This window comes from Pseudorca crassidens, chromosome 16 (assembly GCF_039906515.1).
Source record: "Pseudorca crassidens isolate mPseCra1 chromosome 16, mPseCra1.hap1, whole genome shotgun sequence".
NCBI lineage: Eukaryota > Metazoa > Chordata > Mammalia > Artiodactyla > Delphinidae > Pseudorca > Pseudorca crassidens.
The window spans coordinates 83,350,893-83,422,981 of record NC_090311.1 but is presented as its reverse complement, the minus strand read 5'-3'; the positions used below and the strand labels follow the sequence as shown (position 1 = coordinate 83,422,981).

Sequence of the window (72,089 nt, the reverse complement as noted above, 5' to 3'; positions counted from 1 at the left end):
GGCTCAGATATCTCTCCCTGGCTGTAGGCCCAGCCAACAGATTACCTCCATAGGCCCCTGAAGTTCTTTTCCCTTCTGTGAAGCATTGATTTTTTTTATCTTGCAACTTTGCTGAATTGATTTATTAGCTCTGACAGTTGTGTGTGTCTGTGTGTGTGTAATCTTTAGGGTTTTCTACATATAAGGTCATGTCATCTGTGAACAGAGATAATTTTACTTTTTCCTTTCCAATTTAGATGTCTTTAATTCCTTTTTCTTGACTATTTGCTCTTGCTAGAACTTGTGTTACTATGCTAAATATCGCTGTAAAAGCAGGCATCCTTATTCCTGATCTTAGGGGAGAAGCTTTCAGTCTTTTATCATTGAATGTGAAGTTAGGTATGAATATTTCATATATGGCCTTTATTATTTAAGGAAGTTTCCTCCTATTCCTAATTTGTTGCTTTTTTTTTAAATCATGAAATGATGTTGAAGTTTGTCAAATGCTTTTTCTGCATCAATTGAAATGACTGTGTGTCTTTCCCCCTTTGTGTGTCAATGGGGGTTGAAATGATTGTGACACACAATCATCTGAAATGATTGTGTGTCAATGTGGTGTATTATATTGATTGATTTTTGTATTTTGAACTCTCCTTTGCTTTCCAGGAATGAATCCTACTTGGTCATGGTGTGTAATACTTTTAATATGCTGCTGAATTCAGTTTGCTAATATTTGTATCAATATGTGTAAGATATTGGTTTGTAGTTTCCTTTTTTTTGTAGTGCCTTTGTCAGGCTTTGGTATAAGAGTAGTGCTGCCCTCATAGAATGAGTTAGGAAGTGTTCCTTCCTCTTCAATTCATTGGCAGAGTTTCGGGAGGAAGAACATTAGCTTTTCTTTAGGTGTTTGGTATAATTCTCCAGTGAAGTCATCTGGTCTTCACAGGCTTTGCTTTGTTGAGAGGTTTTTGATTGCTGATTCAATCTCTTTACTTGTCTATTCAGGTTTTCTATTTCTTCGTGAGTCATTTTGGAAGATTGTGTGTTTCTTATATATTCCATTTAAGTGATCCAATTTGTTGGCATATGATTATTTATAGTATTCCCTTGTAATGCTTTTTATTTCTGTAATATCAAAATTAGTAATATCCTATCTTTTATTTCTGATTCAGTAATTTGAATCTTCTCTCTTCTTTTCTTGGTCAATCTAGCTAAAGTTTTTCAGTTTTGTTGATCTTTTCAAAGATGTAACTTTTGGTTTTATTGATTTCCTTTATTATTTTTCTATTCTCTATTTCACTTATCTCCATTCAAATTTTTATCATTTCATTCCTTTTGCTAGCTCTGGGTTTAGTTTGCTCTTCTTTTTCAAGTTCCTTAAAGTGTATAGTTAGGTTATTGATTCGAAATCTTTTTTATGAATGCATTTATAGCTGTAAACTTATCTCTTAGTACTATTTTTGCTGCATCCCATAAGTGTTGGTACGTTGTGTTTTTATTCCTCATTTACCTCAAAGTATTTTATAATCTTCCTTATGATCTCGTGTTTTACCTATTAATTTTTAAGAGTGTGTTGTTTTCACATATTTTTATTTTCACATATTTTCAAATTTTCCAGTTTTACTTCTATTATTCATTTGTAGCTGGTCAAAAAGATAATTTTTATTTCATTCTTTTAAAATTTATTAAGACTCATTTTGTGTCCTAACATATAGTCTATTCTAGAGGATGTTTCATGTACACTTGAGAAGAATGTATATGTTGCTGCTGTTGGATGGAGTATTCTGTAGATATCTTTTAGGTCTAATTGGTTTATTGTGCCATTTAAATCCCTCTATCTCCTCACTGATCTTCTGTCTGGTTGTTCTATCCATTATTGAAATATCCAGCTATTATTACAGAACTGTCTTGCCTTATACGCTTATAAATGTTATATCTTCTTTCTGTTTCAAACCTTTTACCAATATACAGTGTCCTTCTTGTCTCCTGTAACCTTTTTTGATTTAAAGTCTACTTTAACAATAATATAGACACTGTAACTCTCGTTTTGTTACTATTTGCATGGAATATATTTTTACATCCTTTTACTTTCAACCTCTTTGTGCCTTTTTATTTGAAGTGAGTCTCTTGTAGAAAGCGTATAGATAGTTTCTTTTTTTTAACCCAATCTGCCAATCTTTGCCTTATAATAGGAGAATTTAATCAATTTACATTTAATGTTATCACTGATATAGAAGAATTTACTTCTGCCATTTATGTATTTGTGTTCTGTATGTCACATATTTTTTGTTGTTCAATCCCTCCATTACTTCTTTTTCATATTACTTCCTTTTTTCATATTCATCTTTATTTATTTATTTTTTTGTAGAGCATCATGTTGATTCCCATCTTTTTTCTTATCTGTTCATTTTTAGTTATTTTCTTGGAGGTTACCTTGGGGATTACAGTTAACATCTTAAATTTATAACAACCTATTTTGAATAAGATAAACTTAGTTTCTATAGAATACAAACACTCTGCTCTTACACACTCTATCCCTCCCCCTTTACATTGTTATTGTCACAGATTATATCTTTCTACATTGTACTTCTATAGACATAGATTTATAATAATTGTTTATTGTGTTTGCCTATTAAATCACATAGGAAAAAGAAAGAAGTTACAAATCATACCAAAAATACAATAAACTGGCTTTTATATTTGTTGGTCTTTTATATTAACCTATGTAGTTACCTTTACCAGTGCTCTTTATTTTTTCTTATGGCTTTGAGTTATTCTCTAGTGTCTTCTAATTTCAACCTGAAGAATTTTCTTTTGAATTTCTTGTAAAGCAAGTCTACTGGTGATAGCTCTCTCAGCTTTTGTTTATCTAGAAATGTCTTAATTTCTCCCTCATTCTTGAAAAACAGTTTTGCTGGATATGGACTTTGGGGTTGATAATTTTTCTTTCAGGACTTTAAATATGTTATCCTGCTGTCTTCTGGCATTTATAGTTTCTGAGAAGAAATCAGCTGCTTATTTTATTGACGATTCCTTGGCCAAAATGAGTCATTTCTTGCTTGCTGCTTTCAAGATTCTCTTTTTGTCTTTGGGTTTTAACAGTTTGGTTCTATTGTGTCTCTGTGTGAGTCTTTTTAGAATTTATCCTTATTGGAATTCACTGAGATTCGTGGATGTGTATGCTCAAATCTTTCCTCAGATTTGGGAAGTTTGGGGCCATTTCTTTCTGAAATTATTTTTCTGCTCTTTTCTTTTTTCTCCTGTGGGAGTCCTATAATGTGAACATTGATACATTTGATGGTGCTCCATAGGTCCCTCAGGCTCTGTTCATTTTCCCCATTCTTTTTTCTTCCTGCTCCAAAGACCGGATAATATCAATGGTCTTATCTTTAAATTCACTGATCCTTTCTCCCACCTGCTCAAATCTGCTATTGAACTCCTCTAGTAAAATTTTCATTTTAGTTACTATACTTTATAACTCACAGTGTGTTTGGTTTCTTTTTATAATTTCTATCTTTTTATTGATATTCTCATGTTGATCATACATTGTTTCCCTGATTTCCTTTAGTTTGTTGTCCGTAGTTTCATTTAACTCATCGAGTGTATTTAAGACAGCTGATTTAACATCTCAAGTAATAATTTCAATGTCTATGCTTCCTCAGGGATGGTTTCTGTCAAATTCTTTTTTTCCCATGAATGGGCTATATTTTCCTATTTCTTTGTAAGTTTTATAATTTTTTTATTGAGAAGCTGGACATTTTGGATATTATGGTAACTCTGAAAATCTAATTCTCCCATTCCTCAGGGATTGGTGAATCTTACTTGTTGAGAGCTGGAGCCATCCTTTGTGACTTTTCCAAAATATTTTTGTAAGGTGTGTATTCCTTATTGTGTGTGGTTGCTGAAGTTTCTATTCCATTTTCTCTGTGGTCAGCCAATGTCCTGACAAAGACTTATTTAAATGTCTGACTCCTAAAAGGGGAGTCTTTTTAAGTTCCCTGGAAGCCACTTCAGCCCATGGGGATTGAAACAGTGACTGCCACCCCCTCAGTGATCAAAGGCAGCAATCATCAATCAGAACACACAGTCCTGACATTTGGAAGACAAGGTCCTATTGTCCAGCCTGGCTCCAGCAAGCCACACCAGGAATGCAGGCAGCCACCACCATGGATGCCTGCCACAGGGCTTGGGACTGGTGGCTGGTAATCTCTAACATGCAACAGGTTAAAATTCACTGAAATTTACTGGTCTCTTCATCACTGTCTCCCCTGGATTCTGCAAGTGTTTAACTAGACTATAGGGTCCCAAAGTAGTTACTTCAGACAGTTCCTGCCAGTTTGATCATTGTTTAGGTGGAAGGTTGGATTCCTGGAACTTCCTACTCTAATTTCTTCTATAATGTCACTCCTTTGATGATCTCTTTCTGCTATTATCTGCTTGTTAACTCTTTTCCTTGCCAGACCTTGTTTAAATTCCACTTAATCCAAGTGGATTTTATTATCAACCAGCTTATAGTCACCTTCCCCATATCACTTTTGGCTTTCTATACCATAACACTTTATCGCAGTTTTTGCCTTAAAATTATTTCTGTATACATCTTTCTCCACCACCAGGTTACTACTAAGTATCTTTATTTTATCTTTTCTGCTTGCAATCCATGCTCCATTATGGATGAGTATTTTGATCTACAGCTCAATGAGTCTTGGCTTGGAAGCCCACAACAGTGCTTGGGCACTGTCACCATTTCCATCTGTACAATGGTGTGTGCATTTAAATATTTTATTGCATTTGTCCCTTATTATTTTATAAAAGTGAAAGGAAAATGCAAGCGTCAATAATAGTGATAAAGGTATAGATCTTATAAACTTAATTTGATTAAAACAATGATGCAAATCATTAGGTATGCTGACAGTGGAAACTTTAGTCTCACTTGGCTGTTCTTTAGAATTAAGCCCATTGAGAATGTGTTCAATTGTGAAAGAAAAAGTACAAAATTAAGGAATGTGTACAAAACACTGAAAATGTCATCAGATATCAAATGAAAAGCCCTGGTGTGAGGAGCAATTTCACAATGTTTTAGCTCTTTGGGAAATAGGATCCTCTTATAACATGTAAACACATTTAAAAATTTCCTTTCACTTTAGCATAGTTTTCAGGGATCATTAATATTAATGTAGAGGACTTGGACCTTAGCGACCACATTTGTTCTTCAGGTTTCTCAAACCATTAAGGGAAGATCTTATTGTCTGATTTTCTTCCTGTTTATTCACTGATCCAACAATGATTGAGTATTTGTGCCAGATATAGGCTAGGTCCCAGAGAAACTATCGTGAATAAAATTCTATACTAGGCTTACATTCTAATGAGTGAGAGGGATGTTAAGCAAATAATCACTAGAATAAATATAAAACTACCACTGGAAAGAAGGGTTGGCACTTGTAGGATGGCTGGAGCCCAGGGGTCTGAGCTGTGGGTGAGGCTTCCTAGGGAAGGGATGTGGGAACTGAGTCTGAAGGGTGAGCAGTAGGAGTTTCCTGGGTAGTCGTGGTGGGGGGGATTGTGAGGCTCTGGGTGGAGGGAAAGCATGTGCAAATGCCCCATGGTGAAGGGGACATGTAGGGCTCTAACAGGGAGACAAGATGAATGGATGCACGTCACAGGGAGGCTGTAGTCATTACTGGAGCATATTACTTGAAAATATATTGTTATATATATATTCCTGTTACCTAATTCTATTAGATTTTAGACCTATGCAGCTCATTACCATACCTTATAACATATGAAAGTGAGGGATGTGAGTAATGTTCCAGCCTCTAATCTTTCTCACACAGGCTGCTGGCGACATTCACAGTTGGAGGTGGCTGGGCTACGTCTCTGGCTGCCTGTCTAGCCCTGACTTTCCCCTGAGCTGCCGACTGTCACACCCAACCACCTCCTCAACTGCTCCACATCTAAGCAGCATCTCAGACTAACAGTCCAAACCTGAACTCCTGGGCTCTCAGCAAATCTGCTCCTCCTCTGGTCTTCTTCCCAGCAAATGGCAATCCAGCCCTACCAGTAGCTCAGGCTGAAGTCCAGACATCCTTTAACCCTCTCTTTCTGTCATACCCCACGTCCAAACCATCACCAAGTGTTGACAGCTCAACCTTCAACATACATCTAAGCCTTGACAACTTCCTTCCACAGCCATCACTCCCACCCTGATCCCAGCAACTACCATCTGTCCTGGGTTATGGCAAGTGCCTTCTCACTGGTTTCTCTGCTTTTAACCCAGCCCTAGACAGTTTCCTTCTCTTGCCAAATACCCTGACAGAATGATATTTTAAAAACAGAGATTAGGGCTTCCCTGGTGGTGCAGTGGTTAAGGATACACCTGCCAATGCAGGGGACACGGGTTCGAACCCTGATCCAGGAAGATCCCACATGCCGTGGAGCAGCTAAGCCCGTGTGCCACAACTATTGAGCCCACGAGCCACAACTACTGAAGCCCCCGTGCCTAGAGCCCGTGCTCTACAACAAGAGAAGCCACTGTGATGAGAAGCCCATGCACCACAACGAAGAGCAGCCCCCGCTCGCTGCAACTAGAGAAAGCTCACACAGCAACAAAGACCCAACGCAGCCAGAAAAAAAAAAAAGTTGTCAATGGAATTTATATAACTTTAAAATCTTAACATAATTTCAAACTTACAGAAAAGTCACAAAAGCAGAACAAAAAATTCCTATACACCTTTACCCAAATTGGCTACTTATTAACATTTTACCCCCTTTGCTTCCTTACCAATGTAATTTTATAAGCATGATAATGCAGAATAAAATGATTTCATAGCAACTATAATTAATCAATATTTTTTAAGATGGTTCAAACTCAAGTTAAAGGGAACACCACTTTGCTGCCAGGATCACCAAGTACCAAGGGGTCCAGATTTCTACCCTTCTACTCTTGACACCATGTCTTATCACCCTCCCGTCATCCATCCCTTCAAGCCACACAGATTTCCTTACTGCCCCTCCGACATGACTGGGCTCGTTTCTGCTCCAGTGCTTTTTCACATGCCTGGATGTCCCTCCCCCAGATATCTGCATGGTTCACTTCCTCTCGATCCCTCTCTTCCCCCAGGTGTCTCTTCAGATATCACTGTAATAGAGGCTCCTCTCCTGGTCTTTCTATATAACATGGGAACACATGGCAGTCCCACCAACATACTCCTTTTACCCTTGCCCTGTGTCATTCTCCATAGGACTCACCATTTGAAATGCTATGTATTTATTTAATCATCAGCCCCCTTCTCTATAAGGAAATGCCATGAAGGTGGAACTTGTCTATTTTGTTCAATGGTGTAATCTCCAGTGTCTCCAAAAGTGCCTGACACATAGGACAAGCTCAATAAATAAATGAGTGACACCATCACCCTCTGTTCACTTCTCTCAAGATGTTTCTGCTGGTATTTCTCATCTCGAGGAGACAGCAGCAAGTGGTCTTGAAGCTGGATCTTAGTTCCCTGCCCAGGAATTGGACCTGGGTAGCCTGGATGAAAACCAGGCATCCTAGCCACCAGTCCACCAGGGGCTAGAGGCTAGAAGCAAAGCTCCCCTGGCTCTTGCCCTGTTTGAAAAATGAATTTCTCAAAGAGGCAAAAACTGTAAAAACAGGTACAAAGTTTATTATTAGAGACACAGCACAATATGTGGGAGAGCACACAGAGAAACAGTTTATTTAAGACAGAAGCAAGGCAGAAATACACACCTGGAGAGAAAGGGTGTGGGTGTCCTCCATAATGAGGAGAATTGCAGTAAAGAGACGGTTAAGTCATTTATATAGTGCAGTTCTTCTGCGTCTTTGTTCTCCTTTGGCCAATTATCTCACTTCTTTTCCCACATCTGACCTGCCCTAGGCTCTTTCCCAATATGCGTACGCATCTTTTTGCCAAGATGGGTTTCAGAGCAGAGGCTAATGGGAGGTTTGACAACACCTACTATGGGGTGGCGACCTTTGCTTTTTGACCCGCAAGGAGCCTTCCTGTGCATGTTTAGCAGGGGAGATCTCCTTGACTCAGGAGTGATCATCTTTTCTCTTTGCTCGGGCAGAGCTCAGCTCCTGCCATTAACTTGGTCCTGGGAGCGTCCAGGGAAAACAGAGCTTCAGTGTTGCTCCAGTTGGCAAGCACCAGCTGCCCAGCCCAGGAGCCCTTCTACCTCCTACCTCACTCCTGCTGTCCTTACAGCTGGTGGCCTGCAGAGGACTTGCAGCCTCTTATTCACGGGAAACTTGGTTTCTTTTCCTCTCTTGCTCTGAACTGCAGTCTGTATTCCTTGAAATGCATAATATTTCCTATCATTTATCCTCTTGTTTTATATTTTTCCAATTATTCTCTTTTGCTGCTCTTACGTATGTTAAGAGTTGCCATTCTTTTTTATCCTCAGGAAATGTCTGTTTTCCTGACAATGACACCAGGAAGATAATTGCAATAGGAAACAACCCATGCTTCTCCAAAATTTTCTAGTTCTTGAGAACAAGAAATGGAATGTTTCTTTTTTTCCAAAATATACATGTAGATGTGGGACAGGGACCACACTTGCTGCCGGTGAGAGATTGTCATTGCCTGTTTTCTTGGAAGAAACTCCCTTTCAACACCTTTAACACGACACTACCCATCTTGTGTTCCATATCATCTTTATGGGACATAAAATCCTCAGATCATACCCATTAGGATGGCTACTATATTAAAAAAAAAAAACAGAAGATAAAAAATGTTGGTGAAGATGTGGAGATATTGGAACCCTTATGTGCTGTTGGTGGGAATGTAAAACGCTGTAGCCACTATGGAAAACAGGGTCTTGGACAGATATCTGTACATCCATGTCCATTGCAGCATTAGTCACAATAGCCAAAAAGTGGAGACAACAGGTGTCCATCAATAGATGAATGGATAAAGCAATGTGATATACACATGCAACGGAATACTATTCAGCCTTAAAAAGGAAGGAAATTCTGACACAGGTTTACAACATCATGAACCTTGAGGACATCATGCTAAGTGAAATAAGTCAGTCACGAAAGGACAAACACCGTGTGATTCTATATATGGGAGATATGTAGAGGAGTCCAATTCATGGAGATAGAAAGCAGAATGGTGGTTGTCAGATGCTGGCTGAAGGGATAAATGGGGTGTTGATGTTTCATGGGTATAAAATTTCAGTTTTACAAGGTAAAAAGAGTTCCAGAGATTGGTTTCACAACAATGTGTATGTACTTAACACTACTGAACCGTACACTGAAAAAAGGCTAAGATGGTAAATTTTATATTATGTGTATTTTACTACAATTAAAAAAAATCCTCAGAGACAATTCACTGTGGAAATATACTGGAAGGTGTAACTTGGAAAGGGAGATTTATAAAATCTTACTGAATAGCTTTTAAAAATGTATAGACCAACTTTATAGTTAATATTTTAGCTCTGCAAATGATCAACTTTGTTAATGATTAAATGCATGTAAAATAAAGCATCTTAAAAATCTGCTAACACATATTGTATTATCAGAAGTGAACCAAAACAATAAAACTCAGTGTTGGCAATTTTGGGGGGAAATAGCTATCCTAACATACATTACCATTATACTATTCTTTACCACAATTCTATTATACATTGGTACTTTTTTTTTTTTCTGGAGAAGAATCTGGCAACAAGTAATATGATCTTTAAAAAATGTTTATTTCCTCTGGCTTGGTTATTCCACTTCGGGGAATTTTTTCATTCAATAAATAGCCACTAACCATTTCCCTTTCCTGTGTCAGGCACTGTTCTGGGTTCTGTGAACACAGTGGTGAAGTCAGTATAACCCCTGCCCTCAGAGCTTATAATCCTACAGGGAGAAAGAGATACATTCATGGGTGTCGTAGACACATGTGGTTTGGTGCCCAGAATCCATGCTCCCTCTTTCTGACAACAAGAGTCTAAATCTTCTTTATAAACATCTCCTCCTCATTTCTACCACGTGAATAGATTGACCACTCACCCAGTCGCCCCTAATTTAATTCTACCACTGTATTTCACCTCCCTGGCCACAGTAATTCGTTCAGAGATGGTACAGAACTCATTGGGGCCAATGAGGTGAACACAGATGCTTGCTGGGGCTTGTGGGAAAGATACACTTTCTTTCCCTGTATTTCGTGAAGGTGTGAGGCTTGGAAGCTGCTGCCGCCATCGCAGTTCCCTGGAGTGAAGTCCACTCCTGGAGAAAGCAGAGCTAAGAGATCAGAACACAGCCAGCTGGTGCCTTCTGAGGCTCCGGATGGGGGAGCCTGTAGTCAGCTCTGCCCTTGGACTTTCAGCTGTGTGAGTCAGTAAGTTGTCTTCTGGGTACAAGCCAGCCTGAGTTGCACGCCATCACCTACACAGAAGGAAAACCAACCCATGCATGTGCTATACTGATAGGATGTCACTGTAGATTGACGGGGTAGATGTGAGCTAAGGGACTGGATGGAAGGGAGTCTCCCGGCATACACCGAAGGACAGAGCTAAGAAGAAATGTAGAGCGATGTATCCCAAGGTGTTTACAGCAACCTTGTTTCTAAGGGGAAAATGGCAATGACCCAAATGCTCAGTGACACATCACTGCATCTAGATATAATGCAGCACACACACACGTGACGAAAAGTCATTGAGATTGACAAATACACGCACTATTTTGATACACGGCAACACGCTATCTGGTTTTGTTAAGCTCTTGGAACCCGGTGGGATATAGACCTGAAACAGTCTAACGTTTTCCCTATCACTGTCCTCCGTCAAGTCCCCCTCCTTTACCTTGGCAGCATTTTCAGCCAGTCCCACAGCGGTTTCCAGTCGCTTTCAGTTATTCAGACGCCAGGCCTGGGTGTGACTTCGGGCTGAGCTCATCCCCTTCCCCCACAGAGCCCACGGTCTCACTTAAGAGGAGGGCGTGTGAGCTGCTCTGTCACTGTCTCCTCTGCAGCATTTTAGAAGGAAGCTGTAGGTGGGGGTCTGCTTCTGGACTTATTAGTCGCTCAACTCCCACTGATTTTCGAGGTCTAATTTCTGTGGTGTTGGGGACTGCAAGAGGCGGAGGGGCAGGGACCCTATGGTCCTGACCTGAGAGTGCCCTGCTTGGGCCATAACCTTGGCTTTGGTCTCTTTGTCTCCTCCAGCCTCGGGGCTCTCTGCATTCGGGGCTGCAGGGACTCCCCCTCTGACGCTGTGAGCTGGGAGAGGATGCTGAGAATCTTCCTCTTGAGAATCACAGCACTTTCTTTTCTCTGCCTTCAGCTGTTCCTATAGGCTGCTTGCCTCCAGAAACTTCCAGGGGAGAAGAAAATGCCTTTGTCAAACTCACAAGTGCTGCACAACTCCCAGGGCTGCAGATCAAGCTCTCCCCATAATTCTCTTATTTCTCTCCATGCCGGTGGCTGCATTATTATGGGCCTGCTGGCTTACAGCTCACCAGGGATGCAGCCAGTGGAGAGATGCCTCTCCTTCAGACAAGTCATCTCAGATGCTACAATGGATTTTCTTTGGTCCCCCTCCCAAAACGGGGCTGGGGAGCCTCTTTAATGTGAATCTTGGACTCTTCCCTAAGCCAAAGACTTCCAACTTCAATCCTTCCCCTTGACAACCGTGGCCCCATATGGGCTTGTGGTGAGGCAGGTGGATGGTAGTTGGGATGCTGGCACGGGGCAGTAGGGCTAACTCGTCCATCACTTAATAAAGGGGTGCTGGCTTCCATTTTGGGCAGCTTTCTTTAGAATATGGAATACTTCGCGCCTGTGGTTTTCAGCTATGGGCCTTAGTGCCAATTCCAGGACAGTGGTCTTACTGAACATCCTAGTTCATGTATTCTTCAGGTCTCATATATTTTTGCTGACTTTCTGTCTACTTGTATCATTGCTGAGACGAGAATGAAAGACTCTCCAGCTATTATTGTGGATTTTTCCTTTCAGTTCTATCAGGTTTGCTTCATGTGTTTGAAGCTTTATTTTTAGGTGCTTATAGATTTAGAATTGTTGTGTCTTCCTGATGAATTCACGCCTCCATCGATATAAAATGTCCCTCTTTATTCTCGGTAGTGTTTCTTGTTCTGAGAGCTACTTTTCTGATATTAACAAACTATTCTGGCTTTTGGGGGGATAGTGTTTTAATGATTTATCTTTTTCATTCTTTGACTTCTAACCAACTTGTGCCTTTATATTTAATGTGAATATCTTATAGACTGTATATAATTCAGTCTTGATTTTTAAATCTAAACTGGCTATATGCCTTTTGATAGTATGTTTAGATTCCATAATACAGTTATGGGTATGATTGGAATTAAGTCTACCATGTTGTTATCTGTTTCCTTTTTATCCATATTGTTCCTTTTCTACTTTTCCTGCTTTCTTTGGATTAAATGGTTATAGCTTTAGGATTCCATTTTATCTCTACTATTGGCTTATTAGCTAATCTTGTTTCCTTTTCTTTTCTTTTTACTCTATGTGCTGCCTAAGCAAGCACCGTTTTCTTTACTTTTTAATTGTTGCTCTAAGGCTTAAAATATGCATTTTTAACTAATCACATTTTACTTTCGTATAATATTATACTACCTCAAGTAATAGTGTAAGAAACTAAAAACAGTGTACTTACCCTTTCTTAACCTTTATGCTATCGTTTTAATAGATTTTACTTTCATATGTCGTCACACATAATTCATTGTTACTATTTTCCTTTATAGTCAATTATCTTTTTTAAAAAAATAAATTTATCTATTTATTTTTGGCTGTGTTCGGTCTTCATTGCTGCACGTGGGCTTTCTCTAGTTGCGGCAAGCGGGGGCTACTCTTTGTTGTGGTGCGTGGGCTTCTCATTGTGGTGGCTTCTCTTGTTGCGGAGCACAGGCTGTAGGTATGCAGACTCAGTAGTTGTGGCTCGCAGGCTCTAGAGCACAGGCTCAATAGTTGTGGTGCACGGGCTTAGTTGCTCCACGGCATGTGGGATCTTCCCGGACCAGGGCTTGAACCTGTGTCCCCTGCATTGGCAGGTGGATTCTTAACCACTGCACCACCAGGAAAGCCCTATAGTCAATTATCTTTTAAGGAAATTTAAAATGAGAAAATGTGTTATATTTACCTACATATTACCATTTCTGGCATTTTTCATTTTTGTGTGTAGATACAAGTTTTATCGTGTTTCCTTCTTCCTGAAGAACATCATGAAGAATTACATTTCTTTTTTAAAACTGAAGTAAAATTGACCTACAAAATGTATCAGTTCTATGTGTACAACACAGCAGTTTGAAGTTTTCATACGTTACAAAGTGATCACCACCATAAGTCTAGCTGCCGTCTATCATCATATCAAGATGTTACAATGTTATCTACTACATGCCTCATGCTGCACGTTTCACCCCCCCCCCCCGACTCATTTATTTTGTAACTGGGAGTTTGTACCTCTTAATATCCCTCACCTATTTCACTCATCCTCCCACCCTCTCTCCTCCAGGAACCACTTGTTTGTTCTGTATATCTATGCGTCTGTTTCTGCATGTTTGTTTGGTTTTAGAAATTCCACACATAAATGAAGTCATATGGTATTTTTCTTTCTCTGTCTGATTTATTTCACTAAGCATAATGCCCTCTAGGTCCAATCATTGCAAATGGCAAGATTTCAGGGTTTTTTTTTAATGGCTGAGTAATATCCTAATGTGTATGTGTATATATATGTATACACACACACACACACACACACACACATATACACACAAATGTATACATATATACACATATACATATATATGTATATATATACTCGTGTCTTAGTCATCTATTCATCCATCAATGGACACTTAGTTTGCTTCCATATCTTGCCTGTTGTAAATAATGCTGCAACAACCTTAGGGCTGCATGTATCTTTTTGACTTAGTGTTTTTGTTTTCTTTGGAAAAATACCCAGAAGTGAAATTGCTGGATCATATGGTAGTTCTAGTTTTAATTTTTTGAGGAATCTCTATTCAGTTTTCCACAATGGCTGCACCAGTTTACATTCCCACAACAGTGCAGGGGGGTTCCCTTCTCTCTACATTCTCCCCAATGCTTGTTATTTGTTGTCTTTTTGATAACAGCCATTTGAACGGGTGTGAGATTTGCATTTCCCTAATGATTAGTGATGTTGAACATCTTTTCATGTGTCTGTTGGCCGTCTGTATGTCTTCTTTGGAAAAATGTCTATTCAGGTCCTCTACCCAGTTTTTAATCAGGTTTTTTTTTTTTTGATGTTGAGTTATATAAATTCTTTGTCTATTTTGGATATTAACCCCTTATCAGATATATTGTTTGCAAATATCTTCTCCCATTTAGTAGGCAGCCTTTTCATTTTGTTGATAGTTTCCTTTGCTGCACAAAAGCCTTTTAGTTTGATGTAGTCCCATTTGTTTATTTTTGCTTTTATTTCCCTTGCCTGAGGAGACAGATCCCCAAAAAAAATCGCTAAGACTAACGTCAACCAGCTTACTGCCTAGGTTTTCTGCTATGAGTTTTATGGTTTCAGATCTTATATTTAAGTCTTTAATCCATTTTGGGTTTATTTTTGCATATGGTGTGAGAAACTAGTCCAGTTTGATTCTTTTTGTTTCACATATTAAAAACTCAAGGTGCTATTAGAAGGTCTTTTACATACAGAGAACCATACAAAATTAGTGCCAGATCTCTGTGACCCTTTCTACTCAGATGATGTAGACATATCTTCTTTCTGAAATCCCTAATCACTTTATCTCTCTCTCTAATTTCTCTTTTGTCTTTGACTCCAACAAAAGGTTTTTTTTTCTCAATAATCCATCTCAGTCTTGTCTACCTCAAATGAACTCAGAGTGATAGCCATTGTCCATATAATGTCCTAGAAGGTCCCATATAGTCTTGTCCTCCATTACTCGTTGGTCCCATCTCCTCCTCATTCTCATTCTCTTGCAGCTGCACTGGCGTCCTTGCTGTTTCTCTCTTTTTTAAAAAAAATTTTATTTTATATTGGACTATAATCGATTAACAATGTTTTGTTAGCTTCAGGTGTACAGTAAAGTGATTCAGTTATACATATACATGTATCTATTCTTTTTCAAATTCTTTTCCTATTTAGGTTATTACAGAATATTGAGCAGAGTCCCCTGTGCTGTACAGTATGTCCTTGTTGGTTATCCATTTTAAATACAGCAGTGTGTACACGTCAATCCCAAACTCCCAGTCTATCCCTGTTCCCCTTCCCCCCAGTAACCATAAGTTTAGTTCTCTAAGTCTGTGAGTCTTTTCTGTTTCTGTTAAATAAGTTCATTTGTATCATTTTTTTTTAGATTCCCCATATAAGCAATATCATATATTTGTCTTTCTCTGACTGACTTACTTCACTTAGTATGATAATCTCCAGGTCCATCCATGTTGCTGTAAATGACATTCTTTCTTTCTTTATAATGGCTGAGTAATATTCCATTGTATATATGTACCACATCTTCTTTATCCATTCATCTGTCAATGGACATTTAGCCTGTTTCCGTGTCTTGGCTATTTTAAACAGCGCTGCAATGAACATTGGGGTGCATGTATCCTTTCAAACCATGTTTTTCTCCAGATATATGCCCAGGAGTGGGATTGCTGGATCATATGGTAGCTCTATTTTTAGTTTTTTTTTTTTTTTTTTGCGGTACGCGGTCCTCTCAGTGTTGTGGCCTCTCCCGTTGAGGAACACAGGCTCCAGACGCGCAGGGCCAGCGGTCATGGCCCACGGGCCCAGCCGCTCCGCGGCATGCGGGATCCTCCCGGACCGGGGCACGAACCCATGTGCCCCGCATCGGCAGGCGGACTCTCAACCACTGTGCCACCAGGGAAGCCCTATTTTTAGTTTTTTAAGGAACCTCCATACTGTTCTCCATAGTGGCTGTACCAATTTACATTCCCACCAACAGTATAGGAGGGTTTCCTTTTCTCCACACCCTGTCCAGGGTTCACTGTTTGTAAACGTTTTGATGATGGCTATTTTGGCTGGTATGATGTAATATCTCATTGTAGCTTTGATTTGCATTTCTCTAATAATTAGTGATGTTGAGCATCTTTTCATGTGCCCTTCGCCATCTGTATGTCTTCTTTGGAGAAATGTCTATTTAGGTCTTCTGCCCATTTTTTGACTGGGTTTTTTGTCTTTTTGATATAGAGCCACATGAGCTGTTTGTAAATTTTGGAGACTAATCTCTTGTCGGGTCACATAATTTGCAAATATTTTCTCCCTTTCTGTGGGTTATCTTTTCATTTTGTTTATGGTTTCCTTTGCTGTGCAAAAGCTTTTGAGTTTAATTAGGTCCCATTTGTCTATTTCTGTTTCTATTTCCATTACTGTGGGCGACAGCTCAAAAAAGATATTGCTGTGTGTTCTGCCTGTGTTTTCCTCTAAGAATTTAATAGTATCTGGTCTTACATTTAGGTCTTTAATCCATTTTGAGTTTATTTTTGTGTATGTTGTTAAAGAATGTTCTAATTTCATTCTTTTACATGTAGCTGGCCAGTTTTCCCAGCACTGTTTATTGAAGAGACTGTCTTTCCTCCATTGTATAGTCTTACCTCCTTTGTTGTAGATTAATTGACCATAGGCACATGGGTTTATTTCTAGGCTTTCTATCCTGTTCCATTGATCTATATTTCTGTTTTTTTTTTCCAGTACCATACTACCTTGTTTAATGTAGCTTTGTAGAATAGTCTGAAGTCAGGGAGCCTGATTCCTTCAGCTCCTTTTTTCTTCTCAAGAGGGGTCTTTTGTGTCTCCATACACATTTTAAGATTTTTTGTTCTAGTTCTGTGAAAAATGCCATTGGTAATTTGGTAGGGATTGCATTGAATCTGTAGATTGCTTTGGGTAGTATAGTCATTTTCACAATGTTGATTCTTCCAATCCAAGAACATGGTATATCTCTCCACCTGTTTGTGTCATCTTTGATTTCCTTCATCAGTGTCTTATAGTTTCTGAATACAGGTCCTTTACCTCCCTAGGTAGGTTTATTCCTAATTATTTTATTCTTTTTGTTGCAGTGGTGAATGGGATTGTTTCCTTAATTTATCTTTCTGATCTTTCACTGTTAGTGTATAGGAATGCAAGAGATTTCTGTGCATTAATTTTGTATCCTGCCACTTTACCAAATTCATTGATTAGTTTTAGTAGTTTTCTGGTGGCATCTTTAGGATTATGTACCTGTAGTATCATGTCATCTGCAAACAGTGACAGTTTCACTTCTTCTTTCCAATTTGTATTCCTTTTATTTCTTTTTCTTCTCTGATTACCATGGCTAGGACTTCCAAAACTATGTTGAATAATAGTGGCAATAGTGGATATCCTTGTCTTTTCCTGATCTTAGAGGAAATGCTTTCAGTATTTCACCATTGAGAATGATGTTTGCTGTGGGTTTGTCGTATATGGCCTTTACTATGTTGAGGTGGGTTCCTTCTATGCCCAGTTTCTGGAGAGTTTTTATCATAAATGGGTGTTGACTTTTGTCAAAAGCTTTTTCTGCATCTATTGAGATGATCATATGGTTTTTATTCTTCAATTTGTTGATGTGGTGTATCACACTGATTGATTTGTGGATATTAAAAAAATCCTTGCATCTCTGGAATAAACCCCACTTGATCATGGTGTATGATCCTTTTAATGTATTGTTGGATTCGGATTGCTAGTATTTTATTGAGGATTTTTGCATCTATGTTCATTAGTGATATTTGCCTGTAATTTTCTTTTTATGTGGTATCTTTGTTTTTGGTATCAGGGTGATGGTGGCTCATACAATGAGTTTGGGAGTATTCCTTCCTCTGCAATTTTTTGGAAAAGTTTGAGAAGGATAAGTGTTAGCTCTTCTCTAAGTGTTTTGTAGAATTTGCCTGTGAAGCCATCTGGTCCTGGACTTCTGTTTGTTGAGAGTTTTAAAATCACATTTTTCAATTTCAGTACTTGTGATTGGTCTGTTCATATTTTCTATTTCTTCCTGATTCAGTCTTGGAAGGTTGTACCTTTCAAATAATGTGTCCATTTCTTCCAGGTTGTCTGTTTTATTGGCATACAGTTGCTTGTAGTAGTCTCTTATGATCCTTTGTATTTCTGTGGTGTCTGTTGTAACGTCTCCTTTTTCATTTCCAATATTTTTTTTTTCATTTCCTTTTTTTTCTTCATGAGTCTGGCTAAAGATTTATCAATTTTGTTTATCTTTTCAAAGAACAATCTTTCAGTTTCTTTAATCTTTTCTATTGTTTTCTTCATTTCTATTTCATTTATTTCTGCTCTGATTTCTTTCCTTCTACTAACTTTGGGTTTTGTTTGTTCTTCTTTCTCTAGTTGCTTTAGCTGTAAGGTTATGTTGTTTATTTGTGATTTCTCTTGTTTCCTGATGTAAGATTGTATTTCTATAAACACCCCTCTTAGAACTGCTTTTGCCATGTCCCATAGGTTTTTTTCAGTTTGGGTTTTCTGTTTGTTTTTTTTTTTAATTAATTTTTACTGGAGTATAGTTGATTTACAATGTTGTGTTAGTTTCTGCTGTACAGTAAAGTGAATTAGTTATACATATACATATATGAACTCTTTTTTAGATTCTTTTTCCTAAATAGGTCATTACAGAGTACTGAGTAGAGTTCCCTGTGCTATACAGTAAGTTCTTATTAGTTATCTATTTTATATATAGTGTATATGTCAATCTCAATCTCCCAGTTTATTCCTCCCTCCCTTCCCCCTTCATAACCATAAGTTTGTTTTCTACATCTGTTACTCTTTTTCTTTCTTGTAAATAAGTTCATTTGTACCATTTTTTTAGATTCCACATATAAGCAATAGCACATATATGTCTGTCTCTGTCTGACTTACTTAACTCAGTATAACAATCTCTAGGTCCATCCATTGTGCTGCAAATGGCATTTTTCATTTTTTTTTAATGTCTGAGTAATATTCCATTGTATATATGTACTACATCTTCTTTATCCATTCATCTGTTGATGAACCTTTAGGTTGCTTCCGTGAATTGACTATTATAAATAGTGCTGCAATGAACACTGGGGTGCAAGTATCTTTTTGAATTATGTTTTTCTCCATATGTATATGCCCAGGAGTGGGATTGTTGGATCATATGGTAGCTCTATTTTTAGTTTTTTAAGGAGTCTCCATACTATTCTCCATAGTGGCTGTAACAATGTACCAGTGTTCTCCATAGTGACTATACCAATGTACCAATGTACATTGGCTGTACCAATTGTATACCAACAGTGTAGGAGAGTTCCCTTTTTGGATCATCATGCTTTTGTTTTCATTTGTCTCTAGGTATTTTTTTTGATTTCCTCTTTGATTTCTTCAGTAATCCATTGGTTGTTTAGTAGCATATTGTTTAGCCTCCACATGTTTGTGTTTTTTTTACAGTTTTTGTTCTTGTAGTCGATTTCTAATCTCATAGCATTGTGGTTGGAAAAGAAGCTTGATATGATTTCAATTTTGTTAAATTTGCAGAGGCTTGCTTTCTGGCCCAGCATATGATCAATCCTGGAGAATGTTCCATGTGCAGTTGAGAAGGATGTGTATTCTGGTGCTTTGGGATGGAATGCTGTATAAATATCAATGAAGTCCAGCTGGTCTAATGTGTCTTTTAAGGCCTGTGTTTCCTTACTGAACTTCTGTCTGGATGATCTGTCCTTTGGTGAAAGTGGGGTATTAAAGTCTCCCACTATGATTGTGTTACTGTTGATTTCTCCTTTTATGGCTGTTAGTATTTGCCTTATATATTGGGGTGCTCCTATGTTGGGTGCACATATATTTACAATTATTATATCTTCTTCTTGGATTGATCCCTTGATCATTATGTAGTGTCCTTCTTTGTAACAGTCTTTATTTTAACGTCTATTTTGTGTGATGTGAGTACTGCTACTCCAGGTTTCTTTTGATTTCCATTTGCAAGGAATATCTTTTTCCATCCCCTCACATTCAGTCTGCATGTGTCCCTAGATCTGAAGTGGATCTCTTGTAGACAGCATATATAGGGGTCTTGTTTTTGTATCCATTCAACCAGTCTATGTCTTTTGGTGGGAGCATTTAATCCACTTACATTTAAGGTAAATATCAATATGTATATTCCTATTTCCATTTTCTTAATTGTTTTGGCAGGACTTTTTTCTTCCCTTCCTCTTTTATTCCCTTCTCTTGTGATTTGATGACTAACTTGTATTGTGTTTGGATTCTTTTTTCTTTTGTATATGTGTACGTATTGTAGATTTTCAGTTTGCCATTACCATGAGGTTTTGATATAGCAGTCTATATATAAACAAGATTGTTTTAAGTTGCTGGTCTTTTAATTTCAAATGCATTTCCAGTATCCTGCATTTATTCTTTCCTCACAGTTGCTGGTTTTGATATCATATTTGTGTGTGGATGATTTCTTATCTGTATTGTATGTTTGCCTTTACTGGTGACATTTTCCATTTGTAATTTTCTTGTTTCTAGTAGTAGCCTTTTCTTTTCTGCTAAGAGAAGTTCCTTTAGCATTTGTTGCAAAGCAGGTCTGGTGGTGCTGAATTCTCTTTTGCTTGTCTGTAAAACTTTTGATTTCTCTGTTGAATCTTAATGAGAGCCTTGCTGAGTATTCTTGGTTGTAGGTTCTTCCCTTTCATCACTTTAAATATACCATGCCACTCCCTTCTGGTCTGCTGAGTTTCTGTTGAGAAATCAGCTGATAACATTATGGGAGTTCCCCTGTATATTATTTGTTGCTTTTCCCTTGCTGCTGTTAATATTTTTTTCTTTGTCTTTAATTTTTGTCAGTTTGATTACTATGTCTTTCAGTGTATTCCTCTTTGGGTTTATCCTGCCTGGGACTCTTTGCACTTCCTGGACTTGGGTGACTAGTTCCTTTCCTATGTTATGGAAGTTTTCAGCTATTATCTCTTCAAATATTTTCTCAGGCCATTTCTGTTTTTATTCTTCTTCTGGGACCCCTACAATGTGAATGTTGGTGCATTTAATGTTGTCCCAGAGGTCTCTGAGACAGTCCCCATTTCTTTTCATTCTTTTTTCTTTATTCTGTTGGTGGCAGTAATTTTCACCATTCTGTCTTCCAGCTCACTTATTCGTTTTTCTGCCTCAGTTATTCTGCTGTTGATTCCTTCTAGTGTATTTTTCATTTCAGTTATTTTATTGTTCATCTCTGTTTGTTTGTTCTTTAGTTCTTCTAGTTCTTTGTTAAAAATTTCTTGTATCTTCTCGATCTGTGCCTCCATTCTTTTTCTGAGATCTTGGATCATCTTCATGATCATTGCTGTGAATTCTTTTTCTGGCAGGTTACCTATCTCCATTTCTCTTAGTTGTTCTTCTGGGGTTTTATCTTGTTCCTTCCTCTGGGACATATTCCTCTGCTGCCTCATTGTGTCTAACTTTCTGTGATTGCAGTTTCCTTTCTGTTCGCTGCAGGATTGTAGTTTTCTTACTTCTGCTGTCTGTCCTCTGGTGGATGAGGCTATCTAAGAGGCTGTGCAGGCTTCCTGGTGTGACGGACTGGTACTTGCCCACTGGTGGGTGGAACCGGGTCTTGTCCCTCTGGTGGACAGGGCTGTGCTCAGGAAAACTTTAAGCAGCTTGTCTGCTGATGAGTGGGGCTGTGTTCCTGCCCTCTTGGTTTTCAGCCTGAGGCATCCCAGCACTGGAGCCTACTGGTTGTTGGGGGTAGGGGGCTAGGTCTTGGGGAGGAAATGGCAGCCTCCAGGAGGGCTCACACCAATAAGTACTTCCAGAACTGCTGTTGCCAATGTCTTTGTCCCCACAGTGAGCCACAGCTGCCCCCATCCCTGCAGAAGACCCTCCAATACTTGCAGGTAGGTCTGGTTCAGTCTCTTATGAGGTCACTGCTTTTTTCCCCTGGGTCCTAGTGTGCATGAGAACCTGTGTGCACCCTCCAAGAGTGGAGTTTCTTTTTCCCCCATCCTGTGGAATTCCTGTGATCAAACCCTGCTGGTCTTCAAAGCCAGTTTCTCTGGGGGCTCCTCCTCCTGTTGCCAGACCCCCAGGCTTGGAAGCCTAATGTGTGGCTCAGGAATTTCACTCCTGTGGGAGAACTTCTGTGGTATAATTATTTTCCAGTTTGTGGGTCACCCAACCGGCAGGTATAGGATTTGATATATTGTGATTGTGCCCCCCCTACTATCTCATTGTGGCTTCTTATTTGTCTTTGGATGTAGGGTATCTTTTTGGTAGTTTCCAGGGTATTTTTGTCAATGTTTGTTCAACATTAAGTTGTGATTTTGGTGTTTTTGTAAGAATGGGTGAGCTCATGTCCTTCTACTCCTCCACCTTGCAACTTCCTCCTCCAGTTTGATTCTTTTGCATGGAGCTGTCTAGTTTTCCCAACACCCTTTATTGAAGAGGTGGTCTTTTCCCTATTGTATATTCTTGCCTCCTTTATAGATGAATTGACCGTGTAAGTGTGGGCTCTCCCTGTGATCAACCGTTCTTCTGAGTTTATTGAGCGTCTTTATGATCATTGCCTTAAACTCTTTATCAGGTAGGTTACTTATCTCCACTTTGCTTAGTTCTTTTGGGGTTTTATCTTGTTCCTTCATTTGGAACATTGCCACTATTCCACTATCGCCTCATTTTACCTAAATCTCATAGTTTTTATTTCTATGTATTCGGTATGTCAGTCACATTTCCTGATCTTGGAGAGGTGTTCTTATGTAAGAGATGTCCTGTGGGGCCCAGCAGCACACTCCTTGCTGGTCATCAGAGCTGTATGCTCTTGGGGTGCCCCCTATGTGTTTCCTTCTGTTGTGGCCAGGCCACCTACTGTGGGCATGCTGGTTCACAGGGCTGTGCCCCGACCCCGTTGGCTGCCAGGCCCTGCCTTGTGTGGAGGCTGCTGGCTACTGATGGGTAGGATAGGGTACTGGTGTAGCTAACGTTGTTGTCTGGGGCCTTTGAGGCTGGTGCCAGCCCACTGATGGGCGGGACTGGGACCTTGGGTGTCCTGGAGCTGGTTCCAACCTACCTGTGGGCAAGGTCAGGTCCTGGGCCTGCTTATGGCTGGGGCTGGACCTTAGGGCTGCTGGCTGGGAGGGCCGGGGAAGTGGTCTGTGGTTGGTGCTGACCAGCTGGTAGACAGTTAAACCCCAGGTGCAAGTAGGCTAGAGGGAGGACTCCAAAATGGCCCTTTTCAGCACTAGTGTCTTCACAGTTGAATGAGCTTTCAAAAATGGCTGCCGCCAGTGTCTATATCCCCAGGGGGAGTCCCAACTGCCTCCTGTCTCTCTGGGCAGCTCTCCAAGTTCAGCAAGTGGGTCTGATCCAGGCTCCTTAAAAATTGCTGCCTCTGCTCTGGGTCCTGGAGAGTGTGAGGTTTTGCATGTGTCCTTTAAGAGCAGAGTTTCCTACAGCCCTTGGCTCCTCTGTACACAGGCCCCAGTGGCCTTAAAGCCCAGTGTCCTGGGGGCTCATCTTCCTGGTGCTGACGCACCCGATGCGGGGCTTGGAGAACCTCTAGTATTGCGACTATCCTCCCGTTTGTGGTTTGCTTGCCTGAGGGTGTGGGTCTTGACTACACACTCCCCTCTTACCCCTTTCGTTGATGATCCTTCTTTATACCTTCAGCTGTGGATTCTCCTTGATGGTTGCTGCATAAATAGTTGCAGTTCTGGTTTTCTGTGGCAGGAGGTGAGCCAGGATCTTCCTACTCTGCTATCTGGACACCCCTCAGAATTACATTTCTTTTAGGGCAAGTCTGCTGCTGGGAAATTCTTTCAGCTTTTTCTCATCTGACAGTTTTTATTTTGCTTTTAGTTTTACACTGGGTATAGAATTTTTTTTTTCCTTTCAGCACTCCATTGTCTTCAGGCTTGCATAATTTCCATCAAGAAGGTCATAGTAATTCAAATCTTTTTTCCTTTGTCTGTAATGTGTCATTTGCCTCTGGCTACTTTTAAGGTTTTTCTCTTTATCACAGGTTTTCATCAGTTTGATTATGATGTTCCTTTGTATAGTTGTCCCTGTTAGTTATTGTGATAATTGGGGTTTGTTAAGATTCTTGGCTCTTTGGGTTTTTTTTTTTTTTTAGTTAAAAAATTATTTTTTTGGCCATGCTGCACAGCTTGTGGGGTCTTAGCTCCCTGACCAGGGATCAAACCTGTGCCCCCTGCAGTGCAATCGTGGAGTCCTAACCACTGGACCACCAGGAAATACCTGGATCTTTGGGTTTAGAGTTTTCATTGGTTTTGGAAAATTTTCAGGCATCATTTATTCAAGTTTTTTTTTTTTATTTTTTTAATTTTTGGCTGCATTGGATCTTCGTTGCAGTGTGCAGGCTTCTCATTGCAGTGGCTTCTCTTGTTGCAGAGCATGGGCTCTATGCACACGGGTTTCAGTAGCTGTGGCTTGTGGGCTCTGTAACACAGGCTCAGTAGTTGTAGCGCATGGGCTTAGTTGTTCCACGGCATGTGGGATCTTCCCAGACCAGGGCTCGAACCCATGTCCCCTGCATTGGCAGGAAGGTTTTTAACCACTGTGCCACCAGGGAAGCCCCATCAACTTTTTTTTTTTTCTATCCTCCCTCTCTTTCTTCTTTGGATTCTAATTATATTAGAATTATATTCTAATTATATTTATTTATGATAATGTCCCAAAGATCACCGAGGTTCTTTTCCCTTTTTCTGCAATTTTTTTCTTTTTGTGTTTCATTTTGAATTCAAGCTCATTGCTTTTATTCTCAGATGTCTAGTCTGTAAGTTCTACTCTGTAAAAATTTCATTTTCAATGTTATACTTCTCATTTGCTTCTTTTTTACACTGTTCACTTTTCTCCTCATTATTCATGTGTTTTCCTTTAAATCTTTGATCATATCACACCTTTATAATATCTATTTTTATGTTTTTTAATAACTCCATTTCTCTATTTTTTCTGGGTCCTCTTAATTTTTTGAGGAAAATTTATACCTATATTTTTATTACAAATATACAATCAACTAGAATTTACTCTGAACATTACATTTTCATTTAATTTAATTTATTTTATTTAAAATTATTTTTATTGAAATATAGTTGATTTACAATGTTGTGTTAGTTTCAGGTGTACAGCAAAGTGATTCAGTTATACATATATGTATGCTTATATATATATTCTTTTCCAGATGATTTTCCATTATAGGTTATTATAAGATATTGAATATAGTTGCTTGTGCTATACAGTAGATCTTTTTTGTTTATCTATTTTATATATAGTAGTGTGTATCTGTTAATGCCAAACTCCAAATTTATCCCTCCCCGCCCCCACCATTTCCCCTTTGGTTACCATAAATTTGTTTTCCATGTCTGTGTCTCTTTCTGTTTTGGAAATAAGTTCATTTGTACAATGTTTTTTAGATTCCACTTATAAGCAGTATCACATGATATTTGTCTTTGTCTGACTTAGTTCACTTAGTATGATAATATCTAGTATCCATGTTCCTGCAAATGGCATTATTTCATTCTTTTTTATGGCTGAGAAATATTCCATTGTATATATACCACAGCTACTTTATCCATTCATCTGTCAATAGACATTTAGGTTGTTTCCATGTCCTAGCTATTGGAAATAGTGCTGCAGTGAACATTAGGGTATATGTATCTTTTTAAATTATAGTTTTCTCTGGATATATGCCCAGGAGTGGGATTGCTGGATCATATGGTAACTCTATTTTTAGTTTTTTAAGTAACCTCCATACTGTTTTCCATAGAGGCTGCACAAACTTACATTTTCCTGGGTCTTTTTTAATTGACTGATTTTTCTACTAAGTTATGTGTCACATTTTTCTGCTTCTTGGAAATCTAGTAATATTTTATTGGATGTAAGACGTTGCATTTTTTTTCATTGTTGAGTGCTAGATATTATTTTATTCCTTTAAAGTTTGTTGGAGTTTTTGTTTGTTTGTTTGTTTTTTGACAGGCAATTAAATTCCTTGTGGATTAGTTTGGTCCTTTCAAAGCTTGTTTTAAAGCTCTTATAGAGTAGTTGTAGAGTACCCTTTACTTTAGGGTTAGTTTAGTCCCATTTCTAAGATGTGACTGTCTCTGGGATCTATGCTGAATGTATTCAGTGAGATCCCTCTATCTGGCTGGTGGATACTCAAATGGTTCCCAGCCCTGTGTAAGCTCTGGGAATTTTTTGGCTTGAAGCTCCTGGTAATGCTCTTTTCTTGGATGTTCTCTGTCCCACTTGTGGAGTTTTAGCCCTGTGGAAGTTGGTCTTTTGATCAAAGATGCAAGGGGACCCCGTTCAGATTTCTGGAGGTCTTTCTCTATGCATCTCCTCCTATCTGTACTCTGCCCTGAATTCTAGCTGGCTTGGCCTCCCTGAACTCTGATATCTGTCATCTCAATTTGATGATGTTAGACCTGCGCGGTCTCCTAGGAGTTTCGACTCGCCCAGGAAACAACAAGAGTCGGAAGTCGATGCAAAACGCAAGAGGTTTATTGAAGGCCGGTGCACCGGGGTTCCTTGGTCCTCACGCAGGAGGTCGAAGAAGGAACCCTTTTGGGCGCGAATATGTCAGTTTTATAGGTTCCCACTTCCCCGTATGTAAATTATAGATTTGGTTGTGTTCTCCTGCTGATTGGTCCCGGTTTAGGCTCGGACCAGAGAGGGAACTTGTCCCCAGCTGCCTGATTGGTCTTTGACAGACACCTTTTTTACATTTTGTTATCTCCCTCCTTCTCCCCAGCTGTCTGATTGGTCTTTGACAGACACCTTTTTTACATTTTGTTATCTCCCTCCTTCTCGGAAGGGGGCCGGACATCCTGGAAATTCACCCATTGTCTAAGAAGCCCCTATTGTCTGGAGAGTTCTTAATCATTAGCTGGAACAATGTCCCTCGAGTCCCACATTCCCCCCTTTTTCTTGTGACTATTGATTCCAATCATGGAATCTCAACCTTCTGTTCGTAAACTTTGGTACTGTTGTCTTAACATTAGAACTTGTACAGTACTGATACGTTCTCTAATAAATGCTATCAAGCGATTTAGAACACATGGTCCAAAAGTTAAAATCAACAATAAAACAATAAGAGGTCCCAACAGAGTAGAGATTAAGGTGGTAAACCAGGGGGACTTATCGAACCATGATTGAAACCATCCTTTTTCGTTTTCTCTCTCCCTTTGCCTTTTATCTAAGCGTTCCCTTAGTTTATCCATGGTTTTGGTAATGGTTCCTGAATGATCAATATAAAAGCAACATTTTTTTTTTAGAGCGGCGCATAATCCCCCTTCCTTAAGAAACAGCAAATCTAGGCTGCAACACCATTTCTGAAAGTGAGGTGAGTGATTCCTTTAGTTGAGTTATGGAACTTTCTAATGCTCGAAGGTCGATGTCTACAGCCTGTCTTAAACTTGCATAATACTGGGGTTGTTGTATGAGGGCTGTGGTTCCTGTTCCTATCCCGGCAGATATTCCTAGTCCTAGAAGGACAGCCAATGTGAGGGTTACAAGTTCTCTTTTGTTTTTTGTTTTTCCTACATATTCATCTAAAAAGGATGAGTCTGAATGGTAGATAAGTCTAGGGACTAATTGCACTAACACACAAAAGTCAGCTGAAGTATTAAGAACCTCTAAAGAGACACAAGGGGTGAGCCCCGTGTTACATGTCCACCATCCATCTTGAGGAGGTACAAGATATCCTGAGCCTGAAGGGAGGCTAAAATCATGACAAAGGTGTCTATGGGACTGGGGAGGTGTTCCTATACAAGTACCATTTCCAGAAACCGAGGACAGGGTTAATTTACTGTTCCCTTCTTGCTTCCATCGACATTGGTCTGAGGAGGTAGAATTAGTATAGTTGGAGCTATATCCTATAGCATCATAATAAGGGGGAGGGGCAGCATAGCAGAGCCAACATGATTTTGTAGCCTCTGGGTTTGTAGCATTGAGAACCGTAAAGGCTGCCTGCACCAAAGAAAGCATCCTATCCTGAGGAGTCCCAGGCTTAACTGTGGGTTCTTTGGATCCAGAGGTTTCATTAGTCTCATTCTTTGTTGACGTAGTTGAAGGGGCCGGGGGAAGCAAAGGGGGGCCAAGTATGGGATTTGGGCCTATTGATATAGGAGCAGGAGTCTCAATCTTTAGCTTAAGGGTCATTAATATTCCTAAATCATATCCCCTCATGTAAAATCTAACGCCCCAAGAATGACCATTTATCCATTTTTTATCTCTTTTTCCGGGATTACTAGAGGAAATTTTAAGGGGATGACACCACCCTGAACATTTACTCCGGTGTCCGGTATCCTCATTATGAGAATAATTAGCCATTACAGTAATAAAATCCCAAGTTGAGGTGGGTTTCCAATTAGTATCCCCGGTAGTTTCACATCCCCAGCTTTTGCAATAAGTTTTCAGTTCCACCACATTTATAATTCAGAGATCAAGGGCGGTGGAACCCGGGGCATACGTAGAAAGTGAGGATACCAAGCATCATTCTTTTGCCTGCATTTTTGCAACCCGGCCCAAACCAATCAGTTTCCGAAACTTTGGAAGGGGCAGTGTTCATATCATGAGAATCTTCTGTATCCCAATAAGGTGCTCCTATAGCCAATTTACAAACATCAGGAAAAAGATCTGGCCACCAGGTCCAGGGGGGTGCAGTATGACTAATGGACCAGGTTACATCTCCAGTCTGAGAAATTACCTGCCAAGTTAAACGTTGGGGGAGGTGAGGGCTAAAATCACTTACAGTCAGTAAAGGCAGTAAAACCAAAATTATAAGTCTTAGGTTCGTAGAAGCTTGAGTTTGAGCGGGTTGTCGGTTCTTTGGGCCCGCCATCCTGATGATGCCGTCGCTGGTGCAGCCTTCACATGTGAAGCATGGATCCAGGCAGCGATGCCGTCCACTTTTATGGCCATTGGGGTGGTGAGGAGGACGGTGTATGGTCCTTTCCATCGAGATTCCAACGTCTGGGTTCGATGCCGATTGACGTATACGGAGTCTCCGACTTGGAAAGGATGAGTTTCTCCCGGTGTTCCCGGTTGGTAGGCCTTGGCGAGTTGGGACCATATTTCTTTCTGGACCAATTGGAGTCCCAGTAGCCTAGCATATAAGTCAATGTTATTTTGACAATCAGGTTTTATTTCTTTTCCTAAAGTGAGGAGGGGAGGCGGGGCACCATATAATATTTCAAAAGGAGTAAGATGGTATCGGGAAGGTGTATTTCTAACCCCGAATAGGGCCAAAGGAAGGAGCACCGTCCAATCGGTACCGCCAGTCTCCAAGGACAATTTAGTTAGGGTCTCTTTTAGAGTCCTATTCATTCTTTCTACCTGACCTAAACTTTGGGGTCTATAGGCGCAATGTAATTTCCAATCAGTCCCCAAATATCTGGCCACATCCTGACTTACCTGGGCGACGAAGGCTGGACCATTATCAGACCCTATTACCTTTGATGCTCCAAATCGAGGAAAAATTTCTTCTAAAATCTTCTTGGCTACTACAGCAGCTGTTTCTTTCTTTGTTGGGAAAGCCTCTATCCATCCTGAAAAAGTGTCTACAAAAACTAAAAGGTATTTATTACCGTACCTTCCAGGACGCACTTCGGTAAAGTCCACTTCCCAGTAAGTTCCTGGGCGGTCCCCCCTGAGTCTCTTTCCAGTTTCAAGTTTCCCTTTGTGAGCATTTACCTGTTGACATGGGACGCATTCCTGCACAATTTGTTCAGCTAATTTTGTCATTCCAGGGGTTTCGTACCCGGCTTTTTGTAACAAGGCTACCATCTTTTTAGTCCCCAAATGTGTCCATCTGTGCATCTGTTGTAACATGGATTCTGCTTGCTGAGGGGACAAAGTTCCTTTTGTTGTGGCCGGGATGATTTCTTCATCGCGGCCTGGTTTTTCAGGAACTTTATCTGACAGTCCTAAAATGACTTCTCCCGATGCTATTTCTCGGGCCACTTGGTCAGCCATATTATTTCCCCTAATTATTGGGGTATTTCCTTTTTGATGTCCAGGGCAGTGGATGACACTGACTTTAGTAGGAAGCATGAGTGCAGTCAACAAAGCCACGATTTCGTCTTTGTTTTTAATTTCTTTGCCACCTGAAGTTAGTAGCCCTCTCTGTTGGTAAATGGCACCGTGGATATGAGCGGTAGCAAACGCATATCTACTGTCTGTGTAGATGTTTACTTTTTTATTCTCTGCCATCTCTAATGCCCTCGTCAGGGCAATTAATTCAGCTCGTTGGGCTGAGGTCCCTTGTGGTAGCGCCGCTGCCCATATGACTTGTTTTCCGTCTACCACGGCTGCCCCAGTTCGACGCTTACCTTCCTCCAGGAAACTGCTCCCATCCGTGAACCAGGTGAAATCAGCATCAGGGAGGGGCAGGTCCATCAGATCTGGCCTACTGCCGTGTGCTGCGGCTAGTACTTCCTGACAGTCATGTATGATGGTGGAGTCTTCCAAGTCAGGATCAGGTAGCAAGGTGGCTGGATTGAGTCCTGTGGCTGGAGCAAACTTGATGCGATCTGAGTTTAGCAACAGGGTTTGGTAATGAGTCATCCTGGCATTAGTTAGCCACCTATCCGGTGGTTGACGGACTACATTTTCCAGGGTATGAGGAGCTGTTATCGTTAGATTTTGTCCTAAAGTTAGTTTGTCAGCATCTTTGACTAGAACGGCCACTGCAGCGATTATCTTTAAACAGGTGGGCCATCCTGATGCCACAGGGTCCAATTTTTTTGACAAATAAGCAACTGGGCGATTCCAGGGACCCAATTTCTGAGTCAATACTCCTTTTGCAATGCCCTTATTTTCGGCCACATATAAATGAAAAGGTTTGGTTACATCTGGCAGTCCTAGGGCTGGAGCTGAAAGTAAAGCTCGTTTGATTTGGTCAAAAGCCCGTTGTTCCTTATCGCCCCAAACGAAAAGAGTGCTGTTTTTGGTTAGGGGGTACAATGGGGCTGCCAGCTCAGCAAACCCTGGAATCCATAGTCTACAGAATCCGGCCGTCCCCAAAAATTCTCTAACCTGCCTGGCGTTTTTGGGAGCTGGAATTTGGGCCACCGTATCCTTTCTGCTCTCCGTGAGCCATCTTTGCCCCCCTTTTAATAGATACCCCAGGTAACTGACCTGTTGTTGGCATATTTGTGCTTTCTTGGCTGAGGCTCTATATCCCAGGGTTCCAAGTTCCGTTAACAGTTTTTCAGTACCCTTGATACAATCTTCTTGGGTCTCAGCAGCTAATAAAATATCATCAACGTATTGGAGTAATGTTACCTGGGGATTTGATTCTCTATATAATGCCAAATCCTGATGGAGGGCTTCATCAAAGATGGTCGGGGAGTTCTTAAATCCCTGAGGTAGCCGTGTCCATGTCAGCTGACCAGACATTCCCGATGTTGGATCTTTCCATTCGAAGGCAAAGTAGGGTTGGCTCAGGGGAGAGAGTCTTAAACAGAAAAAAGCATCTTTAAGGTCCAAAACAGTATACCACGTATGTTGAGGTGGAAGAGTGCTCAGGAGGTTGTAAGGGTTTGGAACTGTGGGGTGGAGGTCTGCCACCCGTTTGTTTACCTCTCGTAGATCCTGCACCGGCCGATAATCATTTGTTCCTGGTTTCTTTACCGGCAGGAGAGGGGTGTTCCATGCTGATTGACATCTTATTAAGATGCCCAAGTCTAGTAGCCTCTGTATATGGGAACGGATACCGTCTTTGGCTTCTCTACTCATGGGGTATTGACGGACCGTTATTGGGGTGGCAGTTGCCTTGAGTTCCACTAGCACCGGGGACCGATTTTTGGCCATCCCCATTCCGGCAGTTTCTGCCCAGGCTTGAGGGAACCGAGTTACCCAATCAGTAACATTAACTCGTGAGGATGAAGGCTGCTCGTATAATTTATATTCATCTTCTAATTTCATAGTCAATATTTGAAGTAACCTTCCCTTATTATCAGTTATGGTGGGACCTTCTGGCTGAAAGTGGATTTGAGCCCCTACTTTGGAGAGTAAATCTCTTCCCAGCAAAGGATAGGGGCATTCCGGAATAATCAAAAATGAATGGGTTACTCGTCCAATCCCAAGATCTACTGTCCTTCGTGTGGTCCATGAATATTGTTTATTCCCAGTGGCTCCTTGTACCCATGACCTTTTAGCTGAGATAGGACCTTTTGAGTGGAGAAGGACGGAGTGCTGGGCTCCGGTATCTACCAAAAATTGAACAGGTTCCCCCTCCACTTTAAGAGTTACCCGGGGCTCGGGGAGAGGGTTCGAGCCCTGACTTTCCTAGTCTTCTTCTTTCAATGTTAAGATTTTGTTTTTGGTTGGCCTTCCTCCATTCTTTTTCTTAGGGCATTCTCTCGCCCAATGTCCTTTTTCTTTACAGTAGGCACATTGGTCCTTGTCTAATGGCCGCCTTCTGTCTGCCGTTCGCCCTTCCTGCCTATTTCTATCCCCTATATTTCTTCCTCCAACCACAGTGGCCAGTATCTTACTTAAATTCCTCTCCTGTCTCTTATCCCGTCTTATTTCATGGGCTTCCTGCTCTTTCTGCTTTCTTTCTTCCTTCTCTTCCTCTGTTTCTCTTTTGTTATATACTTTATCTGCCTCTTTTACTAACTCCTGAAGCGAAAATCCCTGCAAGCCATCTAGCCTCTGTAATTTCTTCTTAATATCAGGGGCCGCTTGATCTATGAAAGCCATTGCTATAGTAGCCCTGTGTCCCTCCGAAGTTGGATCATAAGGGGTAAAGCGTCTAAAGGCTTCCATTAAACGTTCCAGGAACACAGTTGGCGATTCCTGGGGCCCCTGAGTTACTTCCCTTACCTTAGCCAAATTAGTGGGCCGTCTGGCCGCTCCGTGGAGACCCGCCACCAGAGCCTGGCGATACATTTTCAGGCGCTCCCTACCTTCCGGGGCATTGAAATCCCAGTTTGGCCTGACGAGTGGGAAACCAGTATCAATCTCGTTAGGCAGCTGGGTAGGTTGCCCATTGGCGCCTAATACATTTTTTCTGACTTCTAAAAGAACCCGTTGCCTCTCCTCAGTCGTTAGGAGAGTCTGGAGCAGCTGCTGACAATCATCCCATGTGGGCTGGTGGGAGAAAACAAGAGATTCTATTAAAGCGGTAAGGGCCTGTGGATTTTCGGAAAAAGTTGGGTTATGCATTTTCCAATTATAAAGATCTGCAGAGGAAAAGGGCCAATATTGGAGAGGTCTATTCCCTTGGCCATCGGGGGGGCCATATTCTCTAAGAGGTAGGGCAGTGGAGTCCGGGGAGATAGCCCTCCGGCTCCTAGTGCCCACTGAGGGACCCCTTTCTTCTTCCATCATGGATGGTTCCCTTGGTGCCGAGGGCAGTGGAGCTGGGGGTCCTCTAGGTGGTAGGGGATTCGGGGCCGGAGGATAAGGGGGTGGGGAATCCAAAAGAAGCAAATCGGACTGCGGGTCAGGATAAATCGCCTTCGGTAGATCCGGGGCGTCGGGTAGCTTCTCCGTGTTGGGATTTTTCTTTAAGGCTAATATCTCCGACGCTGCTGATGTATGCGCGGACGTACCTGTTGAGGAAACAAAGGGCCGGACCCACGGAGGTGGGGAGAGAATTAAATCTTCCCAGACCAAGACATATGGTACTTGGTCTGGATGTCCGTGGGTATCTATATTAAATATCTTAGACTTCAGCAGCTTAATCTTGTCTAATAAAAAGGATCCTTCGGGGGGCCATCCTATCTGAAATGTTGGCCATTCAGAGGCACACAAAGTCTGCCACTTTCCTTTCTTTACCTCTACCGAAAAATTATGGGCTCTGGCCCGAACTTCGGTCCAATAGCTTAGAGTAAGGGAAAGAGGAGTCGTCATAGTTTGTCCCATTGTCGTCCGTCAGAGAAGAAGAATAGACCACAATACAGAAACAGTTAAAATTCCATGAAACACATATACGTATGGGCCACCGCGAGCTCGCTTCAAAACCGGAACTTCTTCAGATGGCAGTTATCACCAAGGGAACTGCCGAAACCGAGTGAAGGGGAGACAGACTTTGCCTCTCCTTCCAGATGAGCCACCAGGGCGTCCCCTAGGGCTCATGGACGCCGGCTATTAGCACGTCTGCCTAGCCAGAGGTCCGATACAGATTCCATAATAAGCCGATTCTTACGGCTTTCCTCCGATAATGGCCCACAAAGAACAAGGGACAAACAGACAATCAAGCTCGAGCTTACCTGGTACCTCCAACTCCCGATGTTCTTGTGGTCCGGGGCGAGTGGAATCCCGGACGAGCCCCCAGATGTTAGACCTGCGCGGTCTCCTAGGAGTTTCGACTCACCCAGGAAACAACAAGAGTCGGAAGTCGATGCAAAACGCAAGAGGTTTATTGAAGGCCGGTGCACCGGGGTTCCTTGGTCCTCACGCAGGAGGTCGAAGAAGGAACCCTTTTGGGCGCGAATATGTCAGTTTTATAGGTTCCCACTTCCCCGTATGTAAATTATAGATTTGGTTGTGTTCTCCTGCTGATTGGTCCCGGCTTAGGCTCGGACCAGAGAGGGAACTTGTCCCCAGCTGCCTGATTGGTCTTTGACAGACACCTTTTTTACATTTTGTTATCTCCCTCCTTCTCCCCAGCTGTCTGATTGGTCTTTGACAGACACCTTTTTTACATTTTGTTATCTCCCTCCTTCTCGGAAGGGGGCCGGACATCCTGGAAATTCACCCATTGTCTAAGAAGCCCCTATTGTCTGGAGAGTTCTTAATCATTAGCTGGAACAATGTCCCTCGAGTCCCACAATGAGACTGCTGGGATCACAGTTCTCCCTCAGCCCAAAGGGCAGTTCAGAAATTGCCTCCAGGCAGGAGGACAGGAGGGTTGTATAACTCACTTCACTTGTCCCCTTCTCTCAGCAATCACAGCCCTGCACTGCCTGCTGTCCATTGTCTGAAAGCAGTTTGTTCTGTTTTCTACATTTTTTTTTATGGTAGAAGGCAGTTTTGGACTCTCTTATTTTTTCATGCCTTTCTTTTGATGAGAACTAAAAAAAACTATAGAGATATGAAATGCTAAGTTCGTGGGAATTTTAGAGTGAGAGGTAAAGTGAAAAGACAGCAACGTGTTTAATACTATAAGTCTATGGGTGTGAGGCAGGTGGGGTTTCTCTGCAAATAGGTAAAAGGTTTTCTAAAGAAACAGCCAGATCTACAAGGGCTGGTTCTTAAACTAATGCAAAGAGAAGCATTCGGGTGTTAATGGGGAAGATTCTAGGCTTCTTGCAAAAGATCCCATTCAGAAGGTCTAGGGTGGGGCCTCATGATTTGGTTTTTTAACAGGCACCCTATGGTGATTCTGATGCAGGTGGTCTGCGGATCTTTCTTGGAAAAACCCCAGCTAAGGATCCCAGTTGGGGTATCCTGGTGTGAACCTATAGAATTCCATCTCAGGCACACGGGCAGGGCCTCTACACGGTAAAAGCCTAGAAGGGGAGCAAAAATGGGGTGACAAAGGGCCAAAAAGAAAGGAGCTTGTCTTCAGGACCAGATGGAAGGTCAAGGGTTAGGAGAGTGTGATCAGGAGAGGGGGTATTGGGTCTCAGAATTGCTTTCACTTGGCAGGCTGCCTAGATTGTGTACGGAAGGTGCACCTCAGGAAAAGGGGGCTGAGGGCCTCCCACACAGAAAGGTTCAAACACAAGAGCAGCCCTGAGGGAAGACAGCTAGAGTCAAAGCAGCAAGAAAACCTCACTTTGCTGGCAACTACGAACACTGATTTAGATGAACCCTTTACCTCTGCAGTGGTCTGGCCTTTTTCACGAGACACTAATCTCCATCTCTGTGAGCTCTCTAGGGACATGGTTTTAGCTTTGTAGTGATTCACGCTAGGTTATTACACAGGACAAATTGCCTTAGTGCTGTATCGAAGAGCTGAGTACAAACAGAGGAAGTGGGGTTTATCTCATCATCAGAGTTCCTAGAAGCCCTATCTCAGCAAGAATTTAAGAATTCAGTTTCACTGAGTGCTCCTCCGAATCCTTTATTAATTTTCTCTTGATCTATCAGCAGTGAGGAGTTAAATCTTCCTATCCTCTGGCGAAACCCACTAACCACCTCTAGTGCTTGGAGCAAAGAGAGAAGTCTTTCAACTGCAGATAAAGGGACCACACAAGAGGAGTCTTTGGGGACAAAGAATGCATACTCTCACAAACAGGCCCACCCTGTGGCTTCTTCAGAGCGGGGTGTGCACTTGGACCCATGAGCAAGGAGAGAGCATTGGACTTTCATGTTAATTAATGACACTAGGATGGTGAGAACAGAGGTAAAACAACAGGGAAATGTCTTCGTGGCCTAGTTTATGATCTTTGGCGATTGAAGACAGCTCACGGAGCCGGGAAGTGACCCTGTTCAGAGGGGACGGGCACTAAAGAAAGGACAGACCTGCTGTGTGGGGAGTCAAGAGACTCCAGTGTTGCAGGAGTTTGCAACCACAGTTGCAAACTGTCCATCACAGTTCCGTGGTGGGTGGGCTCGGAAGAGTCGCAGAAATCTTACTCTTGGAGAGGATGGATGAATTTAGGAGGCGATTTGATTAAATAAACAACAAAGAGAACCCTTCACTTTGTGGAGAAAAAAACTGTTTCACCTAATGTAAACTTATTGAGAATCCGTAGATTATTTTTCTTCTATGAATTATAGCAGCATTTTCCAAATGTGTTTTGCCCAATATTCACCCTTCAGGATGCTCCGTAGGAAAAGTGTTTCATGGTCAAATGTTTGGAAACACTGCCTAGTGTATCTTTCTTGTGGACATGTGCAGAAGGCTATTCAACCAAAAAAAAAAAATGAGAAATACAAAAAATATAATACTTGCTTATACTTTTAAAAAGATGGAAGGATAAAGCATTAAAAAATGATTATCTATAGGGGAGGGAGGCAATAGTGTAGAAGGAGCATAGACAGAAATTAGACTTAACCTGAATATACATTATTTGTTATATTTAACTTCAGAATCATGTAAATACTATGGAGAATTCTAAAACAAAGCTAAATAAATTTTTAAAAGCAGTCACTGAACATTGGAAGTAAAATAAAACAAATGAACCCGTTCCTAGGTGGGACATAGTTCTTTTTTAGAATTATTCTAATTGAGTTTAAAACAGAATCATTTAACTGTATATCCGTTGTTAGGAATACACCCTTAGCATGTAAACCAAAACAAACCAAACCACTCAACCAAACAAGAAAACCCCCAAGGTGTGAAACAGTCTCCAGTCATCATATTGTTGATAGTAGTGTTGATATTGTTATTTGGAGACTTTTGTGTGTATTATTATAGGAAAAGTAATTGTGCTAGTGGTGTTGAGAATTGAGATTTTTGGCATGGTTGAAAGGAAATACAAATGTAAAATTGAGGAAATTATTTTTTTTAAATAAATTTATTTACTTATTTATTTACTTTTGGCTGCATTGGGTCTTCGCTGCTGTGCGCGGGTTTTCTCTAGTTGTGGCGAGCAGGGGCTACGCCTCATTGTGGTGTGTGGGCATCTCATGTGTGGGTTAAGCCTGGGAGAATTACCTGATGACACTAGACAGAGCAAAAGAGTGGAAATACTGGGCTTAGGAAGCAGGAGGGCCGCGAGATGGTCCCAACTACACCCATGACAGGCTTCCCAGCCTGGCTTAGAAGTGGTTCATTCTGCAATTTTGGGATAAGTTCTGGGAGGTTTTAATGTTCCATATACATAAATTTCAAACCCGCCCTTGAGTTGGGTCCTGAATGACAGAAGGAGTAACAGACTTAACCATTCATTCATTCATTCAATAAATATTTACTATTAAATATTTATTAAGCATCTATTATGTTTTTAATGGGAAAAAAAGATAAGGAAAAGAAAGACAGCAGCTATTATAATCATATAATTGAAGTACTTCAATTTTAAAAATTGGTTAAAAAAAAAGGCAGTGGCAACATTATCATTTTTGTCCCAATACCACCAGGTACAAGGCCCTATAAAATTTTTTTTTTAAATCTTGAAAATCAGGGTGTTAGGTCACTTGAGAACAACCGCTCCCATGAGCTCAGTAATTTAGACAGCTTCCATCAAAGGAGGAAGAGTTGTCATGCTCTGATAACCTGGTTTCCCATCTTTAGCCTTCTGCTTTCAGTCCTTCTGACCTGGGAACAGTAGCTCTTCTATAAGATGAGGGGAAGAGCCTCCCTGAGTACAGGATACCCAGTCCCAGTGGCCACGACTCCCAAGCAGGACAGAATTTTTCAGAGACAGGAAAACAGAAGAGGAATCCAGCCAAGCCAGCGAGAGAAGACCCCCACTGTCTGCCTCTCCAGGCTTTGAGACACAAGGCTGCGGTTGCCGAGGGGAGCACGGTTTACTCAGGGACAGCTATTTGGCTTGGCAGGATTTTTTCAGATCCTGGTTTAACACTTTGCTGGTGGTGTTTAACATCTAAAATACCTGGAATAATCTAGAAGTCTAAAGTACCCAGAACACCTCGTGGTGGGGGTCTAACAAAAGTGTGTGTATTAACAGCCTTCCTGTAAGTTTTTGTTAAGTTTTCAAATTTCATCTGGGCTTATTGGGAGGTTCATGCAGGTCCGCGAAGGCAAATGCTTTCTTGGTTTCTTGAAACATTCCTCTACAAGTCCCTTCATGGTTTCAGGAAGAGTGGGGAGCCTCCCCCTCTTCTTCCCTGGGAAAGACCCTGGCCATCTATGACAGATTGAATCTAAAGCTACTGAATAGTAAAAACTCATGAAAAATAAGTGCAGTCAGACAAAGAAGTCTTTCTAGAGCAGCCCTTCCCGTCATATTTTCCTGATGGCCTCTATCGAATTTATGATGGTAATTCCATGGCAATTCCTCTTAATTTCCTATTATGGGTAACTTATTTTTTGCCCTTCCGAACATGTAGTGTAAAATTTTTATTTCACACATAAGGGAAAACGAGACAGCCTCCGACACGGAGCCGATGCCAATACGACATCTTGAATTGTCCCTTGGATATAAGCTTCTGTAAAAGTTAATCAGTTGAAAGTCTGACTGTATAGTGAGAACAGTTTTAATTAGAGTCTCTATTTAACCCCTGGATGCAAGGAAAAATTTTAGCTGTCGCAAGGTGAAAAACACTGGGGAAAAACAGGGCCTGCAACCATAGATTCCGAAAGCATTTCCAGCAAGATCCAGAGGGATCGACCAACTTCCCCACATGTTCCCAATCCAGCGCTGAGTGCACAGCCCCTGACACTGGTCATCTAGATGTCTTTGGGTAACCAGGGGACAGAGCAGCAGCAGGAAATGGGAGCAAACAGGAATACAGTGGTTGGCTAAGTGGAACACACAAGATGAAACCCATACTGCTGGACCCAGCCCATGGAAGTTTCCTTTAGGGAGAAGAAAACTGCGGAGAAGGTCTAGAGTTGTAAAGCGGCTGCTTCCCCAGGACACCCCCAGGGGTGAAGGAGATGAAGCAGCAGGGGCTGCAACGTGCGCTGCGGGCAAAGACACTGCTTAACACAGGTTAGCAAATCCAGCTTTGCCCACCCTTTTGGCCAATAAATGTGGGTTCCATGAGTCTAACTATACTGCCAAAGAAGGCTGAAACTTTCTTCCCCTCCCACACAGAATGAAGAGCAAGTATTTAAATTTCTAACATCTACGAAATTGATATATTGGAAAGGACAGAGATCTTAGAGCCGGAAGACCTACCACTGAATCCATGCTGTGTGGTGGTTTGTTTGATATTAATTTCTATTTCCCATTTGCAAAGAGCTGTGAGTTGGAATGATATCTCTGCCACGAAGAATGGTGTGAAGTGGGCAAACACCTTCCTCTCACATCTCTCCATGAAACATTATTTTTGCTCTGTTTTCAGCTTTTACTACATTTACCGTCATTTCCATGCAATTCAGTACTTACATCATTGTATCTGTACGTATTTGGTCTCTTGAGCTAGTCTAGGAGGCCCTAGAGACAAAGGCCCATGTCTTAGTGACTTTGGCGGTAGAATGGCTGGAAGCAGGACCTCGGTCCTTGTCTTCTTTGAAGAAAGAATTCAGCAAAGAGACCGAGATTGTGAAGCAGGTAAAACGTTTATTGGAAGTAAAGTACCTGTGGAAGAGCACAAGGGTGAACTTGGAGTGAGTTGTATCCAATAGGGGTGGGTTAGGTCACTTATATGGGGGTGGTCTTCCAGGTTGTCTCTGGCCAATCATCTTGTTTGTGCCTGTAATCTGGTCTGACTCAGTGTCCTTCCTGGTGGGTGCACGCATCTCTCAGCCAAGATGGATTCCAGCGTGAAGGTTTCTGGGGGGTTGGCTGGGTGTATTATGGGCTGGTGCCCCCTCACTCCTTTGGCCCCTCCCCAGACTGAGGACCTTCTCTGTGCACATGTCAGGCTGGGAAATCCCTTTGACCACAAGAATGAGGAGGTTGTGGTAGCTTCGCCTTCCACCCAGTCAGGGCCCAATGCTCCTGCTGGTACCTTATGTCGAAGCATCAGCAGAAGGGTTGTAGCTGCTCAACCCGGGGCCCATCTATCTCCTACCTCATCAGGTCACCCCATTCTGCGTGGCACCGGGTGTGCACTGTGCTGGGACTATACAGAGTAGATGAGGACACGCTTGGTAATTAAGGAAAAGACCTTCAGTTTCCTCACATATAACTGCCCAGTAGTGATCTAAAATGCCTGGTAATTACCCCTCTGGACTCTGGGACAGCACAGACTCTTGGAGTGTCCATGTGCATCGCTGAGAAAGTGTAGATTTGATCCTGCCACGCACATGTGAGCCATGTGACGAGGCTTCCTCCCTCAGCTCACCAGAGTGTCTTTTTAATTAGTTGAAGTCTGTAGGCTTTAAGTCACAACGAGACCATGCAAGTCGGTTACAGCACAGTAATTTAAATGTAGGCACAACTGTAATATCTGAATTACAAAAAGTGCGATTGCTTTATGGCACTGCAGTTTTCCAGAGGCTGGGAGCCTCTGCTGCGAGTCCTGGCCATACCCAGCTAGCTGGGAGAGGAGGTCCTCGGACCCTTGGTCTGGACAGCCTGAACCCTGCTGATGAGGTGGGGCAGACCCCACAAGTGGCCACACCCCATCTGCAGAGGAGGAAGAGTTGGTAGATCTGATGGAGAGCCACCCTGGGCTCGGCCTTGACTGGGCAGCTACATGGTACCCAGCACTGTGCTCAGTAGGGGGATCCAGAAATGAATCAGCAGCTCCTTGAAGATGTGGAGTCATTTAATGATTCAGGGTCAGTAGACAGATTCGGTGGATGTTTGTCCATGTCTCTCTCGCACGCGCGCGCGCACACACACACACACACACACACACACACACCAACCATCACAGTAGGAGGCAATTAGTAGCTCTGACCCTACAGTTGGAAAGGGGAGGTGCCAAGAGCTCCAGGAACAGCAGGATCAACATGGGTGAAGATGACCTAACAAACAGGAAAGCTTTACCTTAAGGATGGGCAGTTAACTGGTGGCCTATGGGGGTCAGTGCTTTGTATGTTTCTCCAGTGCAAAGCGCCATTGACCCTTTAGATTCTGTCAATTGTACTTTGCAGACTGGCTCTGTGCGGAACTCCCTCCCCCTTAGGTAGAGGTCCCGAAGTGACAATCTCTATGTCAGTTCCTCTGACACTGGCATCGTCATCATCACCTCTTGGCTGAATTGGTGACATGGTCTGATTCCTCAAGGCACGATGTCACCCTATAGCTGGCTCCCGCTTTGCCTGGCTCTGACATCTGGAAAACCGTTTTCTATGTCATACGTCTTCTTCCACGTGGTTTCCTCCAGTTCACTGAGTACTTGGCCCTGCAATGGACGTGACCTCAGGATGTGTAGACACCCTCGGGAGCCTGCCTGTCTGGAAGGAGGAGAGTGTGGAAAAAGAAACAATTGTAGATCCCACAGGTCTGCAGACAATCTCAAGTTCTTGTTTTTCAGAAGAAGAGGTATGTCCAACGGAGCAAGCGTCAGTAGGGCAGGGTGAGCTGCAGATTCTGAGGGGTAAGTTTCCCTCATACCAGGACAGGTGAGGACCTTGGAGGAAGCATCCAACTCTAGATTCAGGCAAACAAAGTGATATTAAAGATGGTCTGAGGAACCAAGTGGCCATTACTGGTCAGTGTCTGATGGGAAGATAGAGTCGAGGGGGTGGGAAAAAAGTTTCTATAAAAAAGTCCTGACTTTCTGAACATCAGGACTGCTACACATGGTCCAGGAACCTGTCATGACAGTGGCAGTGGCCCTTTGGGGCCTCCCACTAGAACGCAAGTTCTGGGAGGGTAAGAGCCCTGCCGGCTTGTTCTCCGTTGTGTCCCCAGAGCCCAGCCCAGAGCCTGGCACCAAATGAGGCCTTCACAAACAGCTGTCGAATAAGTGAATGAATATTAATTGAGGAAATAATGTAATGCCAAGTGATCATAAATTCACTTTGGGTTTTTTTTTTTTAAGATTTTTTGATGTGGACCATTTTTAAAGTCTTTATTGAATTTGTTACAATATTGCTTCTTTTATTTTATGTTTTGGTTTTTTGGCCCCGAGGCATGTGGGCTCTTAGCTCCCCGTCCAGGGATCGAACCCGCACCCCCTGCGCCGGAAGGTGAAGTCTTAACCACTGGACCACCAGGGAAGTCCCCACTCTGGTTTTTAAAGGACTTGCATTTTATAATCCAATAACATGCAGATTTATCTGAAATACTGTTGTGTAAACAAGTGTAAACTAGATTCCAGAAGCTACTCTACTTACTAAAGGTTGGGTCTCAAAGGCTGTCTGTAGGTCTCTTTGTCCAAAATGAGAGGACACAAGCAACGTTAATGCCACCCAACAGTGGCAGTGGAGTCGATGCGTTTCTGCTGATACTAACACACAACAGCTTTTGCGTTCTTACCACGTGCCTCACTCCTGCTAGCGCTTTACCTGCATTACTTCCTTTAACCCATAGCTGTCTGAGGAAGGTACTGTAATAACCCCCATTTTACAGATGAGGAAACCGAAGCTCAGAGGACTGAAGTGGTGTGGCTGAGGTTTCTCGCCTGCTGGTGAGTCACAGGGTCAGAATTGGAACGGAGGCAGCTACTTTGAACTTAACCACTACACAATGCTTTTGTTTCTGACATAAAAGTTTCTAAATGGAAAAGTTGTGTGTAGACTGGTTTCCATATTGATTTGTTTATTGGCCATGCTTAGCGCTCAAATGCGGCCCCGCCTGTAGGTACAGGTTTATTCTAGCTTAACCCCCAAAACACAGTCCCTGAGGCTGTTTATTCATTTCCAATCCAACAAGGGACTCATACTTACCTAAAAGTCCATTCGAATGGAACTTCCCCCCAACCTGGGCAAATTCTCTGTCTGCAGGACAGGACTTGGGGTCATGTTTCCTGATTAGAGCTCCTCTTCCAATTCCTCTGCTTGAACTAGAGCTCAAAATGCAAGTTCCCACACCTGGGGCCCAGGGCACCCTACCTTAGCATCTTAGCCTGCTCCCTGTGGGCCTATATAGGGTAGGCTAGACCCCCTTAACAAATAGATTCCAAATGCACAACAGATCCAGCCCACTAGAGGTTTATTTCTCCTTCACATAATTAGGCCTAGCGGTGGTTTTGGTTGTCAGGATGTTCTGCTCCTACAGTGATTCAGGGATCCTGGCTCCTTTTAGCTCGTGGTTCCATCACCATCTAGGGCATGATCATTGTCTATATTCAGCTGGGGGAGAGGACCAAGGAAATGGAGAGCCACTGCTGTGTCCTAAAAGCCACCCAGATTCCCACTGGCTAGAATTCATCACCCACAAACATCTCTAATTGCAAGGGAGGTGGATTCTGGCTATGTGCTAGACAAGGAAAGCTTGGGTTCTGGTGAACAGCTAGAATTCCGGGCCACTGGGATCATATTAGCTAGGATTAGCCCAGGCTGCTGGGAAAGAGCTAACAGTCATTTGAACAGGTAGGCAGCCTTCTCTCATACAAAAGAGTCAAGAGTTCAGCTGTCCAGGTCTACTGAGGTGGTTCCACAGCTCCCAGGTCCCCACACCTCCTTCTGCTTTGCTGTTCCTCCAACCTAGCATGTGTCCTCATGGTGCAAAGTAGCTGCTTGAGCACTGGACACCACAGTCCCCGCACAGCCCTTCTTCTTACACATCGCTGCCCAGAACGTCAGTCCTGTGGCCACACCTCCCCACTAGAAAGTTGACAAAGGTGATCTTGTATTCTGGGCCCAGTATGCTAAACAGGCAGTGGGATTTCGTTGCTAACAAGGAAGAGGAGGTTGGAGGGCTAACGGAATGCCCACGGGCCTCTCCTCGTTCGCAGTGTGCATGGGTCTCTGGGAGGTATGCAGCCCTGAAGACCCGTAAGCTCCTTCCCCTGGGACTCTGATTGCGGTGCAGTCTGTTCTGTCAGCTTGAAATGTTGCCTACAAACGAAAAGACAGGTGTCTGCCCTTGTCAAACCAACAATGGTGGAGAAGGAACAGGAAAACATAAATGTGTATTCAGAAAAGGGGGGAGTGGGGAACACACGGCAGGCCAGCAGCTAGTTTGCGTCTGAAGTTGGTTGTTGGGCAGGGCACCAGGCTTCCTGCCTCAGCCCCTCGGGCAGCTCTACTTCTGCTTTCGCACCCACTTTGTCCTCTGGGGGCTCTTCGTTGTCCCTTTGCCTCCGTGGCCCAAAGCTCTGCTTTTGGGTTTTAACCTGCAGGCGGTTGCCGGCCAGGTTAGGATTTCTTTACAATGATATTTCTCTGAAAAACTTGGTAGGCTTTTAGTTTATCTTCTTTCAGCTAGTTCTATGTGTGAACAACCAACTAAGGGTCACCATACTACGAGAAGTAAGTCAGACCAAGAAAGACAAATATCATATGATATCACTTATGTGTGGATCTTAAAAAAATAGGATACAAACGAACTTACTTACAAAACAGAAACAGACTCACGGACTTAGAAAACAAACTTATGGTCACCAAAGGGGAAAGGGGGGGAGGGATAAGTTAGGAGGTTGGGATTAACGGATACACACGACTCTATATAAAATAAGTAATCAGCAAGGACCTACTGTACAGCACAGGGAACTCTACTCAGCACTCTGTAATAACCTACAATGGAAAAGAATAGATATATGAATATGTGTAACTAAATCACTTGGCTGTACACCTGAAACTAACACAACATTGTAAAGCAACTATACTCCAATATAAAATAAAACATTTTTTTAAATCAACTAAGGATCTTGTCTGTACGTCGGTTTTAAGCCTGAAGACTCTTGTCTTTTACTGTTTGTTTTGTCTCCAGCTTAGCACCTCTGTCTGAGGCCATCTAAACGATGGGCTTTGTCGTGAAGGTTAATCTCCTTGCCAGCAGGCTTACTGCCTTTATGTGGAGATCACCAAGTTTTCTCTAAACGGCAGTTTTCTAGCTCTGCTGGGGGTGCAAAAGCAGGGGCCGTGGGCACACAATCCCTTTCTCAGCTCTGCTGTCTCCTTTCTTTCTCTGCCTTGGGCTGGATCACTCTGTGCTGAGCTCAAGCTCTCTCTCTCTCTCTCTCTCTCTCTCTCTCTCAGGACTTTGTTCATGGAGATGTGGAACTACTAGGCAGGGCTGCCTACCTAAAATTCTGGACCCAGTGCAAAGTGAAAATGCAAAGCCCCTTGTTCCAAAATTCCGAATGTCAAGAAGGTGACAGCAGAGCGTTCATCGAGGGCAGGGTTTTTGGAAGTGGGATCCTGCGTGGGCCGCACACCTGTGCAGCCAGGGACACACATCTGAAGGAGGCTGTGGCGATGCAGGGCGGTGACAGGTCCACTGCTGCTTCCCACCAAAGAGGGGAGCCGGCAGGTCAAGTGATGCTGAGTGTGGTAGGGGGAGCCGCACAAAGTCTGCTGCTCCTGCCGGCCTCCGAGTCTCCCGGGAAGCTCTCGTGTGGCCCAGCTAATGGGCACCTGCAGGGAAGGGCGTCCTGGGATGCAGTCCGGCCTGGGTAAGCGGACCGTTACAAAGCCATTGCAGTCACCACCTGCCAACATCCGGACTCTCCCCACCAAGTCTCTGTACCCAGATCTCAGTTTCTGGTCTCTCATCCAAGGGACAATAGGTGACAGTTTTACCAAATGTTTTGTCACTGCATAGCAAGGCTCACCCGCTTCTCATCTTAGAGTCTGAGCCCTTGTCCCCTGCCATCTGATAATGTTACATTAATGACACTTCACGTTTTAGGCTCTGCCTCTTGTACTATGCCACTTCAGGGTACCAATTATTCGCCACGTTGCATCAAACTAACAGCGGTTTAAACAAGACAACAGCTTATGTTTCTCTCACAGAGAGAATCTAGATGTACCGTCCTGGCTGATATGGTGGCCCCAAGGTCACCAGGGACCCAGGCCCCCTTCTAGCCTGGCACTTCATAACATACGATGGCTGCTGACACTGTCCCCTGCCGAAAAAGCTTCCCCGAGAGTCCCAGACAGCACTTCTGCTTCCGTCTCATTGTCTGGACGTTGGTCATGTGGCCACATGTGGCTGCAAGGGGGCTGGGAAATGGCTTTCATTCCGGGTGGCATGTGCTGAGCTGCAATAATGGGATTCTGCTGTCGAAGAAGACAATACACATGGAGAGACAACCAACTCTCAGTCTCTGGAGTGAGACCAGCCCAATCCAACTTAGCAGCCCCACCTCCAGTCCTGGGCTGGGCCCTCCTCTCAGCAGAAGTACCATGCAGGGCACGGCTGCCGTTGACCTGGGTGTGCATCCCTGAGGCCAGGGGAAATCCCTCTCCCTGCTCTGCAGCTCTGGGAGTAGATCCCCTGGGTATAAATTTTGACTTGAAGTCACAGGGTCTGCTAAGTGTTGCAGACACAGCTGCTCGTGGAATAACAGGTGTTTTGCTGTGGATGGGATGGACGGTGAATAGTTTGCAAACATTCTCAGCAACGGGAGAGTTTCTTCAACTGCATTCTGAACATGCAGCCCCACGGGAAGAAGGGGTCAGAGGTGAGCTGCTTCTATTAAACATGGAGGCCTAGGGGGGTTGTGCCCCTGGTGGAGCTGCAGGCAGGCTTGCGTTGTCCTGGCTGGTGTGTGTGGTGCGGAGGTCATGGGCCTCACTGGGGGAGAGAGCTGAGACCCGCGAGGCCTCAGTGGTCTGCTGACACAGCGCACGTGACTAAGACCTTCCCGTGTATCACAGCAGGCGTCACTCTTCATCAGAAGGGGCTGTGGGCTCTGGGATCAGGCTGAATTGACCCTGGCTATCGATTTTTGTTCCCTTTGGCGGTGGGCAGAGCAGATTTCAGATCCTTTTGATGGTCTCTGAGGCATAGTGTAGGCTGTGCTTTAATTTGCAGCAGAGTAAGAAAGAGGCACGTGCACAGCTGTCATCAGATTCCTCTTAGGTGAGAACTGCCTTTGCTTAGGAAGATGTGATGAGAAAGCAGCAGAGGTGGAAGGAGGGCCCGGGGCTGTGGGCCGGCGGTGAGGCTGCTCTGGCCGCCCCACCACCTGCTTGCTCCCCGCTAACTCCAGGGTCCAGGCGCCCCTCTCACACCCCCGCTCCTCCCGGCCCATCTGCTCCACTCTGCCCACTCCGCCCCCCTGCTTCCTCTGCTCTGTCTGAATTTTATTCTCCAGTAACGTTGGCTTGCTCATGGCCCACTCTGGCTGCCCCAGCTCTTCCATCATCCTTAAGCTTTTTGTTTTTCTTTCCTCTGCTAATTTCTTCTTTCCCTAAGCATTTCTTAATTCAGATTCCTGAGACAAGTGATGGGATGGAACCAGCTCCTCTTTTCTGATTAAAGCCTGGCCTGAAGAATTGCTGTGGTGGGTGGTGCCCACCTGGACCTCTCAGCCGTGGCCCCCAGAGTGGGAGGGGCCACGCAGGGAGGAGGGGCTACAGAGGGGCTGCTTCTTGAGCAACAGCTACAGGCAGGGCCAGCACCCTTCCAGGGGGAGAACAGTCCCCAGGGTTGCTATATTGAGTATCTGACCAAAAGCTGAAACAGCCTTCTAGTTTCCTGGATTCAGTTGTTTAGGGAATTGCTAGTCTTCTTGGGCAGCAGTACGGTCACACCCTCCACCGTACCTTTTTCTCATCACTGAGTTCATCAGAAAGTGCTTTCTAAGTGTCTCCTTGCATGTGGTGCTAGGAGAGCTGTTTTGCAGAAAGAATTAAAGCCTTTTGCTGCGTTTGAATGCAGACGATCTTGGAAGATGCTGGTCAGAGAAGACGCCCATCTCCTTGGCACACTCTAATTTATTGGTTGTTTTCTAAAGCAGGGAGCCCAAAACTCAGAAATATCTGACAGGTATTAAGCAAAAGAATCTTCCCAACGTCCTTTCATTTCCTGGTCAAGACAAATTTGTTTCAAAGTCGGATATCAGCTGAGCCGTTCTGCAGCCCTTTGCAACGGACTGTTAGCATTCTTTCTTTGGACTCAAACACCTGATCTTGGAGACCCTCCCTGTGGGAAGATGGGTCTCAAGGACAGGGCAGTCCAGGATTCAGCTCTGAGGGCCTGACGTGGTCACGGCTTCAAGCCCGGTTCCCCTCCTTTGTAGCTGAGACAATTGTGCCCGATGACACCATGGTGACCTGAATTCTGACCCCAAATTTCCTCTGCCCCTCCCTGAAGTAGTTGGATACATCCTTGTTTGGCCCAAAAAATGTGAGCGGCAGTGACTCGGGCCACTTCAGGGCAGAGGCTTTCAGAGTCCGTGTAGTTTGTGGAGCCCTCAGCGTCTTGCCGTGGTGACTGGAAAGCGTGGGCTGACACAGGGCCTCTGTCAGCCGCTGTGCCTGACTCGCTCCCTTGAACGAAGCCTACTTTGTTGTTTAGGTCACTGACATTTCTGTTTTTTTGTCACTGCGGCATAACCTAACCTATCCATTCACACAATATCCAATGACAACTCTTTTCTCACCGGGATGTTGAGAAGTGTCCAACTGTTTTTCAGAGTAGCTGTGCCATTTTACATTCTTGCCAGCAATGATGAGCGACTCAGTTTCCCCACACCCTCACCATCACTTGGTGTTATCACTATTTTTCACAACGTCACTAGCACACTGGGAATGTGGGAATGATTGCACATTGTTTTGATTTGTACTTCTCCAGTTGCGAAGGATGTTGAAGATCTTTTCATGTGCTTATTTGCCATCTATGTATCCTCTGGTGAAAGATGTCTTCATATTTTTTGACCACTTTCTAATAGAATTGTTTATTTTTTATTTTATTTTAATTGTTTAGTTTGAGAGCTCTTTATATACTCTAGATATGGGCTGTTCGACAGATGCGTGGTTTGCAAATATTTTCTCCCGAGCTGTAGCTCATCTCTTTATCCTCATAACAAGATCTTTCACAGAGCAAAAGTTTTCAATTTTGATGAAAAATTTTAAAAAATTATCAACTTTTCCTTTTATGGATCATGCTTTTAGAGTTGAGTCTGAGACATCTTTGCCTGGCCCTAGGTCCTGAGGATTTTTCAATTTCTTTTTAAAAGTTTTATCATTTTATGCTTTACATGTAAGTCTGTGTTAATTTTTGTATGAGCTGTGAGACTTAGGTTAAGGTTCATTTTTATGCTTATAGTCCAAATGCTCTAAGCATGCATTGTTGAATATGGTGTCTTTCCTCATTGAATTCCTTTTGCACCTTTTTCAAAGCTCATTTGGGGATATTTGTCTGGGTCTATTTCTGGTTCTCTGTCCTGTCCCATTGGCTTATAAGTCTATTCTGCCAATACCACAGAGGCCTGGTTACTGTAGCTATATTGTAATTTTCTTTTAAAAAATCATTTATTTATTTATTTATTTAATTTATTTTTGGCTACATCAGGTCTTAGTTGCAGCACACGGGATCTTCGTTGAGGCACGTGGGATCTTTCATTGCAGTGTGGGCTCTTGGTTGTGGGGCACGGGTTTCTCTCTAGCTGTGGCATGCAGGTTTTCTCTTCTCTAGTTGTGGTGCACAGGCTCCAGGGCCCGTGCACTCTGTAGTTTGTGGTACAAAGCCTCTCTAGTTGAGGCATGCGAGCTCAGTAGTTGTGGCGTGTGGGCTTACTTGTCCCGAGGCATGTGGGATCTTATTTCCCTGAAGAGGGATCAACCCCACGCCCCCTACATTGTGGTAAAGAATCCAAAGTGGATTCTTTACCACTGGATCACCAGGGAAGTCCGTGTAATTCTTGAAGTTGGGTAGAATTACTCCTCCAACTTTATTCTTCTTTTTCAAAATTGTGTTAGCTATTCAAGTTTGTATGCCTTTTCATATGAAGCTTACAATAACCTTGTCTATACTTAAAAAATCTTGCTGGGATTTTAATAGGACTTATGATAAATCTGTATATCAATTTGGGAACAGGCATCTTTACTATGTTGATTCTTCCAATCCATGAACACAGTTTACCTCTCCATTTACTTTTTATTTATTTATTATTATTTTTTTAAGGTAAGAATAGTTTTCTTTAATTTAATTTATTTATTTTATACAGCAGGTTCTTCTTAGTTATCTATTTTATACATATTAGTATATATATGTCAATCCCAGTCTCCCATTTCATCCCACCACTACCACCGCCGCCACCCACCCCTGCTTGCTCCTCTTGGTGTCCATATGTTTGTGCTCTACATCTGTGTTTCTATTTCTGCCTTGCAAACTGGTTCATCTGTACCATTTCTCTAGATTCCATGTATATGCATTAATATACGATATTTGTTTTTCTCTTTCTGACTTACTTCACTCTGTATGACAGTCTCTAGGTCCATCCACGTCTCTACAAATGACCCAATTTTGTTCCTTTTTATGGATGAGTAATCTTCCATTGTATATATGTACCACATCTTCTTTTTTTTTTTTTTTTACATCTTTATTGGGGTATAATTGCTTCACAATGGTGTGTTAGTTTCCACTCTATAACAAAGTGAATCAGCCATACATATACACACGTTCCCATATACCCTCCCTCTTGCATCTCCCTCCCTCCCACCCGCCCTATCCCACCCCTCTAGGTGGTCACAAAGCACCGAGCTGATCTCCCTGTGCTATGCGGCTGCTTCCCACTAGCTATCTACCTTACGTTTGGTAGTGTATATATGTTCATGCCTCTCTCTCGCTTTGTCACAGCTTACCCTTCACCCTCTCCATATCCTCAAGTCCATTCTCTAGTAGGTCTGTGTCTTTATTCCTGTCTTACCCCTAGGTTCTTCATGACATTTTTTTTTCTTAAATTCCATATGATGTGTTAGCATACGGTATTTGTCTTTCTCTTTCTGACTTACTTCACTCTGTATGACAGACTCTAGGTCCATCCACCTCATTACAAATACCTCAATTTTGTTTCTTTTTATGGCTGAGTAATATTCCATTGTATATATGTGCCACATCTTCTTTATCCATTCATCTGATGATGGACACTTAGGTTGTTTCCATCTCCAGGCTATTGTAAATAGAGCTGCAATGAACATTTTGGTACATGACTCTTTTTGAATTATGGTTTTCTCAGGGTATATGCCCAGTAGTGGGATTGCTGGGTCATATGGTAGTTCTATTTGTAGTTTTGTAAGGAAACTCAATACTGTTCTCCATAGTGGCTGTATCAATTTACATTCCCACCAACAGTGCAAGAGGGTTCCCTTTTCTCCACACCATGTCTAGCATTTGCTGTTTGTAGATATTCTGATGATGCCCATTCTAACTGGTGTGAGGTGATACCTCATTGTGGTTTTGATTTGCATTTCTCTAATAATTAGTGATGTTGAGCAGCTTTTCATGTGCTTCTTGGCCATCTGTATGTCTTCTTTGGAGAAATGTCTGTTTAGGTCTTCTGTCCATTTTTTGATGGGTTGTTTGTTTTTTTAATATTGAGCTGCATGCGCTATTTATATATTTTGGAGGTTAATCCTTTGTCTGTTGATTCACTTGCAAAGATTTTCTCCCATTCTGAGGGTTGTCTTTTTGTCTTGTTTATAGTTTCCTTTGCTGTGCAAAAGCTTTTAAGTTTCATTAGGTCCCATTTGTTTATTTTGTTTTTATTTCCATGACTCTAGGAGGTGGGTCAAAAAGGATCTTGCTGCGATTTATGTCAAACAGTGTTCTTCCTATGTTTTCCTCTAAGAGTTTTATAGTGTCCTGTCTTACATTTAGGTCTTTAATCCATTTTGAGTTTATTTTTGTGTTTGGTGTTAGGGAGTGTTCTAATTTCATTCTTTTACATGTAGCTGTCCAGTTTTTCCAGCACCACTTATTGAAGAGACTGTCTTTTCTCCATTGTATATCCTTGCCCCGTTTGTCATAGATTAGTTAACCATAGGTGTGTGGATTTATCTCTGGGCTTTCTATCTTATTCCATTGACCTATATTTCAGTTTTTGTACCAGTACCATATTGTTTTGATTACTGTATCTTTGTAGTATAGTGTGAGTCAGGGAGTCTGATTCCTCCAGCTCCGTTTTATTTTCTCAAGATTGCATTGGCTATTTGGGGTCTTTTGTGTCTCTATATGAATTTAAAGATTTTTTGTTCTAGTTCTGTGAAAAATGCCATTGGTAATTTGATAGGGATTGCATTGAATCTGTAGATTGCTTTGGGTAGTAGAGTCATTTTCACAGTATTGATTCTTCCAATCCAAGAACATCGTATATCTCTCCACCTGTTTGTGTCATCTTTGATTTCTTTCATCAGTGTCTCATAGTTTTCTGAGTACATGTCTTTTACCTCCTTAGGTAGGTTTATTCCTAAGTATTTAATTCTTTTTGTTGTAATGGTGAATGGGATTGTTTCCTTAATTTCTCTTTCTGATCTTTCATTGTTAGTGTATAAGAATGCAAGATATTTCTGTGCATTAATTTTGTATCCTGCCACTTTACCAAATTCATAGATTAGCTCTAGTAGTTTTCTGGTGACATCTTTAGGATTCTCTATGTATAGTATCAGGTCATCTGCAAACAGTGACAGTTTTACTTCTTTTTTTCAATTTGTATTCCTTTTATATCTTTTTCTTCTCTGATTACCACGGCTAGGACTTCCAAAACTATGTTGAATAATAGTGGCAAGAGTGGATATTCTTGTCTTGTTCCTGATCTTAGAGGAAATGCTTTCAGTTTTTCACCATTGAGAATGATGTTTGCTGTGGGTTTGTCATATATAGCCTTTATTATGTTGAGGTAGGTTCCCTCCATGCCCACTTTCTGGAGAGTTTTGTCATAAATGGATGCTGATTTTGTCAAAAGCTTTTTCTGCATCTATTGAGATGATCATATGGTTTTTCTTCTTCAATTTGTTAATATGGTGTATCACATTGATTGATTTGCGTATATTGAAGAATCCTTGCATCCCTGTGATAAATCCCACTTGATCATGTTGTATGATCCTTTTAATGTGTTGTTGGATTCTGTTTGCTAGTATTTTGTTGAAGATTTTTGCATCTGTGTTCATCAGTGATATTGGCCTGTAGTTTTCTTTCTTTGTGACGTCTTTGTCTGGTTTTGGTATCAGGGTGATGGTGGCCTCATAGAATGAGTTTGGGAGTGTTCTTTCCTCTGAAATTGTTTGGAAGAGTTTGAGAATTATGGGTGTTAGCTCTTCTCTAAATGTTTGATAGAATTCACCTGTGAAGCCATCTGGTCCTGGACATTTGTTTGTTGGAAGAGTTTTAATCACAGTTTCAATTTCATTACTTGTGATTGGTCTGTTCATATTGTTTATTTCTTCCTGGTTCAGTGTTGTAAGGTTATACCTTTCTAAGAATTTGTCCATTTCTTCCAAATTGTCCATTTTACTGGCATAGTGTTGCTTGTAGTACCCTCTTATGATGCTTTGTATTTCTGTGGTGTCCTTTGTAACTTCTCCTTTTTCATTTCTACTTTTATTGATTTGAGTCCTCTCCCTCTTTTTTTTTTTTTTGCGGTACGCGGGCCTCTCACTCTGTGGCCTCTCCTGTTGTGGAGCACAGGCTCTGGACACGTAGGCTCTGGATGCGCATGCTCCAGACGTGCAGGCTCAGTGGCCATGGCTCACAGGCCTAGCCGCCTTGCGGCATGTGGGATCTTCCCCAACCGGGACACGAACCCCTGTCGCCTGCATCGGCAGGTGGACTCTCAACCACTGCACCACCAGGGAAGTCCCCTCCCTCTTTTTCTTGATGAGTCTGGTTAAAGGTTTATCAACTTTGTTTATATTCTCGAAGAACCAGCTTTTAGTTTTATTGATCTTTGCTATTGTTTTCTTTATTTCTATTTCATTTATTTCTGCTCTGATCTTTATGATTTCTTTCCTTCTACTAACTTTGGGTTTTGTTTGTTCTTCTTTCTCTAGTTCCTTTAGGTGTAAGGTTAGATTGTTTATTTGAGATTTTTCTTGTTTCTTGAGGTAGGCTTGTAATGCTATAAACTTCCCTCTTAGAACTGCTTTTGCTGCATCCCATAGGTTTTGGATCATCGTGTGTTCATTGTCATTTGTCTGTAGGTATTTTTTAATTTCCTCTTTGATTTCTTCAGTGATCTCTTGGTTATTTGGTAACGTATTATTTAGCTTCCATATGTTTGTGTTTTTTACTTTTTTTTCGTTGTAATTTATTTCTAATCTCATAGCATTGTAGTTGGAAATGATGCTTGATATGATTTCAATTTTCTTATATTTACCAAGGCTTTATTTGTGACCCAGGATGTGAACTATCCTGGAGAAAGTTCCATGTGCATTTGAGGAGAAAGTGCAATCGGCTGGTTTTGGATGGAATGTCCTATAAATATCAATTAAATCTATCTGGTCTACTGTGTCATTTAAGCTTGTTTTTCCTTATTAATTTTCTGTCTGGATGATCTGTACATTGGTGTGAGTGAGGTGTTAAAGACCCCCACTATTATTGTGTTACTGTCAATTTCCTCTTTTATAGCTGTTAGCCTTTGCCTTATGTATTGAGGTGCTCCTATGTTGGGTGCACATATATTTATAATTGTTATGTCTTCTTCTTGGATTGATCCCTTGATCATTATGTAGCGTCCTTCCTTGTCTCTTGTAACATTCTTTATTTTAAAGACTATTTTATCTGATATGAGTATTGCTACTCCAGCTTTCTTTTGATTTCCATTTGCATGAAATATCTTTTTCCATCCCCTCACTTTCAGTCTCTATGTGTCCCTAGGTCTGAAGTGGGTCTCTTGTAGACAACATATATATGGGTCTTGTTTTTGTATCTATTCAAGGAGCCTGTGTCTTTTGGTTGGAGCATTTAATCCATTCACATTTAAGGTAATTATCGGTATGTATGTTCCTATTACCATTTTCTTAATTGTTTTGGGTTTGTTTGTGTAGGTCCTTTTCTTCTCTTGTGTTTCCCACTTAGAGCATTTCCTTTAGCATTTATTGTAGAGCTGGTTTGGTGGTGCTGAATTCTCTTAGCTTTTGCTTGTCTGTAAAGCTTTTGATTTCACTGTCTAATCTGAATGAGATTTTTGTTGGGTAGAGTAATCTTGGTAGTAGTTTCTTCACTTTCATCCTTGTAAATATATCGTGCCACTCCTTTCTGGCTTGTAGAGTTTCCGCTGAGAAATCAGCTGTTAACCTTATGGGAGTTCCCTTGTATGTTATTTGTCCTTCTTCCCTTGTTGCTTTTAATAATTTTTCTTTGTCTTTAATTTTTGTCAATTTGAGTACTATGTGTCTCGGCATGTTTCTCCTTGGGTTTATCCTGCCTGGGACTCTGTGCACTTCCTGGACTTGGGTGGCTATTTCCTTTCCCATGTTAGGGAAGTTTTCAACTATAATCTCTTCAAATATTTTCTCATGTCCTTTCTCTTTCTCTTCTCCTTCTGGGACCCTTTTAATGTGAATGTTGGTGTGTTTAATGTTGTCCCAGAGGTTTCTTAGGCTGTCTTCATTTCTTTTCATTCTTTTTTCTTTATTCTGTTCCACAGCAGTGAATTCCACCATTCTGTCTTCCAGGTCACTTATCCGCTCTTTTGCCTCAGGTATTCTGCTCTTGATTCCTTCAAGTGTATTTTTCATTTCAGTTATTGTATTGTTCATCTCTGTTTGTTTGTTCTTTAATTCATCTAGGTGTTTGTCCTTTAAATCTTCTAGGTCTTTGTTAAACATTTCTTGCATCTTCTCGATCTTTGCCTCCATTCTTTTTCCAAGGTTCTGGGTCATCTTCACTATCATTATTCTGAATTCTTTTTCTGGAAGGTTGCCTATCTCCACTTCATTTAGTTGTTTTTCTATGGTTTTATCTTGTTGCTTCATCTGGTATGTAGTCCTCTGCCTTTTCATTTTGTCTATCTTTCTGTGAATGTGGTTTACGTTTCACAGGCTGCAGGATTGTAGTTCTTCTTGCTTCTGCTGTCTGCCCTCTGGTGGATGAGGCTATCTAAGAGGCTTGTGCAGGCTTCCTGATGTGAGGGACTGGTGGTGGGTAGAGCTGGGTGTTGCTCTGGTGGGCAGAGCTCAGTAAAACTTTAATCCACTTGTATGCTGATGGGTGGGGCTGGGTTCCCTCCCTGTTGGTTGTCTGGCCTGAGGTGACCCAACACTAGGGCCTACCCGGGCTCTTTGGTGGGGCTAATGGTGGACTCTGGGAGGGCTCATGCCAAGGAGTACTACCCAGAACTTCTGCTGCCAGTGTCCTTGTCCTCACAGTGAGACAGAACCACTCCCTGCCTCTGCAGGAGACCCTCCAACACTAGCAGGTAGGTCTGGTTCAGTCTTCTATGAGGTCACTGCTCCTTCCCCTGGGTCCTGATGCACACACTACTTTGTGTGTGCCCTCCAAGAGTGGAGTCTCTTTTTCCCTCAGTCCTGTTGAAGCCCTGCAATCAAATTCCACTAGCCTTCAAAGTCTTATTCTCTGGAGATTCCTCCTCCTGTTGCCGGACCCCAAGTTTGGGAAGCCTGATGTGGGGTTCAGAAGCTTCACTCCAGTGGGTGGACTTCTGTGGTATAAGTGTTCTCCAGTTTGTGAGTCACTCACCAGCAGTTATGGGATTTGATTTTACTCTGATTGCGCCCCTCCTACCATCTCATTGTGCCTTCTCCTTTGTCTTTGGATGTCAGGTATTTTTTTGGTGAGTTCCATTGTCTTCCTGTTGATGATTGTTCAGCAGTTAGTTGTGATTCCGGTGCTCTCGCAAGAGGGAGTGAGTGCACGTCCTTCTCAAGAATACTGAAGCAGGAGATAGATGGGCCCCAGGCTGAACAGTTTCTCCCCTGTGGACAGAAACTCCATAATAGCCAAAACTCCTATAAAAGCAGGATGATGGAGGAGGCTGTGCTCTGCCCAGATAAGAGATCACCTCTCCATTTATTTAGAACTTTAAAAAGTTTCTCATCAGCATTGTGTAGTTTTCAACATATAAGTTCTGTACATGTTTTGTTAGATTTACATGTAAATGTTTCATTAAAAATTTTTTTACATTGTGGTAAGATACACGTAATATAAAATTTACCATTTTTAAGTGTATAATTTTTTGGCATCAAGGGCACTCACCATGTTGTGTAACTATTACCACTATCCAATTTGATAACTTTTTAATCATCTCACGCTGAAACTCTGTCCACATTAGAAAATAGCTCCTCATTTCCCCCTCCCCCCGCCCCTGGCAACCACCTTTCTATTTTCCATTTCTATGAATTTGACTCCTCTGGGTACCTCATATCAGTGGAATCATACATTATTTGTCCTTTCATGACTGGCATATTTCACTCAGCATAATGTCCTCAAGTTTCATCCATGTTGTAGCAGGTGTCAGCATTTCCTTCTTTTTCAGGACTGAATAATATTCCATTGTATGGATATGCCACATTTGTTTATCCATTCCTCCATTGGTGGACACTTGGATTGCTTCCATATTTTGGCTATTGTAAAGGATGCTGCTATGAATATGTGTGTACAAATATCTGTTCAAGTTCTTGCTTTCATTTCTTTTGGTTATATATCCAGACGTGGAATTGCTGAATCATGTGATAATTTTATGTTTAACTTTTTAAGGAACCACTAAATGGTTTTCCACAGCGGCCGAACCATTTTACATTTTTACCAGCAATGCATGAGGGTTCCAATTTCTCCACATCCTCACCAACACTTATTTTCCGTGTGTGTGCGTGTGTGTGTGTGTTTAATAGTCTCCATCCTAATGGGTGTGAAGTGGTATCTCACTGTAGTTTTGATTTGCTTCTCCCTAGTGATTAGTGACATTGATCACCTTTTCATGTGCTTATTGACCATTTGTATATCTTTGTTGGAGAAAGAGTGATTGATTCAATTCCATTGCCCATCTTTAAATCTGGTTATTTGGGTTTTTGTTGTTGCATTGTAGAAGTTCTCTATATCTGAATATTAACCCCTTCTCAAATATATGATTTGCAAATATTTACTCCTGTTCAGAGGGTTGCCTTTTCACTTTGTTGATTGTGTCCTTTGATGCACAGAAGTTTTAAAATTTGGTGTAGTCCAATTTATCTGTTTTTCTTTTGTTGCTCCTGTTTTTGATGTCATATCTAAGAAATCATTGCCAAATCCAATGTCATAAAGGTTTCTCTTATGTTTTCTTCTAAGAGTCTTATGGTTTTAGCTCATCATTTATGATCCATCTTGAGTCAATTTTTGTATATGGTGTAAGGTTTGGGTCCTACTTCATTTGTTTGCATGTGGAGATCCAGTTTTCCCACTGCCATTTGTTGAAATGACTGTCCTTTCCTCACTGAATGGTCTTGGCACCCTTATTGAAAATCATTTGGCCATATATACTAGTGTTTATTTCTGGGCTCTCTATTCCATTCCATTGATCTATGAGGTTATCTTTATGCCAGTACCACACTGTTTTGATTACTGTAATTTTGTAATAAGTTTTGAAGTGTGAGACCTCCAATTTTGTTCTTATTTTTTAAGATTGTTTTGACCCTTGTGATCCCAAGTGACTTTTAGGATGGGTTTATGTATATCTGCAAAAATTGTCATTGGAATATTGATAGTGACTGCTTCAAATCTGTAGGTCACTTTAGTTAGTACTGCCATATTAACAATGTTAAGTCTTCCAATACAAGAATAGTGAATACCTTTCCATCTATTTGTACCTTCTTTAATTTTTTTCAGCAACAGTTTGTAGTTTTCAGCATACAAATCTTTTGCCTCCTTGCTTAAGTTTATTTCTAAGTATTTCATTTTTTTGATGCTATTAGAAATGGAATTTTTCTGAATTTCTTTTTCTGATTGTTCATTGTTAATGTATAAGAATGAAACTGATTTTGTGCATTGATTTGTATCCTGCAACTTTGCTGAACTCATTTATGAGTTCTAACAATTGTGTGTATGTGTAATCTTTAGGGTTTTCTGTATATAACATCTGTGGACAGAGATCATTTTAACTTCTTCCTTTCTGATTTGGATGATTTTATTTCTTTTTCTTGTCTAATTCTTCTGGAAGAAAGCAATTTCCAGCTTAGGTGTTATGTGGAAAGCCTTCCATGCTCTGAGGATGTCTTTGTTCTGTGACACAGCCTCCTGGGCTTTCACCACCTCCCCCCTTCATGCTCCCAGTGGACAGACTCCATCAACTCCCACCAAATGGTGCCGTCACTTCCAAAGTGATTCCCCCTCCTGAACTTGACTTCCTGGAACTTTCATTCTCAGCTGGATGTTAGTGCAAGAGAGTGGGATTGAACCGTTTCACAGAAAGCAGTAAACTCTCAAGTGTCTACTTGAGTTAGAGGAAGCATTCTGTTTACCTAAGAAGAGTTTCCCTACTAGGTGGACTTTCAGACAGCATACCACACCTCGGGCAGCGTGCAAGTTTCCTGGTTGTCTTCCAGGAAGGTTTGGTTTGGTGTTCTCAGAAAAGCATTCTTACTTCCCAAGAATATTCCCTTAGGTGTATCCCCTTCAGATCCCCAAGGTTAGAGCTTGCCTTGTTCTTGCTTTGTTCTTCGACATATTCGTGGATTGGGTGGAGAAATCCTCCCAGGGACCATCTTTCTCCACATTTGCTCCACATCTCTGAGGTCCCACCTGGAGAAAGCCCTCCTCAACTTTGGTCCCAGATCCACCTGCATGAGTCCTGTAGGAACTGGGGTGGGGAAGGGGGAGACCCTTGAGTGAAAAACTGGGACTCCAGAGGGAGGATGGACCCTGCTATCCAATCTCGACCAACCCCCTCTTCACTTTTAACTAAACTCTATGTACATGTTTGGTCTTCAAAATTTCTTGCCTAATTAATTTGGCCACTTATTTACAACTTTTAAAAGCTGAGGGAACCATTTATTATTATTAACAGATATAAATATTAATATCAACCACTATTAAACAGCTATTTGGTCCAGACACAATGCTGGGCACCTGATTTCTTTTTAATATTTACATGTGTATTTGAGCTATTATCCCTATTTGACTAATGAGAAAACAGGCTTATTCAAGGTTAAGTTTCTTGCCTAAGGTCACAGTGCTAAGTACAGATGAGAATCGTGTTTGAGGGACTCCAGATTCACACTCATCCCCTTAAATGCCCACCCTGTGTCATCTGCTCTGGTTTAAACATGAGGAGTAGGAAGAAAGAGATACAGCTGGGAGAATCATGCCCTGAGTAATTTGCTTTTCCCTGGAACCCTCACTAAGTTCTCAATAATTCATATTTGGGTGTTATGAAATATGAGTTTTTAAATCCAATCTACCTGGATGGTTACGAAGTTAGCTACACAACTATATTTCAAAACATTTGCCTCTTACAGAAATCAATGCTTTTCGTTAAACTTCACAGCATTATTAAAATGGTGAATTAAACTGAGCATTGCTAAGAGCTTTGGATTTTTCAGTAGGGAAAGCACTTCACAAATGCAAATCATTATGATTATCATTCCCTCCTTTGCTCCTGGCTCTCTGCCTTTGGGCAAGTCATGCGCATCTTTGTCCCTCCAGGTCTCCATCTGTAAAGCGGAGATGAGATAATGGAGGCTGCTTGTCCAGGTTGGGACCTTACCATGAGAGGTAATAAGTGAGTACACACCTCAGAAAACCTATACTGTTATTTGATTCCATCAGGATTAGTATCAGTTACACACAATGATAAGTTCCCTGGTTATGGGTCATGGTCATTACGTCTTGGACAATTCTAGGTGCACTGTTGGTACTCAGAAATACTGATAAGGCTAAAAAAGAAAAAATACATAGTTAAGACACTGAATGCAGAACACACGAACAATATATTTAAAGGGTTCAGGTTCATTGTGTGAACTTTTGTGCAAGCGAATATTAACAACAGACCCTCATATCTTTTATGACTGCAGTCTCCCAGGAAACACCATGACCATGCCTATTTTATAGAAGGAAAAACTAAGCCCCAGCTACAGGCATCTTCCCAAGGCCATGCAACCCCTCTGGAAACACTTGCCTTTGGTGTTGCCCTGTGGCAGTCTATGCTAGGTGCTAGGAATATAATGCAGATCAGAAAAAGGGAGGACAGGCCTGTGTCCTAGGGAAGTTCAGAGGCTACTGAGGAGATGGGCATTAGTTACAAACACTCAAGTAAAATGCAGAATTACAACTGTGATTGGTACCAAAGGAGGTACAAGGAGCTGGGAGAGAATAAAATGGGGTAACTGACCTCTTCCATGAGATGGGGAGGGCTTCCTGGAGGAGGGGGGATGAAGCTGAGATAGGACAAAAGAGCAGCCTCAGTCAGGGGTGGGAGGATGGGGAGAACCCTGTATAGGCAGGGAAGGAGCAGGCATGAACACCCCAAGGTGAGAAGGGACACGCCTGGTTAGAGGGGCTGAAAGGAGCTCAGAGTGTGTGCAGTGCAGAAGGTAAGGGGCACAATGTGATGGGGAGACCCCAAGGAAGGGATCTGTTCCCCCAGGGACTGAACTCTCCAGGCCCTGTTAGGGATTTTTCCGATAATCGGAAGCTATTGTTATTAGAATAAAGCTGGCTCTTAAAATGAAACCTTGCCAGATTGCATCAACATGGATAGACCTCAAGAGCATTGTGTTAAGTGAAATAAGTCAGACAGAGGAAGACAAATACCATATAATCTCACTTATATGTGGAACCAAAAAAAAAAAAAAAGCCCCAAACAAAAACCGAGTTATAGATACAGAGAAAGGTTAGTGGTTGCCAGAGGTGGGAATGGGGGTGAGGACAGAAGCAGGTGAAATGGGTGAAGAGTCAAAAGGTACAAACTTCCAGTTATGAAATAAATAAGTCCTGGGGATGTGATGCACAGCACGGTGACTATAGTTAATGATACTGTATTGTACATTCAAAAATTGCTAAGAGGGTAGATCTTGAAAATTCTCATCACAAGAAAAAATGGTTTTTTGTAACTATGTATGGTGACCGATGTTACCTACACTTACTGTGATCATTTCACAGTGTATACAGATATCAAATCATTATGTTGTACATCTGAAACTAGTATAATGTTATATGTCAATTTCATGTCAATTTTTTAAAAATGGAAGCTCTTTGTGTGTGTGTGTGTGTGTGTGTGTGTGTGTGTGTAAAATATGATCAGATGTACATTCTGAACAGATGGCTGTGGCTACATTATCCACTGTGGAGGGAAGGTAGCCCCACTGGGTGCAGAAAGACAAGACGGGGAGGCTTTTATAACAGTCCTGGTGAGAAATGATTGCCACTTGGGCCGGGTGGAATACGTAGGAGTGGAGAGAGGTGGGCTATTTTAAGAGCTATTTATAGTATGAGTGGAGAGAGGTGGGCTATTTTAAGAGTTATTTAGGCAACCAACTCAGCAAGATTTTGTTGCAAGTTGAAGATGCTTCCCACTGGAAGGGAGGAAGGGGTCCAAAAGCACTTTCTGATTTCTGGCATGTACAGGAGGATGACCTGAGGGTGGAAACCTGAGACAGGAGATAGATGGGCTCCAGCCTAGATATTTACAACCAGCCTCCTGTTTGCTCTCCGAAATGGAAATAACAACAGAAACAGGATAAATAGCCAGGCTTTGTCTCCTGTGGATGCTTTAACGTAACTGTCACGGCAGGAACAGGGAGGGGCTAAACCCTCTTGGAAGAAAAGACCAAGAGGTCACATATTTCCCCTCCTTGGGGCAAAGGAGACACTGCACATGCGCAGAAAGGCTACTTGGGGGTCAAAAGTCAGGGGACAATGCCAGGCCATACTGAGTCTTGATTCCCCCAGACTCCTTCGTTTTGAGATCCATCTTGGCTGAGAAGTGTGTGTGCGCCTAAGAGGAGGGTCCTGAGACAAATTAGCCACGGGGGTGGGGGGGGGTGGGGGTGGGGTGGGGAAAGCAAGATGATGGACCAGAAGGAAGACAAAGACCCGGAAAACTGCGTAAAGGATTTAAACCTCCCCAAGGCGTGACTCTCTCTCCGAGTTCGCCCGTGTGTCTTTCTGCAGGTAATTTGCTTTTCCCATAAAGTTTGTCCTTTTCTCTTTACCTTCCGCCTCCTTGCCTGAATCCTGTCTTGACAAGGCAGGCAAGAGCTGGGGGTTTAGTAGCTGGCCTCTGGGGTCCAGCAGTTGGGACCCCTGGTCTGGGAACCAAGATCTCGCTTCCAGCTACCACTCGCTGCTGCGTGCTGCAAGCTGCCGCTTATCGCTCCGCGCATCCGAAATCAGACCCAGAAGGAGGATAGAATTGGGGGTGAAAGAACAAAGTGTAACTCTGGACATGTCAGTGGAGATCATAGAGGCATTACGTGGCAGCCGGTGGACAGGAGGAGCTCAGAAGAGGGGCAGGAGAGGTAAACTCATGAATCACCTGTACATTCGTGGTAACTGAAGCCCATGGCTGGACATACGGCTTTTATTTCATTCTAGTCCTACTTCCTGGCTTCAGTAGATACATTAAAAAAAATCTTTCTCATATCTTTTCTGGGTCTTTCTTCCTTCTTTCCTTCTTTCTTTTCTTTTTCTTTCTTTTCTTTTTTTGGGCGAAGGCTTGTCTCCAGAACTTTCATTTCAACTTGCAGATGGCTTCCAGTGAATCTAACTAATCGTGTCACTGCTCAGGCTTTGGAAGGGAAAGAGGGGAGATGAATCAAAGAAAGGGAGGGAAAGGGGGAGGAGGAGAGAGAAACTGGGGGAAGACGAAGGAAAGGGAGTCTGATTCTCTCAAGGAAGGGACCTCCTCACCTTTGATCCGTCAGCCTGGGCTGCCAGCTCTTTCACTCTGGTCACGCATGGACTTACTTCTCCATCTAGCAACTCCCTTCCTAGCTATAGGCACCATAGCCTTTAACGCTGCTTCCTGATAGTCCTAGGAAAGTGTGCGCCCTGATAAGTCAACAGGTGTTTTGAGTGCCTGGGATGACTTGGCCCATGCTGGAGGCATGACGTGCCTGGTGGAGCAGGTCCCGGGCTGAGTCAGGCAGGCAGGTGACTGGATAAACAAGGTGACACCAAGGATCAACCCAATGGCTTGGAAGGCAGGAGGATAATGGAAGGCAGGGGAGCCTTCTCTGGAGCAAGTCAATGGGGTCAGCTGACAGACTCGCAGGAGAAATGGCCCACAGAGTGGGAGCGTGGGGCAGGAAGGAAATGGTCACCAGAAGGGGAGGCGGCGCCCAGGTGGCAGGGCTGTTGGCTGGGACCAGGACTCCCTGAAGAGCAGGTCTCCAAGGAGATTCGCTGTCAGGTGTGTCCACCTGACACAGGCTTCCTGATCTTAGATGGGCAGGTTGTTCCTGGGCCTGGGGACCGGGTGGAGCCTGGCTCCCTGGGGACAGTGGTGGCATCTCCTTTAGTTCTTGATTAAAGAGAAATACATCAAAATGTTAACCTTAGTTATCTTTGAAAATGGGTAATGCTTTTTTCTAAAAAAATAAACCTGTCATTCATGTCACACTGCTATGTTTAAAATAGATAACCAACAAGAACCCACTGTGTAGCACAGGGAACACTGCTCAATATTCTGTAATAGGCCAAATGGGAGAAGAATTTGAAAAAGAATAGATGCATGTCTATGTTGAACTGAATCAGTTTTCTGGACAGCTGAAACTAACACAACATTGTTAATCAACGATGCTCCAACATAAAATAAAAATTAAAAGCAAACAAACAAAAAAATAAACCTGTCATTCACCAGACCTAAAAGTGTAAAAATCAGAGGCTCATATAGTACGAAAGGCTGTTGGTAACTTCATCACGTTTCAGTGTTTATCACAAGTTCGTGCGTCATCAGCCTCTCACCAGCTGCATTCCTCAGGTGGGGGGCTTTAAAGACCTGGCCGCCTGTGATGTTCCCTGTTGTAAAATATTTGTGTTTAGGGCTTCCCTGGTGGTGCAGTGGTTGAGAGTCCGCCTGCCGATGCAGGGGACACGGGTTCGTGCCCCGGTCCGGGAAGATCCCACATGCCGCGGAGCGGCTGGGCCCGTGAACCATGGCCGCTGAGCCTGCACGTCCAGAGCCTGTGCTCCGCAACGGGAGAGGCCACAACAGTGAGAGGCCAGCGTACCAAAAAAAAAAAAAAAAAAAAATTTGTGTTTAAAAGCAGAAAAAGCATCAAGATTGTAGCCCTTAGCAGCAGGGTGACAGTAGTTTGCCGTGATGTGAGCTACCTCTCCTGGTCGGGCACCGTGTTGAAAGCCCCTCTTAGGTTTGTCACCCCGATCAGGTGAAGAGCAGCAGTGCCTGAGGTGCCGAGCGCTCTCTGCTCCCACTTACCACTGTGGGGGACAGGGGACAGTCTGTGCAGTGTGACGGCAGCTGCTTGTCACAGGCCTGGAAGAAATGCACCCCCCTCCTTGCACAGGCGATGAAGTTGAGGCTCTGAGAAGCCCAGGGATCCCAGACGCGTAAAGATTGGGCTGTCAGGATTGAATCCAGGTCTTCTGATGTGGAGTCCTGGGCCCTTTCATTCTATCTCCTTCTGTTCTTTTTGTTTAATTATTTATCCCGCACCTTTTTGTTTGAAAAGGATTTGAAAGGTATTCAGAGGTGAATATCGCTATCTTAAATTTAATGAACAAGAGCACCTTATTTTCTTTTTTTCCCCCAAATCAGGAGGAGAACAGGGCTCCTGGGGGCAGCCACCCACCAACATCACCCGAGTCTCTGTCTCCTGCGTTGGCTCCCCTTTTCCCCCTGCACCTTCCTGTTCCCCCCGATCTCGGGGAGAGAGCAGTGAGCGGTGGCTTGAAGCAGGATCTCAGTTCCCTGCCCAGGAATTGGAGCTGAGTAGCCTGGATGAAAACCAGGCATCCTAGCCCCCAGTCCACCAGGGGCTAGAGGCTAGAAGCAAAGCTCCCCTGGCTCTTGCCCCGTGTGAAAGCAAGAATGTTTCAAAGAGGCAAAAAATGTAAAATCAGGTACAAAGTTTATAATTAGAGACACAGCGCAACATGTGGGAGAGCACACAGAGAAAGAGTTTGTTTATTTAAGACAGAAGCAAGGCAGAAATACACACCCAGAGAGAAAGGGTGTGGGCATCCTCCCTAATGAGGAGAAGTGCAGTAAAGGGGTGATTAAATTGCTTATACGGAGCATTTCTTCTGGGTTTCCTCTGGCCAGTCATCTTGCTTTGCCTGGGTCTGAGTCTGTATTTGGTCTAACTCAGTGTCCTCCCCTGTGGACATGTGCAGTCTCTTAGCCAAGATGAATTCCAGCACAAGGGTTTCTGGGAAGAAGAGCATATTATGGTCTGGCAGCCTCACCCTCCTCTGACCCCCGAGGAGCCTTTCTGGGCATGTGCAGTTGGGGAGGTCTTCTTGACCACAAGAATGAGGAATACGTGGTCTCTTTATCTTTTACCCAAGCAGGACTCAGGTCCTCCTTGATCTTGCCATTACCTTCATCTTGGAGTACCTGTCCAGAGGGGACAGGCTCCCGCTGCGCGGGCTGGGGCCCGTCTGTCTCCCGCCTCACCCCCATCACAGCCTTTACACCCCACACGCTGTTGGGCCCTATGTGCTGCTTTTGCAACGTCCTGTCGACTGAAAAAAAAAATGCAGAACCTAAAAGTTGAGAGTTATGTTTTATTCGGTGGGCTAAACTGAGGACTTCAGCCTGGGACACAGCACCTCAGATAACTCCAGGAGAATGCTCCCCAGAGGGAAAGAGGAAACAGGACATATAGTTTTTCATGACAGAATAGCAGGAAGTCACAACATCAAAAGGTTATTGTTCATTAAGGAAAACCAGACATCTCAAGTTAGGGAATTTAGTGTTTTCCTATGTATAGGCAGGTGCAAGAGTCTGGGCTCACTGAAATCTTCCCTTTGATGTGCACCTCAGCTCTTTGGGCCCAGTGTCCTGTGTTTTCTCATCCAGAGTTTCCTCAGGGTGCATCCTTGGGGGTAGCTGCAGCGGCTGACTGTTAGATGGGGGGAAGGGGGCAAATCCTGCTTCCATCCCGAGTTCCCTCAGGGCTCAGCGTCTGGGCAGCTGTCATGCGATGGCTTGGTGGCTGCAGCATCCTTTGTTTACTGATACGGCAGCCGCATTTTAGTTCTCAGCCCCTCACCCAACTGATTAGATGGGATTTTAGGGGGACTCTTTCCTGACACAGCAGGATCAGCATTTGATATTCTCTTCAGTTCCTTTTTGTTAAAGGCATTACAACCCACCCACATTTAATTTTTGTCGTGGGGAGGAGGGCAATGGGCCATCCAGGGATGCACCACTGCACGCGCCCTGTGTGTCTGAGGCCACGGCCTTGGGAAGCTCCCCCTCCCCCGGCTCTTCCCTCCTCCTCTTTGGGTCACTGCTTTTTACATTTTGCTCCCTTCGTGTTTTTTTTCTTCTCTTTCTCTTTTTCTCTCCTAATGACAGGCTTAATTTTCAGTCACATCACATAATTTAAAATCAAATCTTTAAAATGTTAACATTCTACATTTCAGTCCAGTCCAAGCCAGAATACAGGTTTAAGTGAAATAAGACCTGTCCCTACCAAGATGCCCTCTGTCCTTTGCATTAACGATCAGCTTTTTCTTCTTAAAAACACTTTACAAGTAACTTCCACCTCGCTCTTGGCAGGTAGTATCGCCATCCCTCTTTGCAGATGGGGAAAAATAAGCCATAGCTTATACGAGGCAACGTGGAGCAGAATATCTGCTGAGAATAAATCACAGAACCCCCCGGCTCCTCCTGTCGCGTCTCAGACAGCGGAGGAGGTTTCCTGCGTGGCAGCCCCACGTGGACGTGTCTGCGTTACTGCCCACCGGGCAGCCAGTCTGGGCTGCATCTCCTCAAACTCCGTTGCAGGAAACAACACCTTTTTGCGGTTAACAGGTAAGCAGTGAAAACCTGTTCCACATGCATGTGTTTAGGAGATTCTGGGCCTGATGCAGTTAAATAAGTCTCCTTCCTACGGGATTCTCAGTCTTCACCGGAAGGGACCCACCAAGAGTCTGCCTGGGGAGGGGCACAAACACTGCCTTTCTCCACAGGGCACCTCCCACCCACCCCACCGTCCACTTAGCATCTCCACAATGTTCTGTGTAACAAGGTTTAGAGGAATGCTTATCTATTGACACGTCTCTTGTCAAAATCAATGGTTTCCTAACATCACCAGTAGAGAAAATGGGTGTTTAAAAACTCTTAGCCCGGGACTTCCCTGGTGGCACAGTGGTTAAGAATCCGCCTGCCGATTCAGGGAACACAGGTTTGATCCCTGGTCTGGGAAGATCCCACATGCTGCGGAGCAACTAAGCCTGTGCACCACAACTACTGAGCCTGTGCACTGAAGCCTGCGAGCCGCAACTACTGAGGCCCACATGCCTGGAGCCTGTGCTCTGCAGCAGGAGAGGCCACTGCAGTGAGGGGCCCACACACCGCAGCAAAGAGTGGCCCCTGCTCATCACAACTAGAGAAAGCCCGTGCGCAGCAACAAAGACCCAATGCAGCCAAAAATTAAAAAAAAAAAAACCAAAAAAACTCTTAGCCTTGAGGAAAGGGGACAAAGTTTTGATGTAGCCATGCCCAGTGAGGAATGCAGGTGGGGAGGGGCACATTCTCCTCTGTCCTGAGATAGATCCTAGCTCTTCTTTCCCTATATGTGGATAAAGAGGAGGGAACTAAGGAGAGTGGGCCAGGTCAGCAGAGGCCGCTTCTGCAGGCTGGCGTGTCTGACCCTGGGCTTGAGGACCCTGAACACGTCTGTTTCTTGGGCATCACCCTTGGAAATTGGGAAGGAACAGGCCCCAGGACCCCCTTGGTCCTCCAACACCATCCGGTGACCTGGCCCATGTCTGTTTGCTATGGTAACTCAAGAAGTCCCCCACCAACAGCGCATTAGCCAAAGTGATGGTGGTTAAGAGGCAGAGATCCAAGTTCTAGGGCTCAGAGGACAGCTGTGGTCTGTCAGTGTGCATCCACTGGGAGCAACTGGCCTCTCTTTAAAGGAAGCTCTAGCTCGGGCCTCAGAGGGACCAGCCACTGCTCTCACCATCCTGCCTCGGTCCTGCAATGCCTAACATCACAGCAAGTCCTTCCTGCGGTGGAAACTGGAAAATCCTGCCATGCTTAGCACTGAGTTTATGAGTTTCTCGAACTGGGGTACACATACCCCGAGGAGCGGGTATGTGCAAAGTCACAGGATAAACATGTAGGAATTTTACCTGTAGATTAAAAAAAGGTATTATATGAAACCAAACATATTATGACTTATCATGAAAAACTTGAGTTTTTAAGATGATTAAATACAAGACTTCAGTGAAATCTTGTGGGCCTCTAAAATGGGAATAGGAGTTGGCTATCATTTACTCTCAGATATAAAAGTTTGGAATTTTTATATCGAGTCCAATACCCATTTTATAACTGAGGAAACTGAGGCCAGAAAGATTAAATATCTTGTCCTGACCCCCCAGCCTGGACGAAAATGTTAGTTCCTACCCAGTATTCATTCCCATCCCTCTACCCACCCCACCTCCGCTTTTAACTGCATAACCAGAGTTATGTTCAGGACAGTGATGTGCTCAGCTGAAAATACTTGCCTTCTCAGAATTCCTCTCATTTAGAAACAGCCACTCAATACGGTTCTGTCCAGTGGCCCAGCCCAGGGCCCCCCACTTCCCATGGGGCTTATGGGGGTTTTTACAGCTAGAGAAACACCAGGAAGCACTACGCTCTCCCCCTTAGGCCCCCCTTTTATATCCTCATTTACTCTGAGCTGTGAATATTTTTAACCCTGTCAATATGGCCAGCTCTTCTTTTTTATTCTTCTGAGAGTGATTATTTCATCAATTTTCAGTCCCCCTCCCTGTAGGATGAGTCTCTGTGGGTAGTCTCCAGACTCAGGCTCCAATGGAACAAATAAAAATGTTTCTTTTATAAAAAAAAAAAAAGTTTTTTTTTGAGGGTTTCTGGAAATATTTGCTTTCCTGACTCGGATGTCTTCCCTTCTCTTTTTCTTCTTCTTTCATATTTCTGTCCAAAACATGGGTGTGAGGTCTGGAGGTGCTGCAGTCATCTTGTACTAAGAGGGAACAGCTCAAGGATGGATGCCGATGTGTGTGGGGTGTGGGGAAACAGGAAGGTAGAATGAGGCTTGGTCTCCAACAGCATTGTTGAACAGCTGCTCCAGCACTGGATGGCTAGGACTCAGACTCTATGATATGTGAGAACCATTAATACTTGTTTTTTTAAGTCCCTTTAACTAGGTTTCCATTAGGGGCAAGTGAATTCCTGACTGATGTGCCCAGAGAGCTTGGAGTTGATGCGGAGAGTTTTCACCCTGTTACACAATCTTCCCTCATTAGGGGCTCTGGCACAGACTAAAGTGGAAAGAGATGAAGGAAGGCAGGAGAACGTGATTCCTTTTCCCTGCCTGACACAGAGGGGGAGACCTGATTCCAGACCGTGGGCTCCGGAGCAGGCGTCCCAGGGGCAGGTGGTCTGGAGGGGCCAGGTCAGGGCTGTCCTGTGCTCTGGTTGCCTTTGAAAGGCTTATTGCCTCTCTGGAGGTCAGAGGTGCCCAAGCCAGAGGTGGACTTCCCACCGCTGCTGGGCCCTCCAGCCACTTGTTCACAGCTAGCGCCTCTGCTGTCCCAGCCCCAGCCCTGCATTGCCATGGTGACAGTCTTGACCCCCTGGCATCCGCAAGTGCCTTTTCTTGAAAGGACCTCTGTGCTTTATTTATCAATTTCATCCCTTGTCACGGCCTCCTTACTCAGCTCAGGGACCCCTCGGTCCCAGCTCTGACCCCGGTGCCTGTAGGAGGGGCTGGCAGAGCTCCCTCATCCCTCCTGGTGAGAACAAAACAGACACAAAACACAAAGGTCAGGCTCCGCTCCGGCTCAGCGTCTGCTGGCCTGTGAGGCCGGGACGGAGGTGGCCCCAGACTCCAGCCCGGAATGTGCCTCAGAAACTCACTCCAGGTCACGGAAGACGTGGACCAGCTCACGGCTCCCAAACTGGGATTGCGGTCTGGGGAGGCTTGGCGGGTAGGGCTACGCTGCCGACGTTTAAGAGAAGACTCAAATGCACCGCGAATCTTCTCAAAGAGAAAAGACATTTATTTTCCTCTCTCAGAAGCCCGGGGCAGACAGAGCAGGGCTGGTGTGGCGGGTCACCAACAACGGAGTCCCAGGCAACTTCAGCTCCGCCATCTCACCGTGGCTCCCGTTCTTCAGGGCACGTCGTGGTCCAGGCGGTCTCCGGACCTCCGGCATCCCATGAGCATTCGGGGCGGGGGGGGAGGGGAGAGGGCAGAGCAGCTTCCCCGTCCCTCTGCCTCTCTCACAAGGGGCCTCCCCAGCAGGCCTTCTCAACACATTTAAGTCTCACCTCCTTGATCTTAGTGTCACGGCCCTGCCACACCACGGCCCTGCCACACCACGGCCCTCACCGGCTGAGGGAGCCCTGGCCACATCATCCTCTGGCTGGGTGTCCTGCCAGCCCTGATGCTGTGCGAGTTCGTCGGGGAGGTGGGTGTTGAGTAGTGACTGTCTCTCTCTGCTGCAGATGGCAAGGGGTGCATGGGGAGGTCTCCACAGACCTTCTCCCAATGGGACTGAGCACCTAGGTGTGTTCCCATTGATTGCTGAGTCCTACCTGTCAAAGACGGGTACTCCATGTTTCCACCTGGACACTGGGAGGCGGTGGAAGCCGCAAGTGCAGTCTGACCTTACCCTGAGTGGCAGGTGGGGCATCACAGACAGTCCCCTCTGCAAAGAACCTCAGTGCCACCAGTCTCCAGCAGCTAACTGTCCATGCTCGGCATCAGGGGCTGA

At 43.1% G+C, this 72,089-nt stretch overlaps 2 long non-coding RNA genes across 2 annotated transcripts; both read right to left on the bottom strand.

Moving 5' to 3' along the window:
* Positions 1-26,429: 26,429 nt before the first annotated feature.
* On the bottom strand, positions 26,430-28,326 carry LOC137209443 (uncharacterized). Its single transcript, XR_010936060.1, has 2 exons — positions 26,728-28,326; positions 26,430-26,664 (listed from the first exon to the last, which is right to left on the bottom strand). It is a non-coding gene; the product is annotated as an uncharacterized lncRNA (long non-coding RNA).
* Positions 28,327-28,377: 51 nt separating this feature from the next.
* On the bottom strand, positions 28,378-34,719 carry LOC137209442 (uncharacterized). The gene is made up of 3 exons (XR_010936059.1): positions 34,599-34,719; positions 34,173-34,535; positions 28,378-29,056 (listed from the first exon to the last, which is right to left on the bottom strand). It is a non-coding gene; the product is annotated as an uncharacterized lncRNA (long non-coding RNA).
* Between the last annotated feature and the right edge of the window lie 37,370 nt (positions 34,720-72,089).